This window comes from Peromyscus eremicus, chromosome 9, assembly GCF_949786415.1.
Source record: "Peromyscus eremicus chromosome 9, PerEre_H2_v1, whole genome shotgun sequence".
Classification (NCBI taxonomy): Eukaryota; Metazoa; Chordata; class Mammalia; order Rodentia; family Cricetidae; genus Peromyscus; species Peromyscus eremicus.
The window spans coordinates 42698921-42771009 of NC_081425.1; the positions used below are offsets into that span (position 1 = coordinate 42698921).

At 43.2% G+C, this 72089-nt stretch overlaps 1 protein-coding gene and 1 non-coding gene across 2 annotated transcripts; one reads left to right on the forward strand and one right to left on the reverse strand.

Moving 5' to 3' along the window:
• Nucleotides 1-24801: 24801 nt before the first annotated feature.
• Nucleotides 24802-24873, reverse strand: Trnae-uuc (transfer RNA glutamic acid (anticodon UUC)). The gene has a single exon. It is a non-coding gene; the product is annotated as a tRNA-Glu (tRNA).
• Nucleotides 24874-25637: 764 nt separating this feature from the next.
• Nucleotides 25638-50446, forward strand: Wbp4 (WW domain binding protein 4). The gene is made up of 10 exons (XM_059273283.1): nucleotides 25638-25777; nucleotides 26257-26329; nucleotides 28954-29016; nucleotides 29101-29224; nucleotides 33600-33779; nucleotides 35332-35378; nucleotides 35962-36037; nucleotides 39381-39571; nucleotides 45215-45381; nucleotides 49999-50446. Coding segments are annotated over exons 1-10 (1131 nt in total). The 5' UTR covers nucleotides 25638-25775; the 3' UTR covers nucleotides 50207-50446.
• Nucleotides 50447-72089: the final 21643 nt, after the last annotated feature.

Here is a 72089-nt window from a genome sequence, read left to right on the forward strand (position 1 = left end):
CAGCCTGGTGTACACAGTAAGTAGTTCTAGACCTATGCAGTGAGATACTGTCTCAAAAGCAAACAAACCAAATAAAAGAAAAAGAAAAAAAGAAACAACCTTAAGCAGGCTATAGACATAACTTAGTGGTTGAATCCTTGCCCAGAATGTGAGGCCCTGAGTTTGATCTTCAAATTCAAAACCAACTAACAAAACAACAGCAAAAGACACTTGTTAGGGCTGGAGAGATGGGTCAGTGGTTAAGAGCACTGGCTGCTCTTCTAGAGGATCCAGGTTCAATTCTCAGTACCCACATGGCAGCTCATAACTGTCTCTTAACTCCAGTTCCAGGGGATCTGGACACACACATAAAATAATAAAATAAAAATAATTTCAAAAAAAACCCACTTGTTTACCAGTACCTACTAAAGAAATTTCAATCCATATTTTTCCATCTTGACTTTGGCCTACCTTATTGCAACCTCATCCTTACTCACCAGCTGAGGACATGTCAGGCTTTGCCTCCCTCCTTGTGTTAACCATCCTTACTCAGTGAATCTCCTGTGAGATTACGATTTCATTACTTCCCTTCTCGTGCTCCCACAACCTTCTGCAGAGGACCTAAGAGATGCCTGGACCATCATTCATGCAATCGTTCATATATTTAGATGTTGCAACACTACAAAGCCGGCTGCCCAGGCCGGTCTCACGCTCACTATCTAGTGACATCCTTGAACTCTTCCTTCTTCTGTCCCCTCCTCTCAAGCGCTACGATTGACCACAAATGGAGGAGTTTTCCTTCAGAGCTCTTGCTGACTACTTTGCTGAAACACCTGCAGAACACTGTACCTTACATCAACCATGTTCATGCCTTGCTGGTTATTTCTTTTAGTCCAATGGTATTTCTACATCAGAATAGTTGCTTAATAAATATTTGCTAAATGATTCAGAAGTTGAACTAAACATTGGCTCAACAGCAAACTTGTTTTTTTCTTTTTACCCAATACAAACTATTCTCAGGTAATTTCTATTGAAGTTGAAATTAACAGACCTCTTTCTCACTTTGCTGACTTGGTCTACACTGAATGCACAGGTTGCTTAGGCTGGATCTGCTAGCCCTATATGGGGAACAAATTCCAAGCCGTAAAGTTCTGTATTAGCTGGGTTTTTGTTTGTTTGTTTTGTTGTTTTAAAGAACAGCTTTCTGGATTAGACTCAGTATTTGTATTTCAATATTCCTCCATATCAATAGACTCAAATAACATTGTAAAATTTGAGAGAAAGAGACAAGAGAGGGAGAGAAAAGAAAAAGAAGAAACACTCCAGACTAGGACAGATTACCCAAAAGTGGCCAGTCCCTTTCTTTTTTTTTTTATTTTTGTCCTCACGGCCCTTTTAAGCATATACCGACACAGCCCTACAAATATATGTTCCTAATGAGAAATAAGCTGGTAAAAGTTTCAAGCAAGGGCTGGAGTGATGACTCAGAGGTTAAGAGCACTGACTGCTCTTCCAAAGGACCCGGGTTCAATTCCCAAAACCCACATGGCAGCTCACAACTGTCTGTAACTTCAGTTCCAGGGGACCCGAAACCCTCACACAGACATACATGCAGGCAAAATACCAATGCACATTAAAAAAAAAAAAAGTTTCAAGGAAATGAATATTTGGCCTGTAGAGATGGCTCAGTGAGCAAAATGCCTTTGGCAAAAGGAACTCAGTTCAAATTCCCAGCAACAATGGAAAAAGCCAGGCGTATGGCACACCCCTGTAGCCCTAGCCTTGGGGTGTGGGGCAGAGATGGGGCTCCCAGAGCTCACTGAACACTGTTAGAGTTGCAATGACCAGCTTTAATTGTCAAGTTGGCACGTTCTACAATCAGCAGGGAAGCAAGCCTCTGGGATGTCTCTAAGAGTTTCTTAATTAGATAATTGAGGTGAGAAAACACAATGACTGTGGGTGGCACCCTGTCCTAGGCAGGCATTCTGGACTGGACAAGAGTGAAGATGGCAAGCTCGTCAGCAGCATGCGTGACTTTACTGTTCTCTGCCCGTAACTGTGGACGCAGTATGATGAGCGGCTTCACGTCCCTGCTGCCTTGACTCCTCCACAGTGAAGCCCTCTGCAGCAGCTGAATGAGAATTTCTCCCAGAGGCCCATTGATTTGAACACTCAACCCTCATTTGTAGTGCTGTTTGGGGAGCCTTAGGCCTTGTTGGGAGAGAGTATGTCACTGGAGGTGAGCTTTGAGAGTTTAAAGACTCAGGTCATTTCTAGTTTGCTTTCTCTGCTTCATGCTTACAGTAAAGGATGCAAGCTTTCAGCATTCTGCGCCAACCATCATGTCTGGGCTAGCTGCCTCCATTCTGCTATCGTGGACTCACCCTCTGGAACCATAAGCCAAAATAAACTCTTTCTTCCTTAAGTTGTCTTGGTCATGGTGCTTCATCACAACAGTAGAAAAGTACCTAATACAAACTGGACCCTGAGATTGTGAACCAATTTCAGTAAGGTGCTTTTGTCAGGGTATTTTACCACAGCAACAGGAAACAAAATTAAGACAATAATAGCCAAAATGGCAAGCTCCAGGTTCAATGAGAGACTTTGTCTCAAAAAATAATGACAGAATTACAATGGCCAGCATGGCACCACAACCCTAAGGGTACAATAGTGATACACATATCTTAGCAGTAACCAACGACTCTCTAACTGGGCTTAAGGCCTGCTCAACAAGAAGAAAATCAGGCTTGGTGCCAGAAACCTAGCCAACTACCCATGACTAGTAAAGTCATGGATCCTGTAGAACCTACAACCACCATTTTGCTAAATCAGCATAATTCCTAACTGCATTCTAAATAGTAATCTTTACACATACAGATAAGTGCTGTCCTTACCCATCATCAAGGAAACTTCTCTATGCAACAGACAAAGACCATTACAGAAAACCACAACCAATCAAAATGCAGAGAACAGTAATCATATAGTGTCCAGGTCCAAGTGACGCACCTACGGCCCAATTCCTGCACCTAAGGCTCAAGGAACATGGTGGAAGCAGGGCAGAAAGATTATAAGAGTCAGAAAAACAGGAAGTTTTCTGTGAGGTTGTGTCTCCTAGAAATGTCAAGAAATCTATACCCATGAAGTCTCAACAACATTGTTTGCCTAAACAAGACCTGAACAAGAACACCACCAATAGGCACGGAAGGAGAAAATTTCACAGGGCCTCAGCCCTAGACAAAGAACTATAGACAACGAAGGAATACTGAGAATGAGATAAATAATTTTCCCCAGGAAGAGCCCCCCCATTGGTTATTCAATTCCAAGTAGTCAGCCCTGAAATCATATACATACAAGTAATATTCTATGGATTGAGCAGATTGTATTTATATATTAAGGAAAGAGTGTGTGTGCAATTAAAGGAAAAGAAGCCATAGATTTTAGAGAGAGAAAAGTGGTACATGGGAGAGGTTGGGGGAGGAAAAGGAAATGGAAAATGGTGTAATTATTGACCTCTGTCCTCCACATGGAAACACATGGGCAGGCATACTCACACTTGCAAATATGCATATACCATATAACACACACACACACACACACACACACACACACACAAATAATATAGGAATATCAAAATAAGATACTTAACCTAGGCTTTACTTACTGATGTTTCATATGCTGTCTATATGAATAATGAAGCCTTCCTTGAACTTAAGTTTTACTACAATAACAAAGGAACATTAGCTGTAGCTAAACTGTACTGCTCTTTTTCCATACGGAGCTCAAATCATTGGCACAAAGAAACTGTAAAACATAAAAGCAACCAGGTGCAAGCAAGCACCTGTAGTTCCAGCACTGGGGAGGTAGAAAGACTGCAAATTTGAGGCCTGCCTGGACTACATGGAGATGCCCTATCTTAATCAATTTTAAAGGCATTTTAGATGTAATTACTTTGGGGAAATAGATCTTGGGAACATGCCAAGTCCTCCATTTTCCTTATTTTTATCTACCACACTACAGTCTATAAATTCGTTCTTTTCTCTGAGCCTGTATATATTATCCTCTTTGTAAACTCTACATTATGTGGGACCTAAGCAGGCATTCCCCCATTTTGCAGGTAATAGAGCAACAACTCTGGAAAGTTATAAAGTTAGAAAGCTTGGTAGTGACAGAGCGGAAAGAAAACTGGTCTCTTATTGTTGTCCATGAGACACTCCATGAGAGGTACAGAGGTATCTGGGACGCTGGCAGAAAATTCAAATATTGTGGTGGTTTGAATAAGAACAGTCCCATGGGCTCATAGATTTGAATGCTTGATCACCAGGGAGTGACACTATTGGGAGATGTGGCTTTTTTGGAGGAAGTGTGTCACTGGGAGTGGGCTTTGGATTTTCAAACACTCAAACCAGACCCAGTGTCTCTCTCTCACCTGCTGCCTATAGATCCAGATATAGAACTCTCAGCTCCTCCAGCATCATCTCTGCTTTATGTGCCACCATGCTCCCCGCCATGAAGATAACAGACTGAGTCTCTGAAACTGTAAGCCAGCCCCAACTAAATGCTTTCCTTTATAGAGTTGCCACGGTCTGACTTCTCAGAAAATTGGGAATCAATCTACCTCAGGACCCAAGAATACCACTCTTGGGCATATACCCAAAGGATGCTCAATCATACCACAAGGACACTTGCTCAACTATGCTCATAGCAGCATTATTCATAATAGCCAGAACCTGGAAACAACCTAGATGCCCCTCAACCAATGGATAAAGAAAATGTGGTACATATGCACAAAGGAGTATTACTCAGCTGTAAAAGACAATGACAGCATGAAATTTGCAGGCAAATGGATGGAACTAGAAAATATCATCCTGAGTGAGGTAACTCAGACTCAGAAGGACAAACATGGTATTACTCACTCATAAATGGATACTAGATGTAAAGCAAACGGTAACCAGACTACAACCCATGGTTCCAGAAAAGCTACCTAACAAGGAGGACCCTAAGAGGGACACATGGATTACACTGGGAAGGGGAAATAGATGAGATCTCCATGAGTGAACTGGGGATGGTGCAGGGGAAATAGAGGGTAGGGGATGAGGGATGAGAACATGAGAGAACGGGATGGTTGAGCTGGGGGAGGGACAGAGTGGGAGAGCAATGAAAGAGATATCTTGATAGAGGGAGACATTATGGGGTAAGGGAGAAACCTAGGGCTAGACAAATTCCCCGGAATCCACAAGGACAACCCCATATTAGACTACTAGCAATAGTGGAGAGGGTGCCTGAACTGGCCTACCTTGGTAATCAGATTGCTGAATACCCTAACTGTCATCATAGAGCCTTCATCCAGTAACTGATAGAAGCAGATGCAGAGATCCACAACCAAGCACCAGGCCGAGCTCCTGGAGGCCAGTCAAAGAGGGAAGAGGGATTACATGAGCAAAGGGAGTCAAGATTATGATGGGGAAATCTATAGAGACAACTAAACAAAGCTCATAGGAACTCATAAACTTTAGACCGACAGCTGTGGAACCTGCATGGGACCAGACTAGACCTTCTGCATAAGTTGTGTAGCTGGGTCTGTTTAAGGGACCCCTGGCAGTGTGATCAGGATCTATCCCTGGTGCATGAGATGGCTTTCTGGATCCCATTGCCTATGGCCGGATACCTTGCTCACCCTTGATGTAGAGGGTAGGGGCTTGGTCCTGACTCAACTGAATGTACCAGGCTTTGCTGTCCCCCCATGGGAGGACTTACTCTTTTGCAGGAGAGGGTGAGGGGAAGGTGGGGCAGGGGGCAGGAGGAGGAATGAGAGGGGGATCTATGGTTGGTATGTAAAATGAATGAAAAAATTTTTTTAATTTAAAAAAAAAAAGAGTTGCCATGGTCATGGTATCTCTTCACAGCAATATAACACTAAGGCATGCCTGTCTGCAGGAAGCCATGCTAGCCTCCTACACTAGAATATTTCTTTACCCCAAACAGAACACTGTACATGAAAACTGTTGTTAAATGAGAACTCATTAGCTTCAGAACATCTAAGATTTGGCTGTTTCAGCAACAACTTTGAATAGATCATTGAACTCCACTTCTCTAGAATATTCCTGAAAGGATCTCTGAGTTACTCATGACTTGGGAGAGGATCTGTCATGATCTCCATTGGAATAGCTTGAGATGTCCTTCAGAACAGCATTAATGGGTGCTCATATTTCCCAGATTGCATACTGGGGTATGAGGTTGTGCCCATCTATCATTTGGTCCAATTACCAATGCCTTCAGCTCTGCTTCCTTAATCTAGTCTCAAAAGGGCAGTCAGTGTAGTGCATATAAAAGATAAATCAGATCATACCACTCTCGGACTTCAAAATCGTTCCACAGTTCTTCCTTTCACACAAAATTAAAGTCCTTATTAGTTCTGACCAAGACTGAAAGCTCTTACCCCAATATGCCTCTGTGATCTTATCTGAGTACTCCCTGCCTGTTCCCTGACCCCTCCTTGCTGTCCCATGAACACACCAGGCATTCTTCTGACTTAAGTCTTTGAACAAGCTGTTCTCACTGCCTAGGGAGTTTTTCTGCTAGATGTCCACAGTTAAATCTTTCACTTCCTGTTGTAAATCAGCTTTGTTCATTTTTCTGTATTTACAACATGACTTTGCCTGTCTTTTAATCAAGAAGCAGAATCATAGCAGGGTGTGGTAGCTCAGACCTACAATTCCAACATTGAGGAGGCGGAGGCAGTAACACTACCTCAAGTTCAAGGCCAACCTGCGTGACAGTCCAAGCTTCCGTCTCCATAATAAAGGTCAGAAAGATGAACTCAACCTCACCATGCAGTAACCCAGGATCAGCCTAGTGACTGCACTGGCCGTGGGATAACCATGTTAACAAGGAGAGGCTCTAAGTCAGGTGTGTGGGAGCGCCCCCTTCCTCTCTTTTCATCTCTCCCTCCTTTCCTTCCCTCTCCTCCTCCTTTCCCTCCCTATGAGATGGCATATCTCTATGTAGCCCTGGCTGTCCTGGAACTCCGTATGTAGACCAGGCTGGCCTGCTTGCCTTTGCCTCCTGAGTGCTGGGATTAAGGTATGTGCCACCACATCCGGCTGGCATGCCTCTCTCGCTGCTGCAGCCACTTTTGTTGCTATTGAAATAGGAATGCCTCATGGAGAAAGGGTTAACGACGTGTGTAACGCCACCCTAGAATATGTGTCTGGTCCCAGCTCAGTTGGCCCAAACGCGATTACTCAGTCAAGCAACACAAATATGTGATTATTATCTAGCTGCTCAAAAATTATGATTTGTCCTATGCCGTGGCACACATACCCACAAAAATAACTAAATACATTATGATTTGTCTGTGGTCACATGGTTAGAAAATATAAACCCTGACTTAAAAAGCCCATTATCAAGCCAGAATCTTTGACCTTTCTATAACACCTCAAAATTTTAAACCCTCGAAAGTATTTTCAATTTTAAAAAAAGTGTGTGTGTGTGTGTGTGTGTGTGTCACATGCCATGGCACACATGCATGTGGGGGCAGGGGATTCAAGAACAACTTTCTGGGTCAGGTCTCTCCTTCCACTGTGGGTCCCTGGGAACGAACACAAGTTTTCAGACCTGTACACTGTCCCTGGTTAGTTTTTTGCCAACATGACACAAACCATCATTATTTGGTAAGAAAGAACTTCAGTTAAGAAGATGCCTCCATCAGACTGCCTGTGGGCAAGCCTATGGTACATTTTCTTGACAGATGATTGATGTAGAAGTTCCCAGCCGACTGTGGGCGGTACCACCCCTCAGCAGGTGCACCTGGGTTGTATAAGAAAACAAATTGAACAAGCCAAGAGGAATAAGCCAATAGGCAGTGCTCCCCCATGACCTCTGCTTCAGTGCCAGCCTCAAATTCCCTTCAAGATGAACAATGATGTGGAAGTACCATAGGTTCAAATAAACCTTTTCCTCCCCAAGTTGCTTTTGGTAATGGTGTTCATCACAGCAAGAGAGCCCTAACTAGGATACACGTAAGGGCTTCTATCCACTGAGCCTTCTCACCAGCACTAGTTTGAACTTCAGAATTTAGTTTACACAACCTCAGGAGGCCTTTCCCGTATTTAAGGGCAGCTGCCCTCTTTTGTGGCACCTTCTAGGTGGTTGGCTGTGTTGTGATGAAGCTGAGTATCTCTTTCTTTGGCCACTGGCTGTCAGCAACTCACTGAAGTGAACAGTGAACGCAAGCTTCATACTTTCTATGAGAAGTGCATGGCCACAGAAGTAGTTGTTGGTGCTCCGGGTGAAGAGCAGGAGGGTTATGTGGTCCGAATCAATGGTAGAGCCACAAACACGGTTTTCCTATGAAGCAAAGTGTCTTGATCCGGGGCAGAGTGTGCCTGCTGCTGAATGAGGGCCACTGTTATAGACCAGAGGTTTTCAACCTGTGGGTCACGACCCTGTGGGGGGTCTAATATCATATATTCTGCATTTCAGATACTTATAATACAATTCATAACAGCAGTAAAAATTACAGTTATGAAGTAGGAATGAAATAATTCTATAGTTGGGGGCCACCACAGTATGAGGAACTGTATTAAAGAGTCACAGCATTAGGAAGGTTGAGATCCACTGTTATAGACCAAGGAGAACTGAAGTACAAGTCTGTTTGAGTTTGCATTGTGGATGTCAATCTGAGTGTTATTGTTGTGGGGGGAAGAAGGATATGCTGGGACCAACAGATACTAGGGTGCGATATTACTGTGCCTTGGCAGTTGGGGCCCAAAAGAGCTAGCAGAATCCAAAAGCTTTTCAATGTCTCTAAAGATGATGATGTCTACCAAAATGCTATCAGAAAGTCCTTAAAGAAGTTAACAAGTCCAGAGCCAAAGCACCCAAGATTCAGCGTCTTGTTACTTCACATGTGTGGTGGTTTGAATGAAAATGGTCCCATAGGCCCATAGGGACTGGCACTATTGGGAGGTGTGGCCTCTTGGCCTTTTTGGCACTACTGAAGTAGGTGTGGTGTTGTTGAAGGAAGCGTGTCACTGAGGGCAGGGTCTGAGATCTCAGAAGCTCAAGTCAGGCCCAGTGTGTCTCACTCTCTTCCTGTTGCCTGCTGATCCAGATGTAGAACTCTCAGCTCCTTCTCCAGCATGTGTCCCACCACGATGATAATGGATTAAACTTCTGAACTATAAGCCACCCGCAATTAAACATTTTCCTTTGTAAGTGTTGCCATGGTCATGGTGTCTCTGCACAAAAACAGAAACCCTAAGACAACATGTCCTATGACATAAATGCTGACATATTGCTCTGAAAAAACAACACACTAAGAAAAATGAGGAGGCTGCAGAATACGCTAAACTCTTGGCCAAGAAAATGAAGGAAGCCAAAGAAAACCATCAAGAACAGATTGCCAAGAGATGTCAGCTGTCCTTGCTGAGATCTTCTACTTCTAAATCTCAGTCCAGTCAAAAACAAGTCTTTGAATAACAAATAATGAAGACATAGGAAAATATGCAAGAATAATCTGCTACAAAGATGTAGAATTCTGACAGTTAAAAATAATGAAGAAGTTCCCAGAATTCACATCCCTTTCTGCCTCTGCTATCATGTCTGCACCGCCGTCAGTCCTCATCCTTTGAGATTCTGCTGAAGTCCATCAGAAGTGTGGAAGTACAGAGAAGTCTTGAGAGAGAGAGAGAGACAGAGAGAGAGAGAGAGAGAGAGAGAGAGAGAGAGAGAGAACGAACTCCAGACTAACCAGGGCTATAGAGCGAGACCCTGTGCCAAAAAATAAACTAACAAAAATTTTAAAAAGAAATGAGCTAGGCTTAGTGACCCATCCCTACAATCCCAGCACTCGGTGGCTGAGGCCTGAGGATGGTGAGTTCAAGCACAGACTGGACTACATGGCAATTCCACATCAGTCTGAGCTTGGGAGATCTTACCTCAAAAATAAAATACTAACAATAAAGAGATTCAATACTATGTACAAACAAGATTATAGTTAAAATGACTTCAATAAAAATATTTCTATTCTCTTTCTCCTTAAAAAAAAAAAAATCAGAAGCAAAGGTCTGTCACTGACTGGCATTAGCCAACAATTTCACACTCATGCTAATCTTTTTAAGTTTTCTCTATCACAATTAGACCTAAATGTTAAAAACAAAAGCACCATAAGAAAACACAAAGCAACATTTATACAATAATTGGTAAGGAATATCTTTCTAGATATAATACTAAAAGCAGAAAAAAAGTAAAGGAATGACATTTGACTCTATAAAATTTTACAAATACCTTTGTTGGTTTTTCCAAATCAGGGTTTCTCTGTGTAGCCCTGGCTGTCCTGGAACTTGCTCTGTAGATCCAGGCTGGCCTTGAACTCAAGACACCTATCTCTGCCTCCGGAGGCGTGTACCACCACTGCCAGGCTCTAATTTTACAAATATCTTTGTTTTGTTTGGGTTTGGTTTTTCGAGACAGGGTTTCCCTGTGTAGTTTTGGTGCCTGTCCTGGATCTTGCTCTGTAGACCAGGCTGACCTCAAACTCACAGAGATGAGCATAGCTCTGCCTCCGGAGTGCTGGTACTGCACCACCACCGACTAGCTCTTTACAAATATCTTAACCTAAGCTAAACCAAAGGGGAATAAACAACAACAACAAAGTCTTGAATACATGTATTTCAAGTAGCTTATACAAGTGAACATCCGGCAAACTCTGTACTTCAAAAACTAAAAACTAAGTATTAGAGATGTGGCTCCATGGTTAAAGGCACTGACTGCTTTTAAACTCAGTCTTGAGTTCAGTTCCCAGCACCCACATGGCAGCTCATAATCAGCTGTAACTCCAGTTCCAGAGGATCCAATCCCCTCTTCTGGTCTCTGCAGGCACCAGGCACACATGTGGTGCAGCAAAGCCACTCACACACATGAAGTTTAAAAAAAAAAAAGAAATAGCCAGCGTTCATGGCGCACGCCTTTAATCCCAGCACTCGGGAGGCAGAGTCAGGCGGATCTCTGAGTTCGAGGCCAGCCTGGTCTACAGAGTAAGTTCCAGGACAGCTAGGGCTACACAGAGAAACCCTGTCTTGAAAAACAAAACAAATAAATGAATAAATGAATAAAAATAAATCTTAAAAAAAAACCACCCCAAAATAAATAAAACAAATCCTAGGGCTGAGGGGTAGGCGGCATAATTGATAAAGTCTTTACCACTCACAATGCTGTGGATTTGGTACCTAGCACTGCATAAACCTGGCACAGCAACACACACCTGTAATCCCAGCACTGAAGAGGCTGAGGCAGGAGGATTGCAGCAACTGTGAGGCTCACCTGGATTACAGTGAATTCTAGGCCAACCTAGACTGTTGAAGAAGATTGTCTCAAAAGGCCAGATGGTAAGGAGGAAAGACGGCGAGCTGGGAAGACAGCTCACTGGCTAGGAATGCGGACCTGAGTCCAGTTTCCAGCGCCACCCTCCAAACCACAGTCAACACACAAATAAATGTAATTAAAAGTAAGTACGAGCCGGGCGGTGGTGGCGCACGCCTTTAATCCCAGCACTCGGGAGGCAGAGCCAGGCGGATCTCTGTGAGTTCGAGGCCAGCCTGGTCTACAAAGTGAGTTCCAGGAAAGGCGCAAAGCTACACAGAGAAACCCTGTCTCGAAAAACCAAAAAAAAAAAAAAAAAAAAAAAAAAAAAGTAAGTACGATAAGCACATACCCTAAAATATTAATGATAAACTCCAGAAGGTAGGCATGTGAGTGCTCATACAATTTCCACTTTGCTATATGTTAAAAATTTTTCATAATAAAATTAGAACTTTAAAAACCAATTCATCAAATCAAATTATCTTAATAAGAAATGAAAGTATGGGACACGAATACACTTCCCACAAGAAATTGACCAAGCACAAGAAAAGATCCTCATTCTGACAATCTCAGAGTAAGTACACAGAACAGTACCATGTTTCTTTCACGCACTAAATTAGCAGAAAGTCAAATGATTACAGAGGGCAAGAGAGAAACAAATGCTCTCATTCTCTCTTAAGAAGAGCAAAGAATATCATTCCAGAAGGCGATTTCACAGTCAAAATACCCCAAAGTGTTTATGTGTTTTTACCAACAGTTTTAATCCTAGAAACTCTAACAAAATATATACACAAAGATGTAGAAAGATTCATGGCATTTTTCAAAGTAATAAAAAGTTTAAACACAACTGTTGCATCAATCAGGAGCTATTAAAAAATTATGTCCCATCTATGGAATGTCTCATTATTATTCAGTTATTAAACATGATTGTCTCGGGGTGGGGAGATAGCGTGGTCGGAGAAGTCTCACTATCCAAGCATAAGGACCTTATCAGACACTCGGTTTCCACATAAGAGAAAGCCAGATGCATCTATGCATCTGTAACCCCAGTGCTGATGGGCTGGGAGGAGAAAGGCTCGCTGGCCCTGGAGTTCATTAGTCAGCCGATCTAACTGAATCAATAAGCTCCAGCCTCAGTGGGAGTCCCTGTCTCAAAAAATAAGGTAGAGCGGGCTGGAGAGTGGTTAAGAGCATGTGCTGCCCTCCCAGAGTGCCGGAGTCTGCTGGTTCCCAGCCACACTCCAGATCCACAGGGCCAACACCTCTGGCCTCAGAGGGCAACCACACTAGCGCTCGCTCTCTCACGCTCTTGCACACACACACTGAAAAAATAATAAAACTAATTTTTTAAAGAATCCTTTAAAAAATACTAAGATAAAAAAATAAAAAGATGACACACAATATTGACAGTCTATACACACACTGAGATTACATACATGTAAACACCAAAAGAGTGACTGTCCATATAAAGTGGCATAGTTATGGAAAGGTGATAAATTCAGGTGACATAGATATTAAAATGGTATAGGTAAGTGAAAAGTCAGCATTCATACAAGTATGATCTCTATCTGAGTGGTGAAATCAATGGTCAACGAAAGTCAGCAACAGTATGCTTTGTTTAGTCAGATTTTGATCTGTATTTGTTATCCAGTAACTAAACATCTACTCTATACCATGCACTGTTTCAAAACACATCAGTTTACCTGTAGACTGTGATGAACCATTCAGGCATGGTCCCTTGTCCATATAGGAAGAAAATTAACAGAGTGACCGAGAGAGTCTACCTCAGAGACAGCAACAGCCTCTGTGGAAAGATGACAACTGACCTGAGTAATGATGGGGCATTCTGATACAGAAGCTGAGAAGGAGGGTTATTAGCAGATAATCAAAGGATGGTGGCACCCACTGTAAGCTCTGCATTTATGGGTTAGAAGTAGTAGGACCATGAGTTCAAGGTCATCTTCTAACTACAGCAATAGCTTCCCAGAGTTAAAAGCTGCCAACTCTTGGAGAACGGTCTTGTATTACTACAACAGTGGTCTAGGTTCTCTCTCAGTTTTTCTTGCCAGGTCTTCTGGACACTCAACATCTTAGTCAAAGCATTCCCACTCATTCCAGACTCTCCCTGGGTAAATCTATCCATTTCTAGGGCCTCAAACTAATATGTCACATAAACGTAAAAGCCATTTGTGTTCAATTATCTGAATCGCTTAAATTCACCCTTTCCTTACATGTTGCCATATCAACAGGCCACACGGGTGATCAATGTATCACCTTGACAAATATAACTTAATCTTTTCAGCACTCAAGTATGGGTTAAGTAGGTCATTTGTGGGCTGCAGAGATGGCTCAGTGGTAAGAGCACTGACTGCTCTGCCAGAGGACTTGGGTTCAATTCCCAGCACCCACATGGCAGCTCACAACTCTCTGTAACTCCAGTTTCAAAGGACCTTACACCCATGGCAAAACATCAATGCACATAAAATAAAAATAAGTAAATTCTACAAAGTAGGTAATCTGTATTTAAAGGCTAGAAAAAAGAACAAAAAAGAGCACACATTTTCTCCTTGCTCCCACCCCATCCTACTTCTGTACTCCCTATTTTGTTGTTGATTTTTGAGACCAGATCTTTCTTGGTATCCGTCAATGTTGGTCGCCCCTCGTCACTACCAACAGGGCCTACAATTCCTTGTATGTTCTGATATTTGGCATCCTGATCTCTCTTTGTATCTTTTCTCCCCCCAAACAGGGTCTCCACAAGGTCTGGAGACAACCCAGGCTAGTCATTCATCGACTGACAGACAGTTGGGTTATTTACACCAATGTTGTCATAAACATTGGAATATAAATACTTCCATGAGATAATCCACTTTTTGAGGAAGTCAGTATACATTCTCAGTAACAAAACACAAGGCTCAAAATTTCACCAACAGCTGCTATTTTCTGTTTTATAGTCGCTGTCTTGGAAGGTGTGCACTAGTAAATTATCTTTTACGTAAACTTAGTATATGCCTTTTGTCTATAACTTCATGGTTAAACACACTCTAAAAATATGCTTGATAAACTAAGAACATTTCTAGTAAGTATTGATAATGCAAAGAAATGAAGTCTATCAATGAATAATTTTAAAGCACAATAAAATTATGGTTCACATGAATGGTACAAACTGGGAACACAATGGAAACAACATTCTTAGTCATCTCTAAAATTCCCAGATAGGGCCAGGCAGAGGTGGCGCATGCCTTTAATCCCAGCACTCAGGAGGCAGAGCCAGGCGGATCTCTGTGAGTTCGAGGCCAGCCTGGGCTACAGAGCAAGATCCAGGACAGGCACCAAAACTACATAGAGAAACCTTGTCTTGAAACCCCTCCCCACACACACACACACAAAAATTCCCAGGCGGCCACCGCCAGTGCTGCCTGAAGTTCTTAGTACAGCCAGTGTCCTGCCTCCCAGCAGAACACCCTCTCACAGCACCCTCCATTAAGGGGCATCTTCCCCCCCACCAACTTCAGCTCATGACCTTCCTGTCAGGCCCTTCCATCCACTTCAGCTCTGGTAACTACACACTGGACACAGCACCAAGGCCCTGTCCTTCCCACTCAACAGTGAGCTGCAGCCCTTGGCACCAAGATATCCTGATAATGCTGGGAAGCTGGCAACCGCAACAACACTGTAACCTTGGAAAGTAAAAAATGTTTTTTTAAATCTGGAAATAGAATCCAAATAACTTCACAGAACAATAAATGAACACATCCTGTTATTAGAAATGTTCTGGCCTCCGATTCCAAATCTTGAAGAGATTTTTAACCAAAAGAATAAAAAGTTTGAGACAATTTAAAGACTTTTTAAACTCGAAAGTCACTCAGCTAGGAGCACCTGGAGGATCCAAGAGTATGAGAACTTTTTAAATCAAAGATATTTACTTAAGGGCCAGGGAGATAGATACCAGAGACTTGAAGTGACTTACTCATCACCAAGCCTGGAGAACCAGGGTTTGGAAGGAGAAAACTGACTCCCAAAAGTTGTCATCTCACCTACATACACATTGTTCCCACCACTCATGGGAACATGTATACTCACAAAATAAAATAAAAATGTAAAAACAAAAAAGGGAATTAGAATAAAAGGTATTTCCTTAATAATAGGTAGTCTATATTTAGAAAATGTTAAAATTCATATATAAATTTTACTAAATAATTATCTCCTTACAAAAATTCCAAATCATCTATGCTAGAATTACTTTTCAAAGGAAAAAACCTTTAATTATCTACATGGATGAAAAGAGAGCTATGAAAAGTAAAAGGCACACTGCTGGAGCCAGTGCTGTGTGACTAAAGACAGAAGCAGAGAGAACCCAAGTGTGTTAGCTTAAACGGTAACTAAACACTGGAGTTTTACAAGATTGTCATTTACAATTTCTAACGGCGTAATAGCAAAAATCACTAAAGAACATATATATATATATATATATATATATATATACACATATATATGTTATACATATACACACACACACACACACACACACACACACGTTATCGCTCCTCAGAACTCACATAAAAAGGTCTGTGGGATTCGACTCCAGAAAGTTGTCTTCTGACCTCCACACATGAGGCATGGCAGGCATATCCTTCCCATCCCTCAGAACAATTAAAAATCAAAAAATTTAAAATACGGATGAGAATATGCCTTTTAGACCTCTGTAAGCACCTGCTTTTGCCTTTTGCATGGCAGTAAAGGCTCACTGGCCACACTTTTCTCTCTGGGTCTGCTGCCCACGGTGGTCTCTAGCACAGCTCAGGTGATACAAACCTGCCTTGGAAGCTGGATGACTTCACTCACTTAAATCTGTACATTTTAAACACAGGCTACTTCACTTGAAATCAAAAGTTATTTATTGACCGTAAAATATAAGATATGCACCTAGCAAAAAAAAATTGTGAAACATCACCTACAATCCCACAGTTACTTTGGTGCAGTTAAATAAAACTGAGCATTTAAACCTATTACCATGCGCACCTTGCCACACTTCAGAAAAACTGAGTCAGAAATATTTAAATGTCAAAAATTATTAACACTTAGATTGCAGTTACTCCAGAAACAACAAAAGGCCAAGTCAGTCCCAAGTACGTTATAGGACAAGGATACAAGGAATACTTCAGCTAACCTCATCAGTGTGGATTTCAGAACACTCAACAATCGCTGGCCTAGAACGTCATTCCAGCCCACTGGACCTTTATTCAAACTTCAGTAGTAGTGACACAATTTCAACACCAAGTGCCTATACCCCACCCATCCTGACACCTCAGGGAATTCAAGTGTGTAAGCAATTTACGACATGATCGCTGTAAACAGCTCATGTGCTGAGAAAGTTATTTTGTACAGTCCAGGCCTGAGCCATTTCGTCAGCCACAGAGGCAAGTGAGTCTTTCGCAGTCTCATTTCATTTTTATTTTAACTCAGTTTACCGTGGTTTTATTTGAAAGCAGACTGTTATCTTAAATAAATAACATATAATATTCAAACTCATTTACGTTAAGTACTATTAAGGTCATCCAAAACACGGGAGAATTTTTACCCACACGAAAAAAAAAAAAAAAAAGAAGCCACATTCATTTAAAGGGAAAAAAAGGTCTAGATTGCAATTCCATATATACTATAAAGTATTACTTGAAAATAAATCAGTATCTGAATTATAGAATGAGAGCCTATCTTAAAACAAGAAAAAAATCAGTACAAGTTTTCTAAAAAAAAAAAACTATTTTACATAGGACTCATACAGCATGGTGGTGGTGTTGTTGCTGTTGTTTATTTTTTTCAAGACAGGGTTTCTCTGTGTAACAGCTCTGGCTGTCCTGGAACTCACTTTGTAGACCAGGGTAGCCTTGAACTCACAGAGATCTGCCTGCCTCTGGCTTCCAAGTGCTGGGATTAAAGGTTTGCACCACCACCTCCACCACCGCCTGGCACCACAATGTATTTTTAAAAAACAAAATGTGAGCAAGATGGTGGCTCTCACCTATAGTCCTAGTAGTCAGGAAGCTAAGACAGTGGAATTACTTCAAAGCCAAGGCCAGCCAGCGCTACAAAGTGAGCTCCAGGCTAGCCTGGGCTAGACATAGATAGATCCCATCTGTCTCAAAATACAAAAACAACATATACCCAATAAAATAAATTAAAACACAAACTTATTAAATTTCTGGTGCAAAGACTCTAAACAGCATGCTTGAATTTCTTCACAGCCTTTTTATAGTTTTGTTTCGTTTGTTATTTTAAGACAGGGTCTCACTATGTAGCCTTGGCTGGCCTAGAGCCCTCTGTGTTGACCAGACTGGCCTCAACTCACAGAAATCCACCTGCCTCTGCCCTCGGAGTGCTGAGATTAAAGACATGTGGCACCATGGCTGGCCCTCATAGCCTTTTTAAACCTACTTACTGTATTTGGGTTCCCTTTATTTGGAAGCCTCGGAAGATAAACTTTAAGCTTACTACTTAATAAGTTGGACCACGTACACCAAGATAGAAGAGCCACTGCCAGTTATAAAATAGCTAATTTCAAATGAATGAGGCTTTTCTTTAGTTTCTGGAGGTCTTAGTTCTAAATTAAATGTCCACAGGGTGGCAGTGTCCTAGTCTTTACTTGGATGCTGAAGCAAATTTGTAATATTCAGAAAGCAGCTCACCTCATAAACATACAGAGGTATACAGTAACAATGTGATTCACACTATGAGCAGAAACTGCCTGTTCTATGAAAAGACAAAACATGCACTTAATTTCCCCGTTTCTCTTAAGGGTATTTACTTTCTGGCGTCTCAATATTCCCTGCAGCCCAGCCTTTGAACCTGGGCTCTCTGTTAGGCTGTGACCACCCTACTTAGTCAGGGAGAGACCAGAAGCAAGCAGAGAAACCAGCTTGTCACTGCACAGCAAGCCAGGCCCAGACCGTGGTCCAGGGAAAGCGCATGCGCGAGTAGAAATAGCAAAAAGAAGAAGGTATGGATGGACACCACAGACACAGCTCTCCAGCTGACCCTGCACAGGGCTATCAGATTCCTTTCATTAGCTCATATTACCAGAAATTCATTTTCCTAGCAAAGTAAATTCTTTTGGCCCCAAATTCCAGAACTTCTCAAAATCTCCTTGTCAAGAATCCAGAAGATTCCCAGCATGAATTGTTCTCATGTAACTTGGCTTCCTGGACGCTCACAGATGCCATGCACTGCTCCAGGTCTGGAGAGAAAGGAAAAGCAAGTCCAAGTTCCCCGTGCACAGTCACCCTGCTGACAGTTCGGGGACAGGGCAAAGCCTAACTCCACAGGTAGGTGGTGGGGCTCCTCCAACAAGTGGGGCCTAGAAACCCCAGAGGCTGAGCAGGGTGGCGAGCAGAGTGGCGAGCAGGCAGCAGGACTCACCAGAACTCTGACATCACTCCCCACCGACCCTATCTATCCTTGCAGCCCGGTTTCCTGCTCCTATCCTACTGTACCCACACTCCAGCCGAAATGTGCTAGCGGCTGTTAATGTGCTCTGCTCCTGTCCGCTTCCTCCACATGCCTGGTCCCCCACCCCTCTGAATCATGAGGGCCTAGCTATCTTCGGTGCCCTTCCCAAGGGCTGCTTCCTCCACTGCCTCCCACGGAGCCTGATGGGAACCTTAGAGACCTTTTCGGGGTTTAGTCTGAGCCTTCCTCACACTGTGCACCGTCACTTACCTGATGACTTGACAACGTTCATGGATTACTTAAAGCATGTGCTGCATTTATTAGAACCACCTAGAAATGCTTTCACTTATCAATTCTTTCATCGTTATTTTAAAATAGGTAATGTCTAAATGGCAAGCATAGAGATAAAATATTCCATAGGCTTCTTTTTTCTTTTTGCTTCAATCTTTTTTAATAGTGTTGCCAACATGTAACAACAACTTAGGAAATAAAGTATACAACTCCATGCTTTTCTGTATATTTACAGAGTTGTGTAATCATCAATAAAATCTAATTTTAGAGTCTTTCAGGTACCGTAAATATAACTGCACTAGGAGGTACCCTCCCTCCTGTCTCTCCTCCACTTCAGAGCAAGCACTGATCTCTTCATAAAAACTACCTACTGTGGGTATTTTATATAAATGAAATTCACAACAAAACAAAACAGGGCCTGGCTGGCCTAGAACCCACAAAGACCCGTCTGCCTCTAACTCACAAGTGCTAGGATTAAAGGCGTGTGCCACCACACGGGGCTGCAAAATGTGGTCTTTAATACCTCATTTTGCAAGGCACCAGGCATGGTGGTGTTCACCTTTAGTCCCAGCACTGGGGAGGCAGAGGCAGGCAGATCTCTGTGAGTTTGAGGTCAGCCTGGTCTACAGAGTGAGTTCTATGACAGCTAGGGCTGTCACATAGAGAAACCCTGTCTTGAAAAACAAAACAGAACAACAACAAAAAACAAAAAACAAAAATCAAAAAAAAAAAACAAACAAAAAAACAAAAAAACCCACTACCTGGTTTCTTTCCCTTAGCATAATATGCTTGAACTCATTCACATTTGGTATAGACCATCATGCTATGCCTTGGTACTGCCAGCTAGTGTTCCAGTATACAGCTATGCATTAACATCTGATGGATCCTTGGGCCATTTGCTATAAACGCTTACATGCAAGTTGTAACTGAGGCATGTATTTCCACTCCTGGGGGCTCCTATATCTACTATTTTGAGGAACTGCCAAACTGTTCTAACTGACTGTAGCATTGTATATTAGCACCAGGAGTGAATGTGGTTTCAACTCGGTGGTATAGACTGATCTCAGTGTGCAACGTCCTCATCCTCACGGAACTACTACACGGATGAAATAAGATAAAATAAACTGTGGGGACAGGGGTATGAGAGATGGCTCTGGGCTTAAGAGCGTTTGTTGCTCTCGAGAGGACCCAGGTTCAGTTCCTAGCACCCAGCGGTGACTTACAACCATCCTAACATCAGTTCCAGGGGAATTCCATGCTCTCTTCTGACCTCTGTGGACATCCAGCACCCTCGTGGTACATATGCATGCATGCAGGCAAGATGCTCATACACATAAAACACTCTTGCTTAAAAGTTTAAAAAGGGCCTGTGAAATGACTCAAAGGCACCTGCTACCACAGTGACAACCCAAGTCTGATCCCAGGGCCACATGGTAAAGGAAGGGAACTGAGTCCTACAAGTTGTCCTTTGAAGAGAGAGAAGGAGGGAGGGAGGGAGGGAGGGAGGGAGGGAGGGAGGGAAGGAGGGAAGGAGGGAGGGAGGGAGAGAGAATATAAATAAATTTTTTTTTTTAATTTTAAAAAGACAAACAAATTAACCACAGTAAAAAGCAAACAAGGAAAAAAGAATGAATGAACAAACAAGGTTAATTAACCAGAAGGTAACTGAAGAGAGAGAGTCTACCTAATGTGACCAGAAAAAAAGACCTCTCTGAGAAAGCAAGGCAGACCTGAGATGTTGAAAGTTGGAAGCAGAAAAACAAGTTTTGCATGGTGGTGGTACATGCCTTTAATCCCAGCACTCTGGAGAGCTCTGAGTTCGAGGCCAGCCTGTTCTATAGAATAGGTTCCAGGACAGCCAAGGCTACACAGAGAAACCCTGTCTCAAAAAAAAACCAGGAAAAGAAGAAGAAGAAAAAGAAGGAGGAGGAGGAGGAGGAGGAGGAGGAGGAGAATTCAGAAGCACATTCAAGAATCAACAAGAAAGCCAATGGTAGCTGAAATGTAGTAAAATGGCAGAGGGGCAGATGAAGAGGGGGTAAGTGGGAGGCTGTTGAACTTTCCTAACTCACCTTGTCTCCTACTGTCTTGCCGCGGGTCCATCAACACAGATGCTTCCAGGCATCTGACTGCACCCGACAGTAGCCATGGTAAACAGACTGCTGGGAGGAATTAGCTACTAGTGGTCTAGAAAGAACAGTTCAGGCACCACTGGCAATAGTGTTTGGTTCAAAAGACACAATTGCTGAGGAATATTATTTTAAGGTGTGTTACTTTTGTTTATGTTGCATTTATTTAATTCTGTGAAGCTGTGTTACTGTGCCTGTCTAAAACACCTGATGGTCTAATAAAGAACTGGATGGTCAATAGCAGGACAGGAGAAAGGATAGGCGGGGCTAGCAGGCCGAGAGAATATATAGGAGGAGAAATCTGGGGGGAAAAAAAAAAAAGAGGAGGTAGCCAGAGGGGCCAGCCAGCCAGCTACGTACCAGCAACAGGGTAAGAAAGAAAGGTATGCAGAAATAGAGAAAGGCAAAAGCCCAGAGGCAAAAGAAAGATAGGATAATTTAAGGAAAGCTGGCAAGAAACAAGCCAAGCTAAGGCTGGGCATTTATAATTAAGAATAAGCCTCATGTGTGATTTATTTGGGAGCAGGGTGGTGGGCCCCCCAAAGAGCAAAACGACCCAAAGAACTAAGAGCTAAAGAACAAACAACAACACACAACCTAAAGGAAGAATCTTCACGGATTTTATGACTGTATCTTCCCAACTATTCAGGAATTATCAAGGTCTGGCAAAGGACACTGTAAATCACTCTCATAATTTAAACCTATTTTTCATTCCAAGTCTAATTAATTGCTTTTCCATTTCATTAATTTAAAAATATTCAACTCCTAAACATAAAACCTACAGGCGCAAACTATTCTACATGTTCCTATATTGCTTGAGTCTTTTGAAGCAAGATTTCTTTTTTTTCTCACCTAACATAGCTACAGTCAAGCTTTTCAAAGAGACAAACCTGGGTGTGGCGGAACACATCTGTTAACCTGGGCTATGACAAAGAGAATCCGTCTTAGAATAACACCACAAACCAAAGAGACAAAACCGTTTTTGAAACTTTCCTGATCTAAAAGGTCACTTCTTGATAAAGGAAAAAAAAAAAAAAAACCTGTAACCTAGTCAAAACGACCAAGTTTTCTTTCCTCTTGGTCGGCCACCATCTCCCTCCAGGGATCATGCGCCTGCCAACCAGACTCGCTGCTAGCCTCCTGGTCCTAGGCTCCCCCACATCTCAGACTTTATGATTTACATTACCCACTGGGAGAAATCCAACCAGTTCTTCAGGGTGCGAGGCAAATCCTCTCCGTTCCTGCCCCTCCCTGAGCCGAAGCTCCACCTCACCTCTGTGCTCCAGGAGCAATTCCACAACTCAGAAGCTGCCTGACCATCCCACCTGGCCCAGGGCTAGACAGAGGACGTCTGTATGTCAGGCAGGAGTACTGTCACCCTGCCCCTCCCCTGAACTGGCCCCAGATACGTTAGTGTGCCTACCTGCAATCATTTACGATTCAGTTTATGATAGCATGCATTTCAGTGCCCGCCAAGTCCTTGCAGAACTTACACAAAACAGGGGTTTTCTTCCAAACCTGGAATGAAGTCTTTAGTGCCTGGTTCTTAATGACACAGCACATGAAAGTTTTAAAATTTTCTACTCCCATTACCTATTCAAGATCTAGCTAAACTTTGTGAAACATGTGCTGATAGTTATGGAGAATCTAGGGGGCTGCAGGGACATTTAGAGCACTCACCGCTCTGCAGAGATGGGGTTCGATTCCACAGCACTTGTACAAACATGGTAGCTCAAAAGCATCTATAACTTCAGTTCCAGAGGATCTGACACACTCTCCTACCTCCCTGGGCACCAGGCACACGTGGTGCACACGCAAGCAAAACATACATACACCAAAAAATTCTTAATTAACCATTTTTTTTTTTTTTTGAAATCTAGTCAGACCTGGTGCCATATACCTATAATCTGAGCACTGAAGAGACAGGAAGATCAAGAGTTCAAGGTTATTCTCATCACCACAGAGATTCTGAGGCTACTACACTGGGCAACATAAGATGTTTCAACCTGCCCTCCTTACCCCAAGCCCCAGAAAGAATCTAGGCTAGGCCTTGAGGCTTATGCCTGTAACCCCACTGCTTGAAAGGCAAAGGCAGAACCCCCGATCCCAGGAGTCTGAGCTCCTAATGACTTCTAGGCCCTCTTGAGCCACATGGCAAAACCATGCTTAATAATGACGATGAAGATAACAGAACGCAGAACTTAGGGCTCTAGAGCTGTAACACACTGACGGTCAAAGACCTCCACCCTGTCCCACAGCTAACCGCAGGAGCCAAAACGTGACTCTATCCCCCACTACCCACAAACCTGAAACGCCTGAACATCAGGAAGCTCAAAACATCTGGGGGGTGGGGGTAACCTTGACATGGGTAAACGCTTGAATAGTTAACAAGATTTTAAATATTTGCTATCGGGGTGTTCTAGTCTTAATTTTTACGAGGAAGGGCTAATTAAGGATTACTTAATCACACAGGTCACATTAACAGTTATTTTCAAACTCAGCTGTGCCAGTTAAGGGTATAAAATATTCTGGGAACACACAACCAACCAAAACTTCTGCTTGGTAATGGCTCTGACCAGAAACGCATCCGCGGGAGTCAGTTTTTCCTTATTTGTGCCCAAAGGCCCAACAGACTAAACACTACAGCTGCCCCAATTTTCTAATTTCAACTTGCATTTAAGATAACGCTTTTGTTTCGTTTACAGCTCTCAGGCTGCTGACACAGCTGGGCCCCTTCTTTGTAATAAACACAGGGCTTCTATATTTAAAAGTACAGTGCAACTTTGTTTTAACATCCCCTCCCCAGTCTCCGGGCTAATTTTCTGTCTTCCAAAGCTCCACCTCCACCCCATGATTTTTTTTTTTTTTTTTAATCAGTGACGCTCCAAAGAGCCTCCCGGAAAGTGGAGTCTGTTCTTTAAAGACATCTCATCACAGTGGCATTTCTCTTCTCCGCAACTTGTGGTGCGTTTGAAGAAGAAAAAGAGTTACAGGAGGGAAAAGAGACTTTTTGCAATGGCCTCATCTTGAGGCTGGGGTGCTTAGGGGGGAAGCGGAGGACCCGGCTCGGGTGCACGCAGTAGGGGGGAATCCCAAGGCCGGGCAGGAGATAAGGAGCGGCGGGGGCCGGCGATAGGGAGAGGCGGGGGCCGGCGAGCCGAGGGGGGTCTGGAGTCACTGTTGACAGTAAGTGGAGCACGGCGGGCACGCCCGGGCCGCCGGAGTCCGGAGGGGGCAGCCGAGCAGGGTGTGGGCCCAGGGGGCACCCGGGGGCGGGGGGGAGATAAGGCGAGGCCCGAGTTAATCATCACCTCCCGAGCGCCTGGAAAAGTACGGGCTGAGGGCGGGGAACAGCCTCGGGGACAGCGAGACTCCTCCCGCACCGACCCGGGCGCGGTGGGGGGGGGGGGGGGGGGAACCCGAGCGCAACTCGGCGCAAGCCAGCTGCCTGCCCCACGATCGACTCCACGGTTCCTTCCCAAACTCACCCCACACCGACACACAAGTTAGCCGGATCCCCTCGGAAAAGCTCATCCCGTTCCTCCAAACTCCAACAAGGCAATTAATAATAATAAAAAAAAAAAAACTTACACTGTTCCCATACCGGGAGTCGAACCCGGGCCGCCTGGGTGAAAACCAGGAATCCTAACCGCTAGACCATATGGGAAGTGCTGCCGAGAGCACCGCCGTTACCCACCTGACTAGCGTCAGCCAAGCCGCCGCCGAAGCCGCCGTGCACAGCTCCTGCCGAAGCCGCCCCCCGCGGCCGCTGCGGTCCCACGCGCGCGGGGACGAGCCCGGCGACGGACGAGCGGAGCGCGCGGGCGTGGCGGGGACGGGGACGGGGGGGGGGGGGGACGGGCGGGGGTGGGGAGGAGCGGGCCAGCCGCGCCACTGCAAAGTTTGGAGGCGAAGCCCAGCAAGCCCGGTGCGGTTCCGGCACCCGGCACCCGGCACCCGGCACCCGGCGGCTGCGCCTTTCTCTCTCAGCCCTCTCAGGTCCCGGGCTGCAATCCGGTCACAGCGCGAGCCCGGCTAGCAAGCCGAGGGCGGCGCCGTCTGTGGGAACAGCTGCGCGCGGCGTGGGAGGGGCGGAGTGGGGCGGGGAGCGGGAGCGGGGGGCGGGGGGGGGGAGCAGAGGCGGAGGCCGGGCTCCTCGGCCGCGAGCGTGGAGGTGCCGGATCCCGGGAGCAGCGAGGACCGCGCGGCGGGACGGAGCCTGGCTAAGGGACCCTCGCGGCGGCCCCCGCAGCAGCTCCGGTCGCCGTCGCGCCGTCGTTCCCTTCTGGGTGACCTCAACCCCCTTTATACCGACCCCACCTCTCGGCCGCCGCCAGTACCCGCCCCCCTTGGGGGAGGGGGGAAAGAGGCGGCGGCGACGCGCGCGCGCGCGGGGGGGGGGGGGCGCGGATTGGGCCCTCGCGGCTGCCGTAGCCCGGCCGCGGGAACGCCGGGGTCCGGGGAGACGCGGAGGCCCGGGAGGTCCCGGCTCTCGCCGCCGCCGCTGCCGCCGCCGGCCGAGCAAACAGGGAGCGGGATCGCGGGGCTACGCGCGGAGCCGGCGCGGTCATGTGAGTCGGGTCGGACGTGAGCCGCGCGGCGGCCGCGTGCGCCCTCCTCCTCCTCCTCCTCCTCCTCCTCCTCCTCCCGCCCCTCCGCTCACCCCGGGGCCGCCCGACCTGCCCGGCCGGTTCTCCGGGGAGACGCGGCCGCCCTTTCAGCCCCAGCCGGGGACTCGGGTACCGCCCCTGCCCGGCGGTCCCGGGGGCCCGGATGGCGCTGTCGCCGCAGACGTCCCCGAAACAAGCGAATTAGCTAAGAAGGGAAAAGGGAAAGAGCTTCCTCTGTTTCCCTGGGAGTAGCGAGGAGGAGAAGCCCGGGATTGCCTTGTGGAAAGCGGTTCCACAAGGAATTTAGCTTCGCGTACATAAATGAAACTGCTTTGCTAGGACGAAAGCCGTCCAGCAACTTTGTATCCCAAATTTTACAAAGCATGACGATTCTCTTCCGATTTTTGGATAAACTGAGAGTTGTTTTTTCCTTTATTCAGGGCCGACTACTGGAAGTCACAACCAAAGAAATTCTGTGATTACTGCAAGTGCTGGATAGCAGACAACAGGCCTGTATGAAATTTCTAGTAAAATATTCATGTGACATGTTGCTTTTTGATCTAGGTACGGTTTACAAACCACTTTCATGTGTAGTGCTCTTGATTTTTCAAAACCTAGGAAGATTTCTTTTCTTTGATTTCCCCTTATGAAAGCTACAGTCTTTCTCCTCTTCATCAATCTAACTTTGATTTCAAGGCCTAATTATTTCTGTGGCCTTTGAGGAAATGGACCGTGAGTGGGTAATCTCATGCCTTTTAAGAACTCCTGCCTCTTAAGAAAAAAAATCGTACTTTTTCTTTTATGCTTTTTGTTCTCCAGAGAAATTTGGAAGACCATCATTGTCCCCTCTCAAGAAATACAAAGATAGCAACCATAAAACACATTATGCTTATAGCCTAGCTCCAACTTTTAAAGCGAAAAATCAGCTGGCTTTCTTCCCTTTAAGATCTGTCCCATGCAAACATACTATATTGAAAACTAGAATATGGGGACTGGAGAGATGGCTCCACAGTAAAAAGCACCTACAGCTCTTGCAAGGGGCCTGGGGTTCCATTCCCAGCACCCCATGCCCGTTCATAACCACCCATGACTCCGGTTCCAGGTGATCCCACAGCCTCCTCTGACCTTCACTGGTGGCTGTACTCATGTGGTGCTTTTGAACTTACACAGGCGCGCACACCCATAAAATAATGTTTAAAAAAGTACAGTATCTCACCAGGAAGTGATGGCACACGCCTTTAATCCCAGCACTGGGGAAGCAGAGGCAGGCGGATCTCTGAGTTCTAGGCCAGCCTGGTTACAGGAGTGAATTCCTGGACAGCCAGGACTATGCAGAGAAACCCTGTCTTGAAAAACAGAACGAAATCAAACCAAAAGCAATGGTGTTTTACACGTATGTATACTTTTTACTTGGCAGAACTGTGGTGCACAAAGGAATTATGCCATTCTTTTGAGCTGTGTTCCCTCAGTAAACACTTGGAAATCACCTGTGAGGCCTTTGGCTTTAAGGAGTATTGCTCTTTTGTTTTGGTCTTTACTGATTGTTGCTAAAGAGTGTGCATATTTTATCTGGCTTAGACTGACCCTTCCTAAAACTGCCATGAGCTTTTAAAACCACACAAATTGAAAAATGACCTATCCCTGGAGGTACCTAGGCAGTAAAGCCAGTTTTATGAGTTACTGAAAATAAATTATCTTTCCAGAAGTTTGTCTCCATCTCCCTAAATATATAGTAATTTAACTGTTAACTATAAACCATAATCAGTTTTGAATGGTCCTTTCACATGGTATTCTTTGTATGGTGTATCACCTGTAGGTAACCCAGTAGAGGAACAAGAGATGATTGTTTGCTTTACAAACTCTCACTTTAATGAAGAGTTCATAGGAGTATATTAGAATAGCTTGGTGAATGTGTCATACAGAATTTGATTGACAGCATTTATTTTAAGGCATTTTTCTGGGATTTTCTATTACTTACCATCAGACATCTATAATTTATTGAGAATTTCTGATTATTTAAGTAGGTCCCAGTGCTCACTCAGCCATCCATGTCAAAACTTAATTACTGTTACCTTTCAAAAGTGAACTCCCCTTCCCCCCAAACCGTGTCTATACTTCATTGTTTCCATGTGCATGTATTTTACTCCATCATGATGACAAATAGCACAGTTTTGTTTTTAACTGAACAGTATATCCTGAAGGTGTCTCCATGTCAATACATAGGGAGCTGTGAGCTTCTTGCCTGTGATAAAAGCCTGTGCAATTCACTCAGCCAGTCCCCAGTAGATAGACTACAAGATTGTTGCTCCACACAGTACTGCAATGAATAACCTTGTTTATTACATCATTTTGCACAATGTGAGGAATTTGTTTTAAATGTGTGTGGGTGTGTGTAGATGTGTTGGTGTGCATGTTCCTCAGGGTGCAGGTCAAAGGACAGTGTTCCTGCGGGTCCTGGTGGTGGAGGCGGGTGGTCAAGCTTGGTGGCAAGCACCTTGACCCACTAAGCCGTCTTACCTGCCCAAAGGAGGAATTCTTTAAATATCTATTTTTCTTAATGCTCTAAAGACCAAGTCCTTAAGGATATTCTTTATGTTTCTAATATAGCAAAGCAGAAAATGAAATTAGAGGCTTAGCCAGTTTTGACATTTGATGTTGAAAGGTAGTGTGTGTTGTTGTTGTTGTTGTGGGCTTTTGTTAATTTGGTGGGGTTTTTGGTTTGGGACAGTTTTATTGTTGTTACTACTCTCTTTTTGTTTTGAGATGGGTGTTACTTGAGCAAATACCTTAAGCTGGCCTGGAACTTGAACTCAGGTTTCTCTTGCCTCATCCTTCAAAGTGCTCGGGTTACAGGTATATGCCACTGCTCAGCTGAGACATACTTCTTCTTGAAAGTTATTCCCCACACTTTGTCCTGTTAGTGTGGTCATCCGGGCTCATTTTAAGAACCAGAGAACATCTAGTGGGCGAACACGATGATCTGCTTAGACCACTAGTGTCGTTTGATTCAGGGGTCAGTTTGCATTAAAACTAATCATTTTTGTATTTTCTGCCATTTTAATCTTATATTTTAGCCCTGTATTCACAGTATTAGTGTGCTGTGAGGTTAATGATGCTTTCCCTTTTCCATTTTCAAGAGTGTTGAATTTCATGAAAGAGGAAAGAATCACAAGGAAAATGTGGCCAAGAGGATCAGTGAGGTAATTTCAGTTGGCTCTTTGTTCATTTTCTGTGCAAATGTTGATCCCATCTCTCACGTTCACCTTCACGTGTGTCTTACATAGATTAAGCAGAAAAGCTTGGATAAGGCAAAGGAAGAAGAAAAGGCGTCCAAGGAGTTTGCTGCGATGGAGGCAGCTGCCCTGAAGGCATACCAAGAGGATCTGAAACGGCTTGGCTTAGAGGCAGGTAAAATATCAGCAAGACACTTTAAAAGTAACATCACGGGTCGTGCTGAGGGACCTCTTCATTGTTTCCGCATAGGAGTTCTGTACTTGAAAATACTGTAGTGCTTTTAGTCTCATTTAGAATGTGGACTTTGAAGTGCTTGTATTTTGTGCTGTTGCTATTGTTGTGGTTATTTTGTTGTTGAGATACAGTCTCCCAGAGTATCCTGGACTGGTCTTGAACTTGTGAGCCTCCTACCTAGGCCTTCGGAAATTAAAAAGCACAAGCCACCATGCCTGGCTTGTTTTGCTTTTTACATTATTTACTTATTTATCTTTATGTTGGTGATGTGTGGAGGTCAGAGGACAACCTGGAAGGGTCAGTTCTCTCCTTCCACCATATGGGTTCCCAGAATCAACTCAGGTCAGTGGCAAGTGCCATAATGCACCAAACCATCTTGCTGGCCCCATGTTTTGCTTTTAATGCTTTATCTTCTGACACCTTTATTCATATCAACCATGTTACCTTTACAGTTACCTGGTCCTCACTCCAGCCTAGCTGAATGATCCATTTCCAAAACCTTGAGGCTTCTCTTTTAGATACTCATTGTTACAGGCACTACTTATTAAAAAAATTAAAATTAAAAAAAAAAACTTGCATTATAATTATATATTTTCCACATGGCCAAAACTGAGTTGTATCAATTTATATGATTGGCTACATAATGAAGGAGTTGCCTTTTCCTGACAAATAGTCGACTTTACCTCAAGCCGCAGATTATTTTGAGGGTTTGAGTTATGGATGTTTCCAGCTGGTTGAATTCAGGCTCTAAAGTAGGAAGTTTTTGTGAGCTTTCCTCCATGACAAATTGTTTTAGTTACTTTTCTGGTAACAAAAGACCTGACAGCAACAATTTACAGGGCAGACTGTCAGCTGTGGGTCAGTGTCAGAGGTTTGGGTGCCCCGTGGCTAGGACGGCACGGTGGTGGATGCACTAGATGGAAGCTTATTTCCACAACACAGACCAGAGGCAAGAGTGAGCAGGCCAGAGCCCGAAGGTAGATAGAAACATAGAGGGCGGCCCCCCACTCATGTAGTCCGCCAACCAGGCCCCACCTCCTAAAGCTCCACAGCCTCCAGCAAGCTGGGAGCCCAGTTCCTAAACCAGGTATAGAGTAGATCTTGATTGTTGATCTCATGTAGTGGTTCGGGTGATCAGATGATTTGGATTTTTGCTTTTGTGAACCACTGACTTTATTGGACTTAACTAAACAGCATGAATGAGAAGTTACTTATAAGTGCATGGATGACCCCAGAACAGCTACGTTATCAAAGACACCCCATCATAGGTCGCTACCTTGGAGACTGCATCATGGAGGCTCTTTGCAGTTAACCTTTCACTGCCTTTTACTTCAGCATCTCCCAAGATCACCTGTTGGGAGGGGAGCTGGAACACGATGGAATAATAGCTAGAATCTAGGTGAGAAGGACCAGGTCCTTGAGTGTCCCCTCCCTCCTCTTGGGAAATGTCAGTAGTCCAGTACCGTCAACATGTACTTGACCGTCACTGTATCAGTTGCTTGTTTCTTTCATTGCTTTGACTGGATCTGGGTACTCTCTACTCCAGATAGTGGTGATGTGATCATGTTGTACCCAGAGGGGAAAACACCACACTACACCATCTCCATCTCCTGGCTCTTACAGTCTTTCCACCCCCTTTTTCTGAGAGAGGTTTCTTGGGAGAGGTGAGATGTGGAAGATCCCTTTATGAGCATTGAGTTGTCATGCTATAATAACAGTCACTTGTTCTCAGTAATTTAACCAGTTATGACTCTCTCCGTTCAACACCATAGCTACTGTAAGAAGTTGTCTTCCGCAAGCAAGGGAGACTGGGGCAGTCGGACTGTCGGCTACCTGAACAGCACCTTGTGTACAACACAAGCCACTGGGGAGGGGGCTTCCTGCTCAGTCCAAGCCAGGTTTTTCATCATAAAATGATACTCCTTAGTCTCTAATAAAAAGAACTCTTAGCCTGGCGGTGGTGGCGCACGCCTTTAATCCCAGCACTCGGGAGGCAGAGCCAGGCGGATCTCTGTGAGTTCGAGGCCAGCCTGGGCTACCAAGTGAGTTCCAGGAAAAGGCGCAAAGCTACGCAGAGAAACCCTGTCTCGAAAAACCAAAAAAAAAAAAACCTCTTAATTATAGGTTTAAGAAAAATATTGCTTCCATTAAATAAAAACAATTGTCAGCTTAATGTAGTCTAAATGTTAGTATTTAAGGAAAAGAAGGAGGATGTGGTTCCAAAAAGCCATTTATTTATTAGTGAATTAGCGTCTCACTGGTTAGTTCAAACTGGCCTCAAACTCACTATGTGATGTCGGACAGGCTCCCAAGTTCTGGGATTACAGCCATGCATCATTACACCCAACTGAACATAAAGCATTTTGAGAGGAAAAATCAGGTAGGTATCTTGGAGAAGTGTTAGTTGAAAACTTACTAATTTTATATAGAGAGATTAAAAGATTCCATTTCAATGCCATTTTAAGGTGAATTTTTTGTTTTTTTGAAACAGGGTTTTTCTATGTAGCCCTGGCCGTCCCTGGAGCTCTCCGTAGACCAGGCTGGCCTCCCAAATGCTGGGATTAAAGGTGTATGCCACCATACTTAGCACAGATTAATTTTAAATATACATACAGATATCATCCTGTCCACGGTGGGGTTCTTGGTTTGTCTGTTTTGATACTGAGTCTCACTATATAGCTCTGGCTAGCCTGGAGCTCACTATGTAGCCTAGGCTGGCCTCAAACTCAAGGTACTCAGGCAGGCTGGGATTACAGAGATGAGCCACTATGCCCCTGTGGGATCCTTTTGGATTATATGTATTATGTCCGTTAAAGATCTTCACATACACCTTACCCCACCCCCACACACCGTTAATCTCAGCCCTCAGAAGGCAGAGAGACATAGGCGAATCTCTGATTCAAGGCCAACCTGGTCTACAGAGTGAGTTCCAGGACAGCCAAGGCTACAAAGAGGAAACCCTAAAACCCTGTCTCAAGAAACAAACAAAAAAAATGCAGCCTGTCATGTATGTATCTTTTTGTGTTTATTTTTCTCTGTAGGTTCATCTTCTGGATAAGACATGTAGTATCAAAGGATGAATGTACTATATTATAGCTGATGACAAGCTAGCTCTACAAATGGTGGATCTGATGTACATTTTTCTAGAAATAAAAAAGTTGTTAACTGTCTTTGGAAATATTAGCAGTCTTTTGAGCAGAAAGCCATGAAAACATTTTTTTCACATTTATGTATATACCCGTAGATGACAGTGGAGTTTCATCAAACTTTTCAGTATTAATCTATAAAAAGAAACTATATTTATTTGCATTTCTTTGAATATTGGTAAAAGAAAATATTCATTCTCTGAATTGTATGTTTTCTGTTAGGACGTTTGATTTTTAACGAGTCATTAGGGACATTAACATTTGTTGTTAATTTTTTTCATTTTTCTAGCCTCTGTTTTTGCTTTTTTTTTTCTTTTCATTTTGTTATACAAAAATTTAATCCTGTAGTCAAATTTAACAGTATTTCTAGTGTGTGGGTTTTTTGTTGTTGTTTTTGATTTGTTTTCAGGTATATTTGACCTAGAGGGCTTTTGTTTGGTTGGTTTTTTGAGACAGGGTTTCTCTATGTAGCCCTGGCTATCCTGGAACTCACTCTAGTCCAGGCCGGCCTCTGCTGAGAGTACTGCATCTAAAGGGGTGCACCACCACTGCCCGGCTTGACCTGGGATTTATAAGGGTGTGAGGAAGAGAGAAGCCAGTGGGAAGTAGCTTAATACCTTTGCCTTTGTAGCTTGTGTGTTGACGTGTCCGGTGTTCTGACACGATTCCCCTTGTCATCAACACTGGCCTTCGTTGCTGTGGGCAGGGATACCTGTTCTTTAGAGTGAGTTGTAAATTGTTTTGTTTATTTTCCTTGTGGTGTGCTGAGATTAAACCCACAGCCTAGGGCATTCTTGGTAGGGGTACTACCCCTGGGTCACACTCCTCAGCCCCTAGGATGATCTTTAGTGTGTGATGAACTAAATAACCCGTACAACTACAATTTTTTTTCACTCCCCTTATATATTCTTCCACGATTGTATCTCAGATAACTTTATTATAATGTGTTTTGTTCCCAAAAACAATCTTGTCAAACTTTGGTTTTGTTTTTAAAAATTGTTATCTAGGCTGGTCTCAAACACATAAATTGTTCTGTCTCAGCCTCCTGAATAGTTGCTTCCTGAGTAGCTGGAATTACAGGCATGTGTCACTGTGCTGGGCTTTGCCAGGCTTCTGGCTAATACAACATTTAAAAAGGTAAAGTTACCCCTCTTTATCTTTTTTTCTAGACATTTCAGAGCCAAGTAGATCACCAGTGACCAGCACTGTCCAGCCCACTTCTACATCAACTCAACAGAAAGAGAAGAAGAAGAAAAAGGAAAAGAAAAAGAAAGACGCTTTGAAGGGTAGATGGGTAGAAGGAGTAACGTCCGATGGTCACTGTTACTATTACGATCTCATCACAGGAGGTACGCTGTGGAAGCACAGAACTACTAGAAAATAGAAAAACACAGCAGTTTCTGTATTGAGATTTTTAGTTAATATTGATTTCATATTGGCATATGTTAAGCAGTGAGAAACTAACTTCCTTTTTTCCATGAAGCTTAGAAAATTGTGCCTCTTGTTATGATGTATACCCTATAATTCCAGCATCAGAAGGATTACCACAAATTAGAGACTAGCATAGTGGGATCCATGCCAGCTTGGGGTACAGAATAAGACAAAACAAACAAGACAAAGAAAAAACAAAAACTAAGAATACCCTGCTTATTGCAAATCATTGTCATGATTAAAATCTTGTATGTTCCTAGCCAGACATGGTGACACATGCCTTTAATCCTAGCACTCAGGAGGCAGAGGCAGATGGATCTCTGTGAGTTCGAAGCCAGCCAAGTCTTCAGAGTGAGTTCTAGGACAGCCAAGCCTACGCAGAGAAACCCTGTCTCAAAAAAATAAAAAAATTATGGGGTAACTCATGCTAAGAGTTAGCTGTAGTTGTAGCAGCAGACACATCAATAACCCTAGCACTTGGGAGGTAGAAGCAGGAGGACCAGAAATTTAAAGTTAGCCTTAGCTACTCATCACTTCTGAGGTGCTGTCTTAACATTTGTATCCTTGGCCCAGTGTTGGCAGAATTTATTACTCCATAAGTTTTTGGGTTTTTTAATTTCTATTTTATATGGGTGTTTTACCTGTATGTAATGTTTGTGCACCATGTGTGTGCAATGTCCATGGAAGAGCAAAGAGGGCATTGGATCCCCTGGAACTGGAGTTACAAATGGTTGTGAGCTTTCATATGAATGTTGAGAACCAACCAAACCAGGTCCCCGGGAAGAGCCTCTGGTGTCTTAACCTCTGAACCATCCCCCTAGACCCAGTAGTAATAATTGCTAACAATTTATTTGGTCTGAGTCTTAAGTGAAGTGTGTATTGTAGTTCAACAGTAAATCAACCAGAAGTAAACACTTGGGATACATCTCATCCACAACAAGGAGGCATAGGGAGCAAGCAAACTGGGAATGGTGTAGGCTTTTGAAACCTCCAGGTCTCCACCCCAGCAACACATCTCCTTCAAGAAGGCCACACTTCCTAATCCTTCCCAAATAGTTTCACCAACTGGGGACCAAGTGTTCGAACATATGAGCCTCTGGGGGCCATTCTCATTTAAACCACAATAGGCAAGGCATCTCACAGAAGAGCTAAAGAGCACATAGAGATGGTAAAACAATAACCTACCAAGTAGAAATTCTCTAACCTCTGAGAAAAGTCCTACCCAGCCCTAGTAATTACTGTGGAAGTTTCAGTAACTCTGGACCATGCTGCTATTTCTTCTCGGTTATGTGACATTCAATACATGTATTCTGTGCAGTACCACTAAGGGTATATGTTGTGTCTTTTATTTTTCTACTTTGTAGTGTTTTGTACATAATAGTGACTGTCCTGTGGATTTTTACCTAATTAAATTTGGGGGGCTTGTTTTATTTTAAAGCAAAATTATTTTACAATATATTTTGTTTTAAGCATCTCAGTGGGAGAAGCCAGAAGGATTTCAAGGGAACTTAAAAAAGGTAACTATAACATATTTATGGTGTCTTTGCTTTATTCTTTCAAGTGATTGGCTTCTAGGGTGGGCAAGTCCAGGGTTGGGTGGCTGGTGGGGTTTGTGTACCAGGGATTGGTCCAGGGCTTTGTGAACAGCCTGCATTCTACCCCTGAGCTAAACAAATCTGGTGGCTGTAGCTTTTTGTGGAGTTTTGTTAAGCAAATTTATTTCCAAATAAGCAGTTCTCTTCAACCCCAGCTTGGCCTCTTTCTTCCTATAATCCTTCTGTTAGAAGGCTGGGTAGAGAAGGAACAGGGATAGCTCTACACAAAAAACCCTATTCAGGATAAACAGTGTTAGTCAGTTTGTAGTCATTTCTTGTTTACGTGTCTGTCCAGCTGGACAGAATTCCTGGCTTTGAGAGATGAGACGTTCTCTGTTTGAAAGTTAGTAGTGACTAGAAAAGCAGGCTGTGTTGCATGATCTTTATCACCACTCTCGACTCCCAGGTGCCAGGTGGAAAAGAAAGGATAGCCACATTTGCCTTAGTTATTCAGTAGCTAGCTATTGTCATTATTCTCAGTGTATTGTTTTTTCCCTCCTATTAGACAGCAGCAAAGGCCATTTGGGTAGAGGGTTTAAGTGAAGACGGTTACACCTATTATTATAATACAGAAACAGGAGGTGAGTGTTATCTTTGATTATTTTAACTTAAAACTGTACCCAAACCTGCATATGAGAGAATATATCATCCAAACTTGGAAACTGTAATATAATAATCATTTCTGTACCAGGTATTATATACTGTCTTTTATAAGGGATACTTAAAAGATTTCTGTTTATAAAATGTACTATGCATCAAGGTTACTCTTTTTTTTAATGGATTTATGCTCACCATATGTGAGCCTGGTACCCAAGGAAGCCAGAAGAAGGCATCAGATTTCCTGGAACTGTAGTTATGGATGGTTTTGAATCACCATGTGGGTGCTAGAATTGAACCACCCTGGTACTCTGTGAGAGGAATAAAGACGAACTGTTGAGCTGGGTGGTGGTGACTATGCCTTTAATTCCAGCCTCAGAAGGCAGAGGCAGGTGGATCTCTCAGTTTGAGGTCAGCCTGCTCTACAAAACAAGTTCTAGGACAGCCAGAGTTGTTACACAGAGAAACCTTGTCTCAAAAAAAAAAAAAAAAAAAAAAGAATTAACTGCTGAGCCAGTTCTCTATGTCTGCTTAATGTTGTTCTTAATTAAGAAGGCATTTGCAAATTTTAAAAAAGAATCTTTAACTCTCTCTAATATTACTGGGTCTTAGGATTGATTTAATAATTTCCTTTCTAAGTACCTGTGGTTGTCACCTAGTTCAACTTTTGTCGTGGTGAAGATCAAATTTGAGACCTAATGCCTGCTAGCTCATGCTCTCGTTGAACTACACCTAGACCTTCACCATTTTCTTCTTTTAAGAAAACAAAACTGGGACTGGAGATAGATGGCTCAGAGGTTGAGAGCACCAGCTGCTCTTCCAGAGAACCCGGGTTCAATTCCCAGCACCCACATGGCAGCTCACAGCTGTCTGTAACTCCAGTTCCAGCGGATCCAACAGTCTCACACAGACATACATGCAGGCAAAACACCAATGCACCTAAAATAAATAAGTTAATTAATTAAAAAAAAAAAAACAAAAAAACAAAAACTGGGGCCGGAGGGATAGCTCAGCTGTTAAAAGGCTAGGCTCACAACCAAAAATATCAGAGTTCAGTTCCCAGTACCCACGGCTGTCCCTCCAGTTACCAAAAAAAGAAAGAAAAAGAAAGAAAACAAAACTGAGCTGGATGGTGGTGGCGCACGCCTTTAATCCCACCGCGTGAGAGGCAGAGGCAGGCAGATCTCTGTGAGTTCGAGGCCAGCCTGGTCTACAGAGTGAGTGAGTTCCAGGACACCCAGAGCTACACGGAGAAACCCTGTCTTGAAAAACAAAACAAACAAAAACCTTGTGTTAGAGATGTTGTTTAATTGGTAGAGTGTTTGCCCAGCATGCACAGAGTCCTGGGTTCAGTCTGTAACATTCCATAAACCTGGGTATGGGACTAGGAAGATGACTTGTTGGGTAAAGTGCTTGCTGTCCAAGTATGAAGGCCTGAGTTCAAATCCCCAGCACCCACATAGCAAGATGTGGAAGCAAGCACCTGTAACCCTAACACTGGGTGAGCAGAGCCGAGCAAATCCAGGGTTTGTTGGGTGGCCAGTCTAGGTTCAGTGAGAGACAATACCCTGAAAGATAAATAAAGTGGAGAATTGATGGGGAAATGTACCGGAAGTAGTCCTCTAGCCTGTGCAAAAGCAGAGGCAAGCACACCCCCACATACATGGACACCTACAGGCATATACCATACACTCCAAAAAATAAAAAACAGGTGTAATCAAACATGCCTGTAATCCCATGATGGGTGGAGTCAGGAAGAATGGGTTCAAAGGACATCCTCAGATGGTGAGTCTGGGATATATGAGACCCTGTCACACAAAGAAGAAAAAAGTAGAGAAAGTCTTAGAAAATCACAGAGTTTCTCATATAACCATCCTTCAGTTCAGTTTTTAGTGTTCCTTTTCTGGCTTTTTGAGACTACCTCAGCCTGGCCTCTAACTCAGTAGTTGGCTGAGTAGGACCTTGAAGTCTTGGTCCTCCTGCCTCTATCTCCCAAGGGCTGCAATTACAGGACTCTGCCACCATATCCAGCTGGTCTTCAGTAAATAAATTTTTTTATTTATTGAATAATTTCTTGTTTCTTATAAATAATTTCTTGTTTCTCCCAGCATATATCATATGTTAAGGTATATAAACAACAGGACTGAAGAATAGAAAGAACTGGGGGCCCAGATGATATTAAAACCTGACCATGTTTGTGTTGATATTTATGACTATGAGCAATGAAGTAATGTTGCCATTTGGGTAGTTGAAGTTCCTTCAATGAATACCCTCAGGTTTCTCAGCCAGTACCACTGGGCATCCTTCCTGGTCAGTCCTCACACTTAACTTGATGCCATCAGCCTGGCTCTTGTCTGTGTTTCTAATTCTTATTACCCAGAGCCCTATAGTACGCCTTTTAGGAAGAAATGGCCTTTACACTTTCAAACAGATCGCATTCTGCCCAGTGAGAGCAGTGTTTCTGTACCATAGAAGTGAAGTACTGGGTCTTTATAGAGATCATATAGCCTGTTAATATGATAGGACTTTATAATAATACAAACCTAACTTGGACGCACAGCTTCTTACCAGTGAAGTCACTGAGCCTGTAGTCATTCTTCAGAAATAGAACGTGTTCTCTGGGGTTGGGAGGAGTTTACCCTGATCAGTGCAATTAGTAGCCACTCTCACTCTTGTTTATTTGTTAAGACAGGGTCTTATTTAAGACAGACCTGGCTGGTCTGGAATTCACCAAGTAGACCAGGCAGGCCTTGAACTCACAGAAATCCTCCTGCCTCTGTCTCCTAGTCTCCTTCACTCTTAAAATTGTCTCAGTTGGGTAACAAATTGTATAGTTTCTCTCCTTTTCACTAAACTAAAAGTAGAGACAATTAGAAAGACTTGAATGTCTCTAGAAGCCCAGTGAACAATAGATGGCAGTAGAGTTCAGCTAGTTGGGATTCCTTTACTGTGAAAGTCATGTATTCAGTTCATCACGATTGCAAGAACTCCAGACAATCTTTGTGATAAGTTTCAGGAAATGTTCTGTAAAGTCATTATCAGTATGTTTCTTGAAATTGTTTTCAGGTAAAATGAAGATTTTTAAAACTATCACCCACTTCCCAAGCTCCTCATCTAGGGTTTATGAGTTAGTAAATGCAGATTGTCCTAAGTTTTCTGAACAATAAAAAAATGAGAGGTTTTTGAGCTCTTTTCTTGATAAAGTGTGTATGTGTGTGTATGTATATATAATGTATTATTTAATAATTGTACATGATTAAAAAAAGTGTTGTATTGCTAAGAAGTATTGCTAAATAAGTAATACAGTTATTAAAATGTGTTGAGCAGAATCCAAATGGGAAAAACCTGATGATTTCATTCCACACACTGGTGATGTGCCGTCTAGTAAGGAGAATGAAAAGTCACCTGACACCCTAGAAGACTCCAAATCGTCAGATTCTCACAGTGATTCTGATGGCGAACAGAAGAAAGCAGGAGAGGCCTCTGTGGAAACAAAGAAACTAATAATCAAGTTTAAGGTAGGTTCTTGCTTCACTTTTTATAGACATTTGTCAGGTTTATCTTCCATGGTTTCTTTTACTCCTGGCCAACTCATAGCCGAAAATAGGAAACAGGAAATCTAGAAAAAGCGATTCATAGTTTTTAAATTATATGTCCTCCTGAATGTCATGATGAAATCTGTTGGAGTGTATTTAGGCATGTGTCCATTGGAGATCTTGAAATGAATCACTCAAAGTAAGGGTGAGGTCAACTGTATTTGCATTTGGATAAATGATTTATCCTTCAGAACCTATTTTAAACTCTCTAACTTTTTTTAAGATGGGACCTCAATATGTAGCCCTGACTGGCCTGGGACTCATTATGTAGACCAGGCTTGGCCTCAAATTGCCAAGAGCTCTACCTGCCTTTGCCTCAGAAGTGCTGGGATTAAAGCATGTGCCATTTATTACACCTGGCCTTAAACCTTGTAACTTTAAGAAGCTCCAGTGACGTTCAGAAAGCTGATTGGCCAGTGACAGACTAGAAACAGAAAGGCTAATAAGTAGGAACTACTTAGCAGTACTTTAAGTCTCAGTGTGGGTGAGCTAGCTAAGGAGAATAACTGGACAATAAACATTCGTTTAAGTTCACTTGTGGTGGGGGTGTGAGGACAGATGTGGGGGACAAGAGGTGTTCCAGAAGGCCAACATGGAGAATGCATCAAGAGTTAGGTCTGCTGTGCTGGAGAGGTGCCTCAGCCGGCAAAGATGCTTGCTTCTAAGCCAGAGGGCGTGAGTTCTAGCTCCAGGACCCCATGTTGGAAAGAGAGAACTTACTGTCTCCCACATTATCGTCTGACCTTTATACCCTAGTCAAACCTCATTCTTCACACACCCCACCCCACACATAAATGTACGCATATACACACACATACATGCTCGAGAACATGCACAAAACCTGAAAACGAAACAACAAAAACCAAAGTAGTTTGGTGGTGTGTGTGTGTGTGTGTGTGTGTGTGTGTGTGTTTTAAAAGGGCTATGGGGATGGCTCAGCAGTAAGGCACTTGATGGCCTGAGTTTAGTCCCTGAGTCCAACATGGTAGAGGCAGAAGGAAAGAATTGACTCCTACAAGTTGTCCTTTGACTTCTTGCTTATCAACACACACACACACACACACACACACACACACACACACATACACACACACACACACACACACACGTAACATGAACCTAAAAAGGTCTTATTAATAAAAACAAACCCAGATCCAGGTATTGGGGTGGACACTGAAAGATCAGAGAAGCAGAACAAGCCACAGCTAACCTCACCTCGCCAACTTCTCAGCTGATCCTGTTTCCTCAAACTGGAAGCCTCTGAGTCCTCATCCGAATGGGTCTCAGCTGAACTGCTGCTAAAAGCTTAAAAGACTCTCGAGTGCTGGGATTAAAGGTGTGTGCCACCACCACCCGCCCGTCCTCTATGTTTAATACAATGGCTGTTCTGTTCTCTGACCCCCAGATAAGTTTATTGGGGTGCACAATATATCAACCACATACATTCACACACACAAAAAAAAAAAATAGTAAAAATGAAATTTATAAGAAGTTTTTTTTTTTTGTTTTTTGTTTTTTTTGAGACAGGGTTTCTCTGTGTAGCTTTGGAGCCTGTTTTGGATCTCTCTCTGTAGACCAGGCTGGCCTTGAACTCACAGAGATCCGCCTGCCTCTGCCCTCCTGAGTGCTGGGATTACAGGCGTGTGCCACCACTGCCCGGCAAGAAGTTTAATTTTCTTTTTAAGGAAGTGGAAAAGGAGGAAAGAAGTTTGTCCATTGAATGTAGCAGTTAGGAGTTCTCAGTGCCCTTTTAAAAGGTCGACCAGCTGTTTTGAGTAGCAGAACTCACAGGGAGTAAAAAAGTAGTTTATAGTTTAGGTATGATTTGGCTAAGACATTAAAAAATAGAAGTTGAGCACTCACATTTAATCACAGCACTTGGGAGGTAGGTAGGCAGGCAGACCTCTGAGTTTGAGGCCAACTGGCCTATATACCAAGTTCCAGGCTGGCCAGGACTACATGGTGACACCCTTTCTTTAAAAAAAGAAAATGGATTGAAACCTGATGGCTGAGTATTGACTGTGATAGACTTTTAGAGGGAATCCAAAGAAAGGAGAAAAGACAATAAGAAGAGGTGGGTAGATTGGTCTTGAATAAGAAATAAACTCATTTCATAAGAAGGTTAGCTTTTTGTTTTCTATGAGGAGTATGACTCCAAAAAATAGGAACCAGGAAAAAAACGAAGTCATCATACCATTTATTTATATTTTTGAATATTATTATTGTGTATGTGTGTGGTTGGGACGGACTTCTAGAAGTCAGAGGACGACTTTGGAGTCAGGTCTCTCCTTCCACAATTATGTGCTTATTAGGTTTTGTCAACTTGACACAAGCTGGATTCACCCAGGAGGAGGGACCTTCAGTTGAAGATATGCCTTCCCCAGTGTGGCCTAGCTTTGTGGTGTTTTCCTAATTGCTGATTAATGAGGGGCAGGCTCAGCTCCCTGTGAGTAGTGGCACCTCTTGTTTGGTGGTCCTGGGAGGTCTAAGAAGTAGGTAACCATGAGCCTGGGGATAAGCTAGTAGGCAGCTTTCTTCCATGGTTCCTGCCCTGACTTCCCTGGGTGATCAGCTGTGAATGGGACATGGAAGCCCAATAAGCCCTTTCCTCCCCAAGTTGTTTTTGGTCATGATTTATCAAAGTAAACTATACCACTGCCTGTGAGGGGCCAGCCTCCAGGCAGCACGAGGGTATGCAGAAAAATTCACAAATGCGGTGAGGGCGAGACTTTTTCTATCAAAGGGGTATTAGGAAGAAAACACTCACGCATTCTGATGGTAATTTTCTCTTTTACTTCATCTTAAAAAGTCTCTGGAAATCTGTCTCCACACAGCTATATTCTTTACATACAGCTGTATCTCTCTCTTTAAATACATACATCTCTTCTTGCACAGCCATATATTTCTGTATACAGTTACATCTCTTTATTACATAGCTCCACAACTCTCTTGTGCACACATTTCTTCTCTCTGCTCTGCTACATTCCTTCACACACTACTAGACCATTCCCTCACTCTTCACTCTCTCACTTACTCACACTCACTCACACTACTCTCACACTTCTTGCAGCTCTCTCACTTCACCCTCTGCACACTCAGCTACATCTCCTCTTCAGCACACACACACTCACGTACTCTTAACAGCCAAACTCTGGACAATTATAAGTTACATATACAGGGTCCAACCCATTCTCATAACACATGATAAGTCACACGGTTCCTTTCAGGCTAAGAAGGTGACACTGACCAGCCAGTGAGTAATGCTTGGTCGTGCACATAGCTGTAAGTGGTCAGGGTTCCCAGACAGAAGATGACATTGAAATTCAGGACTTACACAGTTATCAGTTGGCTGAACCCTGAGTGGCAGGGGTATGTGCAGAAAGTCAGTTACTGCAGGGTTATGTCTACCAAAGTTGCTTCATTCATGTCTGACCTTGATTCAGCAATAAACACCTGGGAACTTGTCTCTGCAGGGGTAGCTAGTCTGTTTTGAATTTGTTCTGAAGTCTAAAATTAGCTGTCTTTGTGACTGAGAATACTGTTGCTTTCCTGGGTCAGTTATAAAAAATACTCTAGTAGTATTTCTAGTCATCAGAATTGTACAGCTTAAGCAGAAATCATCTTCCTGACCATCCACAGCTATAAGTGTGCCCAGTAGATGGAATACATACATGAGATAAACACACAAGCAGTGGGAAAACACCCATAGCAGTTCTTAGGGAAGAAATGTAGTGGCACATGAGATAGATTACAGACAGGAGCAAGAGTCATTTACAGTCAGTGACCCCACGGTACTTGCCAGTGGGGCTTCCCATCAGAGTTATTCATCTGGTGGGTCCACCTGTTGAACACTAGTTGTCACCTGCTGTATACTCCCATGGCTTCAAGCAAAACTAATACATGTGGATTCTAGTAATTGAACTGTTATTTAAGCTTATGTGGTAAATGTCCTTACCCTCTGGGCCCTCTTACTGACCTTTACCTTTACCTTTTAGCCTAAGTTGTCTCATTTCTAAAGAAGTGAATATTATTAAGAATAAGGAGCTTTGCCGGGGTTGGTGGCACACGCCTTTAATCCCAGCACCCAGGAGGCAGAGCCAGGCGGATCTCTGTGAGTTTGAGGCCAGCCTGGTCTACAGAGCGAGATCCAGGACAGGCACCAAAACTACACAGAGAAACCCTGTCTCAAAAAACCACACACATACACATACACACACACACACACACACACACACACACACATTAATTAATTAATTAATTAATTAATTAGAAAATAAATAAATAAATAGATGATGTGAGGGTGGTTTTCTGTTTGTTTGGAGTTTTTTGGGGGAGGGTATTTTTTATTATTAAGACAAGGTCTTCAGCCCAGTCTAGCCTTGAACCCCTTCTGTGGCCAAAGATGACCTTGAACTTCTGATCCTCCTGCCTCCACCTAAATGATAGAATTACCATAATATACACCTGCCCAGTTTATGCTGTGCTTGTAATTGAACAACCCAGGCCTTCTGCATGACAGGCAAGCCCTCCACTCTCTGAGCTGCATCCCCAGACCACAGTTCAATGTTTTAATACTAGGTGCCTGAAACAGTGAAGGTCAAGATCATTGATTTTGGAGCTAACCAAAGTAAAAGCCAGAGGATTTATTATGAAAATCATGTCTGGGGATGTGGAAGCATATACCTTCCATCCCAGCACTTGGGAAGCAGAGACAGGCAAACTCTCTGAGTTTGAAACCAGCTGATCTACACAGGGAATTCCAGGTCAGCCAGGGCAACACAGTGAGACCCAGTCTAGGGAAAAGGGAACAAGAAAATCATGTTGCTGAGCATGGTGACATATTCTGTTGGTCTTAGTACTTGGGAAGCTAAGATGGAAAAATTAGAAGTTCAGGTCCAGCCTGGGCTACATAGGGGATGAGTTAAGAGCCATTTGTAGAATACAAAAGAAATTCCAAGCAAGCTACCCATTGATGTGTAATTTGCAAAGAGGCTGAAAACCCAGTGCATGTGTAGTGGACACACTTAAGTGTGGAAAATGGGTTAGAGGGCTTTCTTAGCCCATTGAAGATAATGTCATAAAGAACCAGCCCCAGGACTTCTGCGGGGACTGCTTCTGTCCCAAGGGGGAGTTATTCTAATCCCACCCCTCCCACACCCCCGAGACAGTTTCTCTGTGTAGCCCTGGCTGTCCTAGAACTTGCTCTGTAGACCAGGCTGGCCTTGCACTCACAGATACTCTCCTGCCTCTGCTTTCAGAGTGCTGGTAAAAGGCATACACCACCACTGCCTTTATGTACTGTCATGGTACATTTTTTTAAAAGCATCATTAAACATAATGCATTAAACATAATGCATTAAAGTTTTATACATAGTGAAAAACCTGATTAAGTTCTTCCATGTACATTTATTGTGTTATGTGAAAACTTAAACCATTAAGTGAATGATTATTATTATTATTATTATTATTATTATTATAAGACTTTCTAGAGAAGTTAAAGAAATTTGGGGATTGACTACTGCTGTTTTACTTGAAGTGTGTTGTTTATTGGCCTTTGCATTTCAGGAAAAAAATAAAATTACTGAGAAAAAAACTGACCCAGAAATACAAAAAGAAAAAAGTACCCCAAAACAGAATCCATCAAATACAAACGAAGAAAAATCCAAAACTCTTAAGAAATCAACAAACCCTTATGGGGAATGGCAAGAAATTAAACAAGAGGCCGAGTCTCAGTAAGTACCCGAGAGGTCATCCCACTGCTGTGTCCAAGCACCTCAGCACATTGCACTCAAGAATCTCAAGTATTCTGTGCTCCTTAGAAGTGTAGCTCTTTTTTACGTTTCTAGAATATTTTTAATTTTAAAAGATGAAACAGTGGTTGTTTTAAAACAAGTTAGTGATTTTTTTAAGTGATTGTTTTGTTTCCTACCAAAGTATGACCACATTCATACTCTCATCATTTTTTATCAAAAAAAAAAAAAAACAAACAAATACTTGCAGTAAATACTTTGTAAGATACTTTAGCTATAGAATGTGTTTAAAGGCAAAGAAAAAGCTTTTGCTCTCTTATTCTCTTGAAGTATCTTACTGTACTTGACAGTGTTTTTTTATATGAGTGTAGATTTTGTTCTGGTTGGTTTGTTGATTGACTGGTTTGATTTGGTTTTTTTGAGTCTGATGTAGCCTCAGGCTAGCCTTGAACTCCTGATCTGGCCCCACCTCATGGGTGCTAGTACTAACAGGTGCGTACTACACCTGGCTCTTCACTGCAGAGTTTTTAAGTTCAGATTCCCATCAGCAGAGCAGTTGGTTATTGGTGGTCTTGGGGTCCAGCTCCGAAAGCCACCTCCAGGGTGTAGGGCAGAAGCCGCAGTGAAGTGAAAGGAACTTAGATATTTCTGATCTGAGGGTTACGGAAAAACTCAAATAGGTGCTTTTCCAGTCCCACCTCTTTATTGTTCTACCCTAGTTCTAAATCTTCTCAGCTCTCCCCCCATCTCCCTAACACATTTACCACAAACTTTTTGTGATGAAAAAGGTAGAAAGGCTAAATCTGAGGGGGAGGGTAACCATGGCAATGCCCATTTTCAAGGTTGCTGGTGTAAGACGTGACCTGAAGCCTGGGGCCGAGTGCCAGATGAGACAGGCTGCAGAGAGGTCTGCACAGAGGGCCGGGTCTTATCAACCAGACTAGCAATCAAAGAACTGACATCGCATCTTACATTGCTTTGTGTTAGTAACCTTGGTTAGACGTCTGCAACTCTGACCTTGTGCATCTCTGTAAAGTTTTTAACTTATGATCCATTTACAGAAACATTCAGTCTAGTTTGAAACTGCTCCGAGGTTTCAGATCAGCAAAATGTATGTAGCTTGTTGTAGACTGGGGAGAAATGTTGTTTTCTCATGTTAGTCTGAGCTAAAGGAACAAAGCAGGCTCCTATGTGTCTACAGTCTCTGTGGGACAGCAGACCCAGCCATGCAGCACATTCTAACATATCGTCCATCTGTCAGAATTGCACAGCCCAACGAGAAGTCATCTTCCTGACCACCCACAAGTATATGTGCCCAAAGATGTGAAGCACATTCCCAGTGGGCTGTGGAAAGAACCCCACAGCTGTTCTTTGTGGGGAAGTAAAATGGTGGCACATGAGGAAGTTACAGACAGGAAACAACCAGTCGTTTACAGTCAGTGACCCCCACGGCCTTGCCAGGTGGGGCTCCCCATCAGGGAGTCACTGTCTGGTGGGTTGACCTTCCAAACACTAGTTGTCCCCTGTTGCATACTGCCGTGACCTCTGGTAAAGCCCATTGTCTCTGTAGTTTGTCAACAGTTTAACACAATCGTGCTAAAGAAGTTACCTGATTTGTTTTACTGGTTTAACTGCCTAAATGAGTTTTCTTTTTAGAGGCATTTATTTTTCCAGCTAAGTAAAAATCACTCCTTGGCATTGATTTTAGTATTTTTTTACGCCTTTGAAGGAACCTTCCAGGTGAAGGGGGAAAGGTGTATGGGTAAAGTAGATATTCTTTAAAACACTGCTTTGGAAGGATAGTGTAGGATGGATGCTTTTTATGTACTTTTATAGTGAATTAGTTCTTATTAAAATTCTTGGCTGAGGGTGGGGTGCACATCTATAGCACCTTGGGAAACAGAGGCAAGATTGTCTTCAAAAGCATGGGCTAGAGTGAGATTCCTATCTCAAAAAGCTATCAAAACCCAAACTACACCCTGCTTTTTCATGAGAAGGCTGTACTTTCTTCATCGTAGAATAATGCAAGTACTGGGCAACTCTGTATACCAGGCTTTACTCCCCAGCTATGACAAGGACATTGATGCCTATCCACGGGAGTTACTGGAGTAAGAGACCAGTCCGTTCTCGTCAGTTCTCGTCACTTAAATCAGGAGGATGGTTTTACACCCACTTATGTCTAATATGAGAAAGGATTTGGGGTGGACAAAAGGACATCTGATCCATGAGCAAGGAGAAGAGACTGGGGGAAGAGGTTACCTCAGGAGCAGGAGGCAGCAGGAGAGGGAGGGAGCTGAGGGAAGGCGGAGCTGTGAAAGCACGCTTTGTTCAGAGTGTTAGCGTCATGTCTATTGTATGTTGAGTTAACGTTTCTTCAGTTAAAAAGTAAGAAAATTGTCCTAAGTCAACATCTCCTATTTCAAAATTGATATGTCTTTCTAATGCTAATTAAATTTCAGGCTAACTAGGCCATAACAAGCTTTCTTGTCGGATTATCTTTGGACCACCAGTCTGCAAATAATGACCTGGGGACCTATTACTAATTATGAAAGCTTGGCCTTAGCTTAGGCTTTTTTCCCAACTGGCTGTTATAACAATTAACCCATATTTTTTAGTCTACGTTCTGCCACATGGCTCGGTTACCTCTTCTTGGTACAGCACATTGGACTTGCTCTGAGTCTGCTGGCGAAATCGCACACATATATTCCTCCTCCCGGTTTCTCTCTCTGCCTGGAAGTCCCACCTATTCGCTCCTGCCTAGCTATTGGCCTTTTAGCTCTTTATTAAACCAATCAGAAGGCTCCTTAGGCAGAGACACCTTTACAGTGTTTAAAAAAAAAAAAATCCGAAACACCAGGCAGTGTTAATATGTGATGGATTGTTTCCAGCTTCATAAGTAGATTAACGAAGTTTCTTTTTTTTTTTTTTTCTTTATTTTCTTTCTTTCTTTCTTTAGATTTTTCAAGTAGATCAGACTGGCCTCAAACTCACTAACCTATTTTAAATTAAATTAAATTTAAATTTAATAACAGCTAAAACAGTCCTGGTTAACTTTTATCATGGACCGGCTCTTACTCCCAAGCTCATCACTAGTAATTCTGAATGAACATACCTAAACTCAGTGGTTCCTAAAGGAAAGGCTAATAAAACAAATGCTGATGCTGATACTGGGAAGAAGAGAACAGATGTTACAGAAGAGCCAGAGTACGAGGAAAGTATTTCTATTGCAGCTGCCTCATGCAGTGTCTGGTGTACAGAAGACACCAAGTATAGCTATCATAAAATAAAAATAAAAGCTTTTGTTTATTTAAAGATTCCTTAAGTTGTTATCGGTACTTAGTGCTCTTGGAGAGGACCTAGGTTTGGTTCCCAACATCCACGTGATAACTAACAACCAACTGTAACTCTAGTTCCAGAGGATCTAACATCTCCTTCTGACTTCTGTGGACACTTCACACATGTGATGTCCAGACATACATGCAGGCAAAACATCTATCACACATAAAATAAAAATAAAATCTAAAGGGGGGAAGCACATTGTCAAAACAAATGAGATTCTTCATCTCCCATCTCTGCCTTTCTCTGTTTGCCTGCTTTTTTCTCTATCTACTGAATATGATGATCTTCCTCCTCTGTCTTCAGAAATCTCATGGGTGGATTTGATGAGCGAGCTCTTTCATAGACTAGTTGACTATCTAGGGCAGTGATCCTCAATATGCGGGTCATAACCCCTTGGGGGTCGCATGACCCTTTCACAGGGGTCGCCTAAAACCATTGGAAAACACAGATATTTACTTAAGATTCCTAACAGTAGCAAAATCACAGTTATGAGGTAGCAACGAAAATAATTTTATGATTGGGGGGTCACCACAACATGAGGAACTGTATTAAAGGGTCACAGCATTAATAAGGTTCAGACCCACCGGTCTAGGGGAGAGGGTACTGGTGGGCTCATGTTAAGCAGGTAACTGATTTCTGGTCCAGCCAGATTGTTTATGACTTACCACGTGGATAGTTGGAGGGCTAGTTCTCAGAATAAAAAGATGCTAGGCAAATAGTTCAATGAGTCTTCCACAATAGGACATTAAGATTCCATTCTTTCCATCTTGTGTTATGTAAACCTTCAGAATCTCTGTCAGTCCATGGCAAAATCGGTCTCCACAGCTTCCCTGTTTCCTGTTTATGCTTCATGTCATGTATGAGCAGAGTGTTTTCTAAGATGCTGTGTCCTTGGTGCAGCAGAAATAAAACAAATGAGACCTGTCCTGGCACATGTCCACCTCAGTCAGAGTTCAATGTGTTGAGACTAAAATCAGTATTTTAAATCACCTAGAGCTAGGCAGTACACACCTAACCCAGGACTGGAGGTCTGGCGGCCAGAGGCCAGAGGCTCAGGAACTCAAGGTGACATTAGGGGCTGCAAGGTTAGCCAGGACTACATGAGACCCTGTCCCAAAAAAGCCAAAACAAGACAGCGTAGTGTCCCCGGTGACCAGCTTCTGATCCATTGAGAAGGTGCTCATGGTGCTTCACTGGCTCGTGGTCTATATCCAATATTTATCTTAATCTGTCAGGTTAGAGTTTTTCTTTCTGTTCCAGGGAAGAGGTCGATTTGGAACTTCCAAGCACTGAGAGCGAATATCTGTCAACTTCAGAAGCCACTGCTGGAGAAATCAAAGTGGTATTTAAAGAAAAAACAGTCTCTTCTCTGGGAGTTGCAGCGGATGGCGTGGCTCCCGTCTTCAAAAAGAGAAGAATTGAAAATGGGAGATCTCGGAATTTGAGACAGCGAGGTGACGATGAGTGACTGTAAAGCCTTTCCCTTGACTGCTGTGGACAGAGGAGACGTGCCCTTTCCAAGCTTCTCTGTGTTTTGAGTACTATAGTGCTGCAGTTTACATTTATGCTAAGTGTATTTTATGTGAATCAAAATAAATCTTTTCATGTGAAATTTATTTTTGTTCCTTAAATGGAAGCCTACCACATTGCATTGTAATACAGTGTATTATGTTCAATGTCTAAAATTGCTAACTATATGATAATTTAAGATGCTATGTATCTGTTATTTAAAACATGGGGAAGACTCTTGCTCTGTTCTTAACTCATATGAGCATACTTGTCCTGCATTGAAAATGCATTCTTTCTGCACACTGAAATTAACCTGTTACCTGAGAAATAAGAATCAGACACACAAGTGCACAGCTGCATGGCAGTTTGGTTTTGATGGTCCTTTGAAGCCTGGATGTAGAAAAGTTGACATATCAAGTTAAGACCAAAGACCAGAAGCAGGAGCCACTCAGGTACTAAAGTGCAGAGCGACAGCTGGACCAGGAGTAGAAGGCTGCCCTTGCCCCAGGCCAGCTTATAGCAGCAAACTGTGGAAGCAGTTGAACTTGGGGCCGAGTAGAACTCTGCCCTTCACTTTCTAGAACAGTCCTTGCCCAGTCAGGCACTTTTCATAGCCCTGGATCCATTGGAAAGTTTAACTAAGGTAACATAAACAAAAGGCTTGAACTAAAACAGATTTCATGATCCACTTAGATGTTGCCCATTTTCTGGTTACATTTCTTAAGTAGAAATCTCATATTCTATTTGAAGTACTTCCCTTTATTACTTTTGCATATTTTTAATTATATTTTTCATAAGTTGTACAGTATGTAACTTTTGGTAGCAAATATTTGTCTTTTTACAATTGCTAGTGTACATGTAAGAATAGCTTATTAAAAATCATAAAAAGTAAATACTGGGGTCATTTTTTCTCTAATATGGATCAAAGTTGCCTTACCATTGGCAAAATAATATTTAGAGAGTAATCTTTGCAATTATTCAGGCCTAAACTTTCCATTTTGCAGCATTTTTAATTTTATTTTGTGAAAAGAGTTGCTGTGTTGCCTAGGCTGACCTCAAGTCCAGATCCTCAGGCCTAAGAGTATTCAAGAGTCCTGAAATTAGCAGGTGTACCATCACACCTGAACGTTTGGTAGTTGAGTTACTGTTCTTTGACTGGGGTGGCCAAGGGTTGAGTCAGGGTCTCCCTATGTATCCCAGGCTGCCTTCAAACTCGCAATTACCCCCCGCCTAAACCTTAGTGCTGGGATTGCAGGCGTGAGCCAACAGACCCCACTGGTTTACTGGGTTTGGGGGTTTTGGGTTGTTGGGGTTTTGTTTTTGCTTGGTTAGTTTGGTTTGAGTTTTGTTTTTGTTTGGTTATTTTTTGAGACCCTCCTATCTCCCTAGGTAGCTTGGCTGAAGATGACCTTCTGAACTTATCCTCCTGTCTTCCACTTCCCCAGAGCTGGGATTGTAGGTGTATGTTACCCCTCCCGGTTTCTATGGTGCTGGATTGTGTTGGGCAAGCACCAACTGAACCATATTCTACTTCTGCTTTGAAATTTTGATACGTCATTTGCCATGTAGCTGAGGAGTATATATTATTAGTCCTTGACTCTTCTCAATGGGAAAAGACTAAAAGTTGAATACTTTTATGCTTCATCCACATTTAGCTCCTATAAAATGCAATACTGATGATATTAGTTAAATTTGTTTTTATTTGTTTCTTCTAAGACAGGGTCTCAACGGTGTATTCCTGGCAGACCTGGAACTCTGTAGACCTGGCTGGCGCTCAGTGAGCCTACTTAACTCAGCCTCCCAAGTGCTAAGATTAAAGGCATGTGCCACCCTGGCCCCAGGGTGGTTTTGAGGAGTGGTGCAGTCAGTGTATTTATAAGGCACTTGGGGCAATGCCTGTCAGAAGCTCAAACTCATTTTCATTTACAATTAATACTTACACAAAGGAAAAATAAAACCTAAAAAGGACCAAATCCTACCCACCAGTACCATGACTCGGTCCTTTTTCCTTATCCTGCCTCTCTTTGATGGCCAGCTTTCATATACAGTCATATCGAGGAATCAGTATGCTTCACTTTATAGCGGCAAGTAAAGCGATTGGCTGTTAGCATCAAAATTCACTGGATTGTGGTGGTACTGATGGTTATACAGTGTGAATGTACTTGTTATTGTTCAGTTATTGAGTGCTTACCTACCATTCCTAACACCCTGGGTTAATCCCCAGTACACACACACACACACACACACACACACACACACACACACTGTATCTAGTGATAATCAACTGTATATGGGCTAGAGAAAAACTTCTCAGGAAGACCTTAGTTCACATACAGAGCCCCCTTTTAAAAATGCCAGCTGTAGCCAGGCAGTGATGGCACATGACTTTAATCCCAGCACTTGGGAGGCAGAGGCAGGTAGATCTGAGTCCAGAGTTCAAGACCAGATGGGTCCATAGAGTAAGTTCCAGAACAGCCAGGGCTACACAGAGAAACCCTGTCTTGAAAACCAAAAGCCAGTTGTGGTGGCTCACTCTTTATATTTTCCTACCATTATATCTATTGTGTGCTTTTTTTATTTTACCTTTTTTAATTTATTTTTGAAAAATTTGTGTGCATGTGTGTTTGCCACATCCTTGTAGGTACCCAAAGACGTCCAAGACGATGTTGGGTTCCCTGAAGCTGGAGTTACACACAGTTAGTTGTAAGCAGCCCAATGTGGGTGCTGAAAACCAAACTTTTTGTTTGTTTGTTTTCGTTTTTCGAGACAGGGTTTCTCTGTGTGTAGTTTTGTGCCTTTCCTGGAACTCACTTTGTAGACAAGGCTGGCCTCGAACTCACAGAGATCCACCTGCTTCTGCCTCCCAAGTGCTGGCATTAAAGGCATGCACCACCACCGCCCGGCCCAGACTCCCTTAGAAGAGCTGCAAGCTATTTTAACTACTGAGCCATTTCTCAACCCCATCAAGTATTTGGGTTGTTTGTTTGTTTTAAGGAAAGTTTTATTTTGATTGGGGGATGAAGTCTGTGTCTGCCACAGCATTCCTATGGAAATTCTTTCCTTCCCTCATGTGGGTTCCAGAGATCAAACTTGGATTGAGGACTGAACTGAGGTCATTAGGTTTGGCAGCAAGTACCTTCAACACTGGGCCATCTCACCTGCCCCTCATCGTGTGTGTGCGCATGTGCGTGTGTGTGTGTGTTTCTGTGTGTACATGCATATATTTGAGCGTAGGCTCTCACATGCCGTAGCACCCACGTGAAGGTCAGAGGACAGGGGTGTGCATTGATCCTTGTCTTCCATCTCCTTTTAGACAGTCTCATGTTTGCCTCTGTATATAGCAGGCTACCTGGCCCCTAAGCTTCCTGGGACTCTTCTGTCTCCATTCCTTGCTGGAGGAGTGCTGGGATTTCAGACTTGTACCTCACATCTGGCTTCATGTGGGCTCTTGAGAATTCAAACCCAAGTTCTCAGCCTTGTGTGACAAGTGCTTTATACACTGAGCCATACTTCCAGCCCCAGGGCCTACCTCTTAAGGCATTAGCACCTCCCAACAGCTGGCAACTAAGCCATTAATACATGGGCCCTAGGGGCATAGCCAAGCCATAGCAACAAACAAGAGTTTGGGTCCATCCACATCTCCAAACCCACATATCCAATGGGTATATATCCAGCAGTGGAGTTGTAAAATCAGGTACTATTAGCATTGGCATTTAGAAGAATGTAGCATGAATCTTAACAGTTCTTATTAATAAGATCAAACCTGGGGCCAGTTATTGGCGTGAATACTGGAAGATCAGAGAGACAGAATGAGCCACAGCTAACCTCACCTTGCCAACTTCTCAGCTGGTCTTGTTTCCTCAGACTGGAGGCCTCTGAGTCCTCATCCAGAATGGGTCTCAGCTGAACTGCTGCTAGAAGCCTGAATGCTTAACCAGCCAAATGCTTCTAGTTTCTCGTCCTCACACCTTATATATCTTTCTGCTTTCTACCACCACTCCCTGGGATTAAAGGCGTGAGTCACCATGCTTGGCTGTATCCTTGAACACATGGATTTCTGCCTCTGGAATGCTAGGATTAAAGGCATGTGCTACCACTGCCTATCCTTTATGTTTAATATTGTGGCTGCTCTATCTCTGACCCCAGATAAGTTTATTAGAATGCACAATATTTGGGGGAATACAATACCACAGAGGAATTCCAACTGTTTTCACTAGTGGCTGAATTTTGTGTGTGTGTGTGTGTGTGTGTGTGTGTGTGTGTATGTGTGTGTGTATTTCTACCAATAGTTCATAGCCTCATTCTACTGGATACTTTCTGTTTATCCCAATACCATCTACTGGTCTTTTCCCATAGAATTGGCTGACACTCTTATTAAAAAACTATTGATGCACAATCCTGATGAGTTTGATCCCTGGAAACCATAGAGAAAACTGACTCCCAAAACATGTCCTTTGATCTCCACACTGCACACTATGACACTCACATTCATATTCTTTATCTCTCTCTCTCCCTGTCTCTGTCTCTCTGAATTTAAAATAGAGCAAAGAGGGTCATATGGGAGGGCTTGGAGGGAGGAAACGGAAAATTATGTAATTAGAATCTCAAAAAAATAAAGAAGTAATTTAAAACACACACACAAATTAAAGTAGCCAGGGGTTCTACTACCACGGTCTGCAGTCTCTACACCCGTTTCTGTGTATTGCCTTCTCATCTTTCATTCTGTCCTCTTGAGTCACCATCCTCCCAAAAGATGTTCTTAAGTACAGCAGCTATGAGACGGCTCCAGCAGGAAAGGTGTGTGCCGTGCAAGCCTGACACGCAAGTTTGGTCCCTGGAACTCATGGTGAAAGGGAAGAACTGATTCCATAAACCTGTCCTCTGACATTCACATGTACACTGTGACACGCACACATCTGTACATCATACACAATAATAAAATAGAGAGAAGGTGGGAGGGAGGGAAGGATGAAGGGAGGAAGAGAAGAAGGAAGTGGAGAAGGAAGAAGGGAAGAAAAAAGGAAAGGAAGAAGGAAGAAGGGGGGGCTGGGAAGATGTCTCAGGAATTCAGAGCACTTACTGTTCAGAATTCCCAGAACCCACATGTCTGCTAACAACTGACACTCCAGTGCCAGAGGATCCGACGCCCTCTTCTGGCCTCCACAAGCACTGCAGGTACACAGTACACATAACACATGCAGACAACACCCATACACATAAAATAAAAATAAATAAATCTTTAAAAAAATAATAAATAGCCAGGTGTGGTGGTACATTCCTTTAATCACAGCACTCAGGAAGCAGAGGCAGGTGGAGCTCTATGAGTTCATGGCCAGCCTGGTCTACATAGGGAGTTCCAGGCCTGCAAGGGTGCATAGTGAAAACATGTCTCAAAAAAGAAAAATAATAAATACATACATTTAATAAGTAAAGCTTGCAGGAAGTATTGAGGTGAATACTGCTTCTGTGATGCTCAAAAGCCTGTGAGATAAACAAACTGGTACATACTTCTTTTGGATAAGCTTACAGGAGTTGTGGCTGAGGGGTACTGAATCTGAGTGCTTCTGTCATGTACAATCAAAACTTACATAAGATCTGGACACTGAGGCAGGAGGACAGGGAGTTCAAAGCCAGACTGGACACACAGTATCTCAAAAAAAAAAAAAAAACACAAGAGAAAGACCTACAGAAATGGCATAAACTCTAACACACAGTACCAGCTAGCAGCCCTTACATTGTCCACCACCGCAAAATACACTTTTTAAAACAAGCCAATGATGGCGGTGAAGAGGTCTAACTTAACGTTCGTGCAGCCATGACAGCCTGCAGACTAACAATACTGGGACTAGGCCTCACCATTACAACAACCAGGAAAAGCCACAAACTGTACCCTGCAGGGGACCAATCAGAAATGAGACAAACAAGTACTAGATGCTCCCAGACATAAAGGACAGCTTACGTCACTTGTATATAGGTTGCCAATTTCCTTGCAGCAGTGCCAGTACCAATCTCTGTTTGACAAGACTTCTGTTACCCCACTCCTGCCCAATCAAGAGTCCAACCCCCATCTGAATCTGGAATTCCCCTACACCTCCATCCTTTACTCCTTAAAATCCCTGCCTCAGCTGAGCTCAATGCTCTCCCTGACCCGACTGCTGTATTAGAATGGATGGAGAGCCCAAGCTCGAGCTGGCAATAAAGGCTCTTTGCTTTTGCATACAAACTTGGACTCCTGATGGTCTTTGGGGGCTCATGACTTAGGCATAACAGTGGTGCTGTGGGATGTTCTGTATGGCAAATGTGTTGCTAATTAGTCAATAAATAAAACAGTGATTGGCCATTGGCTAGGCAGGAAGTGTAGGCGGGACAAGGAGGAGAATAAAGCTGGGAAGTGGAAGGCTGAGTCAGAGAGACACTGCCAGCCTCCACGATGACAAACAGCATGTGAAGATGCCGGTAAGCCACGAGCCATGTGGCAAGGTATAGATTAATGGAAATGGATTAATTTAAGCTGTAAGAACAGTTAGCAAGAAGCCTGCCACGGCCATACAGTTTGTAACCAATATAAGTCTCTGTGTTTACTTGGTCGGGTCTGAGCGGCTGTGGGAGTGGCAGGTGATAGAGATTTGCCCTGACCGTGGGCCAGGCAGGAAAACTCTAGCTACACAGTGGTGCACTAATTGGAGGAGGGAGCACTGAGGTAGGAGGGTCACATTGGAGATCAGTCTGAGCTACAGGGAGACGTCAAGTCAAACTTGTCTATGTAGTGAAATTTAGCTGAAAAAAAAAAAAGCTCTGCTTTGTTAAAATGAAGATTACACTTTTATGGTGAACCAACCTAGTTTTTAAAAAAAAACAAAAACAAACTTATCTCTAGCCAGGCGGTGGTGGCACACACCTTTAATCCCAGCACTCGGGAGGCAGAGCCAGGCAGATCTCTGTGATTTCGAGGCCAGCTTGGTCTACAGAGCGAGACCCAGGACAGGCAGCACTGTTATACAGAGAAACCCTGTCTCAAAAAAAAAAAAAAAAGCCAATAACAAAACTCCCAAACAACTTGGTTGAAAATGCAACCATTTTTGTGGGTGCTTGTGAAGTAGTTTGTAGGAACAGGTTGGGCAGTGGAGCTATCCTGGGCTCTTCACCCCCAGGTTTCTGTTGACTTGAACAGGCTTGATTTCCCTTCAAAGTCTTCATCCTCATAAGAGGTGGAGAAATAGAGAATGTGAAACTGTGATGTACAATGGCATCCTCCCATCTCTGTAAACCTGTGTGTTTGGTGACCTGTTAGCATCTGGGAACACAAACCAGCAGTAGCATCACACATTCCTTTCAGAGACCTCCACTTATATGACACTGGGTTCTTGACTTAGCCAGAGAAAAGAACTCCAGGATGTGTCAGTGGAAAGCTGAGCTGCAGCCTCTTAGGTGGATTTTTTTTTTAAGATTGATTGATTGATTGATTGATTGATTGATTTTTCCGGAGCTGAGGACCGAATCCAGGGCCTTGTACTTGCTAGACAAGTGCTCTACCTCTGAGCTAAATCCTCAATCCCAAGATTTATTTATTTATTATGTATACAGTGTTCTGCCTGCATGTATGCCTGCAGGCCAGAAGAGAGCACCAGAGCTCATTGTAGATGGTTGTTGAGTTAGGCAGATATTTTAACGCAGATTTAAGCATGGAGGTCAACAGAAAGACGAGCATTTATGGAAACAATGAGGCACAAGCAAATGCAGAGTGGCCTGCTCAACAGAGAGAGAGCTACTACGCTTTAGTGTCTTACAGGCACCTATATGATTTTGGTTGCATCTCAAAGGACTGCTAGAAACTTTTTCTTCCTCTCCTACTTTTTTGATAACTGAGATGATAGGATCCTTCTGGAGGTACCGTGGAGAGGGTTACAATATAAGAAGATTAAAGCTGGACAACACAAAACAAAGTCAATGGCATTTTTGTAGATTTCTTGTTTCTTTTGTTTTTTTTGTTTGTTTGTTTGTTTTGTTTTTCGAGACAGGGTTTCTCTGTGTAGCTTTGCGCCTTTCTTGGGACTCACTTGGTAGTCCAGGCTGGCCTCGAACTCACAGAGATCCGCCTGGCTCTGCCTCCCGAGTGCTGGGATTAAAGGCGTGCGCCCCCACCGCCCGGCAGATTTCTTGTTTCTTTTTGCTTTGTTTTGATTTTTTTTTGTCTTACTGGTCTTTTGCTTGTTTTGATTTTTAATTTTTGTGAGTTTTTTGTGTTTCCTTTTGTTTTTGTTTGTTTTTGAAAGAGAGAAATAAAAAGCATACATTTGGGTGAGTATGGAAGTGGGGAGGAGCTGGGAAAAGGGAAAAACATGATAAAATATATTGTATAAAAGTGTTTAATAACAATAAACAAAAACAAAACAGAAGGCTGAGTATGGTAGTGCACATCTTCAATCTCAGCATTTGGGAGGCAGAGGCAGATGGATCTCTATGTATTCAAGGCCAACCTGGTCTACAAAGTGAGTTCCAGTACAACCAGGAATACACAGAGAAACTCTGTTTCATAAAAAGCAAATCATCATCATCAGAAATAGAAAAAAAATAACGTGTCCCAGCAGTTGTACAGGAGTTAAGACACAAATTTTACTGCAAATGGGACTTCTTGTAAGAGCCTAGTAAACTGCATGTTTACATCCGAGAAAGGGTGGCTTGTTATGTTAGCTTTCTTGTTGTTGTTGTTGTTGTTGTTGTTGCTGCTGTTTTTTGAGACAGGGCTTCTCTATGTTCTGGCTGTCTGGGAACTCACCTTGTAAATCAGGCTGGCCTTAAACTCACAGAGATCTGCCTGCCCCTGTCTGCCAAGTGCTGGGATTAAAGGTGTAAGCCACTGCAGCCCAGCTGTATGTTAGCATACTTATAAGAAACATCACTATAAAAGTAATAATGTTTCACCAGGTTTGGTGGCATACACTTTTAATATCAGCACTCCAGAGGCAGAGGCAGACAGATCTTTGTGAGTTCAATGACAGCCTGGTGTAAATAGAGAGATCTAAGTGAGCCAGAGCTACACAGTGTGACCCTGGCTAAATCAATCAATCAATCAATCAATCAATCAATCTGTCTCTAGGCTATGGTGTCATGAATAAGATTGGCTCCCATAGACTCATATGTTTGATTGCTTGTTCACTAGAGAGTATCACTATTGGAGAAGGATTAGAAGGTGTGACTTTGTTGGGGGAAGAATGTTACTGGGGGTGGGTTTGGAGGTTGCAACAGCCCACACCTAGCCCAGTGTTTCTCCCTCTGCCTGCCTGCACATCAAACTGTAAAGCTCTCAACTCCTTCTCCAGCGCCCTTCCCGCCATGCATGCCTCCATGCTTTCTGCCATGCTGATCACGGATTAAGCCTCTAAAGCTGTAAGCCAGCCCGCAAGTAAATGCTCTCTTTGTAAGAGTTGCCTTGGTCATGGTGTCTCTTCACAGCAATAGAACAGTGACTAAGACAACAGCCTTCGGGGGAAAAAATGTTATTGTCCTGGGATTCTGGAGTCCTGCCTAGTAAGAAACTGACTAGAGTGTGGGGTGAGGGTTCATCTTACTTCCATCCTCTTCATTTTCCATATCTTTATATCCCACCTCAAAAGAATATGAACATCACTAATAATGCTGGGGTTTTAGAGAGCAGAGGGTTGCTATAGCAACCAGAAAACTGACAAAGCTATAAAAATAACTATAAATGCAGGTGTTTGTCACCTAAATGTGAACAAACATCTGGTATGCTCATCTATTTATTCATTGAACAATCACGGAGCATCATGCTCAACATTCAAAAGATAGGCATCATCTTTGCCTTGATGTGCGCACACGTGTGTGTGTGTGTGTGTGTGTGTGTGTGTGTGTGTGTGTGTGTGGTGTGTAGAAGATCCATAATGAAGAATAACAAATGAATACATACATACTTCCAACCTGTGAGAGGGCATTTTTTTTTTTTTTTTTTTTTGAGACAGGGTTTCTCTGTGTTGTTTTGGTGCCTATCCTGGATCTCACTCTATAGACCAGGCTGGCCTCGAACTCAGAGATCTGCTTGGCTGTGCTTCCTGAGTGCTGGGATTAAAGGTGTCCGCCACCACCGCCCGGCGAGAGGGCACTTGTGCTGGATAGTTTTCTGTCAACTTGACACAAGCTGAATTCATCTGAGAGGAGGGAACCGAAATTGAGAAAATACCTCCATAATATCAAGCTGTAGGGCATTTTCTTAGTGATTGATGGGGAAGGCCCAGCCCATTGTGGGTGGGGCCATCCCTGGGTTGGTGGTCCTAGGTTCTATAAGGAAGCAGGCTGAGCAAGTCATGAGGAACAAGCCAGTAAGCAGCACCCCTCCATGGCCTCTGCATTAGCTCCTGCCTCCAGCCTTCAGGGGAATTTTTTTTTTTTCAATTTGAATTGAGCTCTTCTAACTACAAGTATACAGATACAAGATAATTAAGTAATTCTACTCTTTTAGTATTTTTATGTGTAAGTTTTACAAATATATATCCTATGTGTGCAGTATCCTTGGAGGTCAGAGAGGACATCAGATCCCTAGGAAATGAAGTTACAGGCAATTATACCATTTATGAGTGCTGGAACTGATCCCAGGTCTTCTGCAAGAGCTCTTCATCTCTCCAGCCCTCAGGTCATTCTAGATCTTACAAGCTTTAATCCTGCAAATGATGTTGCATTGAGCGTCTGCTGAAAGATGTGCTCATGAATTGAAGAATGAAGACAAGGAGCTTTCTTGTCAAAAGAGATTTCAACCCTGGTAGCTGTGTCACACTACACAAGGGTTCTATACAGAAAGCAGAACCACAGAATTAAAAAGTCAGGAAACCTGAGTTTTAGTATGTTTTATTGATAATGAACCAGTTATAAGTATTAACATACAATTTAGTACATTAATTGGTAACTAACCAGATAAAGTAACCATCTATAAAACAACAAAACTCCCTGTACCAGGCTTTTTCTTTGAGGCCACCAACCAGCTCCCAAATCATGACACAGAGAATTATTATTAGTTTTGCATTCTTGACTTAGCTTAGGCTCATTTCCAGCTAGCACTTCTAACTTACACTGTTTCTCTTTATCTACTTTTTGCCTCGGGGCTTTTTACCTTTTCTTACTTTCTTGCTGTCTCTATGTCTGGCTGGCTTACAGCAGCCTTGCTTCTGGACCAGGCATGTCTCTTGTTCTCTCCTCCTTCTTTCGTTCTTCTTTTCCCTCTTGAGCCTAGGTTTCTGCACCTATTTATTCTCTCTGCCTGGCAGCCACACCCGTCCCTCGCCTGCCTAGCTACTGACCGATCAAGCTTTTTATTGAGCCAATCAGGTGCCTTAGGCAGGCAAGGTGAAGCAGATGCATAATCTTTACACAATTAAACACACATCCTTACGTCATTAAACAAATGCAGCATAAGCAAACGTAACACACCTTTACATAGTTAAGGTAATCTGCAGCATAAACAAATGTAACACATCTTTGCCTAGTTAAACTAATATTCCACAACTCCCTAGTTCACAAATGTAGAAATGCATGGTAATGTGGCCATAAAATAGCACCATTGAGAATGTGCTTTATGTTAAGAGCAGTGTTATACACACCGAATGAAATAAAATGTAGATACCGATAGGCAACCGATGCACATTTGCCCTTTTGAGAAAAGATACTAATACACTGCTGGGGTAAGAATTTTATTTCTTATGTCAAAACGTTTTTCATTCTCTAGTGTCTCCCTCTTTCCATGTTCATGGTATGAGCTTCATCCAAAGGTTTCGTTCCCCATCCTGGAGGACATGCCTGCGTCTTCTGCCAGGATATAAAGCCTGTGGGCATTCTGTCACTGGATAATAAACACTGAAGAGTTAGAAAGTTACAGAATGAAGATTAGGGAAGGGAATGCTGAGAACAGGGCTGAGGGGAGAGCTCCATCGATAGAGCCCTTGCCAAGCAAGCACGAGTACTGGAGTTAAGAGCTGTAATCCCAACACTGGGAGGTGGAGACCGCTAGATTCCTGGAGTGTGCTGGCCAGAAGGTGAGCTCCAGGCCAATGAGAGACGCTGTCTCACAGAACACGGTGGACAGCACCTGGGGAACAACACCCACATTGCCCTCTGGCTGCCACGTGCATGTGCGTCGTAGAAAGACTTGAGCTGGGCCAGGAGGGCTGCGGAATGGGCCGTGTCCTTTAACTCCTCCGGGCCCGTGAAGAAGGCCGACACCGAGGGCTTGGAGATCCTCTTGGGCCGCCTCCCGCCGCGGGGACTGGCGAGGCGGCGAGAGCGCGGGGCGTCTTCCCGGGACTGCATGGTGGAGATGGCGGCGGGGCGCCGAGGGCGAGAACGGCTGCAGACGCCCGGCTCCTCTTCACGCCTCCCTCGCCGACGCCGACGCAGAGGCGTCCCAGAACAGACTGGAGCATGGGTCCTTTTACTTATCTCGGGCCCACGCTGCGGTGCCGCCTCCTTCTGTGGCATAGCCAGCAGCTAGCATCCTCGCACCAGGGCGGGATGCAGCGCAAAAATACCCACCCGCACGCCGACAACGAGAGTAGGCGCCAGAGTAAATTACAGGTTGCGTTTCCCGCCTCGAGGCATGATGGGAGTTTTCAGGTTAAAGGTTAGGAAACTGAAAGACTGCCGCCGCTTTGCATCTCGGGAGTTGTAGTTCATCTAAGGAAGCGAGCCTTTCTGGCTTTTCATTGTTTCCAGGCTGCACTAGAAAGCGCCTGTTTTGAGGGGATTTATTTTTAGGGTTCAGAACTTATGGTTTGGAATGCTCCTTTATCCCTCGGTTCTAATATGTCTTTTGTTTTTCTTTTGTAAAACATGAGTAATAGTATTTGGTAAGATTGTATGACGATTAAATGAGCTACATTGCATTGAATATAGAACGCTTAATAGTTGGTTTTACAAGTGATAAATAGAACATGCAGTTCTTGGAATATAAAAGGCCATGGAGTTTTAGTAGTTTTTAAGATTTGTTTATTTATTTTAAGAACGTGAGTGCCCTATCTGCATGTACATCTTTATGCCAGAAAAGGAAATCAGATCCCACTATAGATGGTTGTGAGCCACCACGTGGTTGCTGGGAATTGAACTCAGACTTCTGGAACAGCAGCCAGTGCTCTGAACTGCTGAGCCATCTCTCCTGCTCCTGAGAGCTTTAGTTTTTCTTCCAGTATTTTATTAAGAATGAGGAAACACTGCTTTAATATTAACCTACAGAAAAACACCTTCAAGTTTCTTCAGAAATGTTTCTGGCTTGGTTGGTTCATTTGATTTTTTATTTTTAGAACAGTTTTAGGCTTGTAGGAAAAATAAGCAGGAAGTACAGGAAACTCCCAACACCCATTTCTCACAGTTTCATCTATTAATACCCTCTTAATGCCCCTTGCATTAGTGTAAGATTTTTTAGAAATTATGAATGACCACTGATGCGTTAATACTAGAGTCTATATAGGAGTTCACTCTGTGTGTTGAACAAATCTGCAGGTTTTGACAAATTCATAAAGTGTGTCCATCATTACAGCATCATACAAAGTGACTTCACTGACAGAAATTCTGTGTTCCACCTTTTTTATTCCTCTCTCTCAAATGGTGATGACCACTGCCTCCCTTCCTATGCTGGAGACGGAAGCCAGAATCTAAGGCATGCTATGAAAGAGCTCCATTATGAACTACACCATCAGCCTAACCAACCACTGAACTGTTTTGCTGCTATTGTTTTAAAAATTATCTAGACCATGATTTATCTCTCTTGAAAATCAGACTTAATTCCATCAGGAGTTGAAACCAAGACATAGTTGCTCTTGATGAAAATGGGCCAATTTATGAGTAAGCTACCTGCAGATCCCTAAATTCTGCTTCCATTGTCTACATTTCAAAGTCTGAAATCCTCTGCAACTTCTTCAGACTCTAATCGTTCAGTAGACCTTTTCTTTGTACATACCATAAAGAAAGACTTGTTCTAGGGATAAACACACACACACACACACACACACACACACCCCAATGGAAACCAGAGACCTGTTGGGGGTCTTACTTTTAGATCCAGGGGTTCAAGTGTTTCCTTCCTTCCTTCTATCAATTTTCAAAAGAAATTCCCCGGGCCCTTGAAATAGATCAGCAAGTAAAAGTCTGAATTCTATACTCACATTGTAGATGGAGAGAACAGACTCCCAAAAGATGTCCTCTGACTAGGTGAGGGTATACAAAAAATAAAATATTTAAAAAAAAAATAGAAACTCCCACACTGAAAGGAATCTCTGTAGACTCAACCCTTTTGTTTTCCTGTAGGCTAACAGTTTCTGTTTTGTGGTGCTTTAAATTTTATTAATGGCCCTTGCAAGCAAACTCAGTTCTCAGAAGGCGGGAACAGGAATATCTCACATTGGAAAGCAGCCTACAGTCCAGCTGCACAGGAAGTTCCAAGGCAGCCGAAGCTGCTCAAGAGGATGCTCAGCTCTAGCGATTTGAGACAGAGTGTTACTCCGTATCTCAGGCTGGCTACGAAACTGTGCAATCCTCAGATAGCCTAAGCTTCTGTTCTAAAGACAACTGATGACTTTATCACCACCAAATAGTCTGTAACCAAAATTTCCCTAGAAGCCTTTATGTTAACTTTTTCACTGATACTTCTTCCATCAGGGGCACAAATGGGGAATTTTCAGGAAAATAAAACCTTACAGAATTTCAACAACCTACCTGAACTTAAATCAGGTCATGTGACTAAACACATGGTTCTCACATGGGTTTCCTGCTAAAATACTACACTTCCTAGCTTCTCTCTTGTGGCCAGGCAAAGCAACTGTGGAAAAGAGAGACTGCAATATATGTATGGCAGTCATTTTCTTTACCCCATAAAGAAAGGGTCATAGCCATCTTTTTCCTGTAGCCATCACTCATCCGTCCATGTAGATGAGAATGTGCCCCCTTGCCATGGTCCCACCTATTTAAGGTCAGACACTCCTCTCTTTTTCTGTCTTTCATTTTCTGCCTTTCTGTCTCTTTAAGATGCCTCAGAAATGCAACACACCTAACCTTGCATGCTAGCACAAATTAAGCGACTTAATATTGGGATTGAGGCGCTGTGGGATGTCTTCCTGTACGCTGTGAATATGTGTTGCTCTCATTGGTTGATAAATAAAGCTGCTTTGGCCTATGGCAAGGCAGGATAGAGCCAGGTGGGAAATCCAGGCAGAGATACAGGAGAAGGGCGGAGTCTGAGAAACACCAGTCAGACACAGAGAAAGCAAGATGAGAATGTTGCACTGAGAAAAGATACCAAGGTACATGGGTAAACAAGAATTAATTTAAGTGTAAGAGCTAGTTTGTAATAAGCCTGAGCTACCAGCCAAGCGTTTATAAGTAATATAATGGGTCAATTATTTGGGAAGTGGCTTCTGGGTATTTGGGAACAGGCAGGTGGGAGAGAAACTTCTGCCTACATTGAGGAGATTTGCAGGTGACCTGTATTTTAGTTCCTAGCAACCATGTAGGGCAGCTCACAACAGCCTACAACTCCAGCTTCAGGTGATCCACCACCTCTGGCCTCATTCTTTCATGGTAAGCAATTTATATTCTGACAGTATTGCCATTGTGCAAATATCAAGGATTATACTTCACAGCCTATCTAGAATAGCTTTTTGTATGCTCAGGCTAGCTGCTGCCATTCATGGTCTGTCATTGGCTGAAACATCATTATGCAGCACCTGACTGATTTTTACAATTTTGAATCAGAGCACTCCTCCTTTTATGATGGTCTTTTCAATGGAAATGATGTAAAACCTGTTCTTCCATTCAGAAATCTGAGAATGGACGTGATTAATACCCTGTTGATCTGTGTTATCTTTTGGGCTAGGCTATCTTCAAACTCTCACAACCAGGACCAGAGATACCTAGTAATCTAAATGACCCTTACATTATCTGTATAGCCAGAGGCTCCCCCAGGCTCCCACAACCAGGACCAGAGATATCTAGTAATCTAAATGACCCTTACATTATCTATATAGCCAGGGGCTCCCCCAGGCTCCCACAACCAGGACCAGATGACCTCTATGCTATCTGAATGACTGAGACCAGGTGAGATCCTCCCTTAGGCCCTCAGGCTAGTGCAGGTAGCCTCTCTCTAGAACCCATCTTCTTGAAAGAAATGACATGTACTTTGAGCTAAGTTTCAATATACTTATGCTTTCTTGTGCAGCGAGGATTATGTACCAAGAAACTTTTTTCCAAATTATATTTATGCTGACAATAAATTCCTTGGCATCAGACCCCCCAAAGTTTGATCCAGGTTGATGAAGTCAGCCTGAATCTGGTTTTCATTGATGTTCATTTCCCTGCCAGCCACGATACCCACAGGAGTCTCCCTCACACAAGAGTTAGTATTGCCTTAAAAGTTTTATTAGACTTATTCGTTTTATTTTATATATAACTGAGAGTGAGAGAGGGTCTAAGAGAAGAATATCTGGATAGAAATAACTTTTTATTCCTGCATAGGAATAATTTCTTTTTTTTCAAATGACTTACATTTTTATTTTAATTGCATTGGTGTTTTCCTTGTAAGTCTGTAAGGGTGTCTGATGCCCTGCAACTGGAGCTACAGACAGTTGGGAGCTGTCATGTGGGTGCCGAGAATTGAACCCAGGTCCTCTGGAAAAGCAGCCAGTGTTCTTAACTACTGAGCCATCTCTCATGCCCTTAAAGATTTTTTTTTATTTATTATGTATACAGCAAGTATGGCTGCAGGACAGAAGAGGGCACCAGATCTCATTACAGGTGGTTGTGAGCCGTAATGTGGTTGCTGGGAATTGAACTCAGGACCTCTGGTAGAGCAGTCAGTGCTCTTAACCTCTGAGCCATCTCTCCAGCCCTGGAATAATTTCTTATAAGTTCCTTTCATTGTTGTTGACTACCTATAAATTATTGATCCTATTGCCCTTACCCAACATCAAATTAATTTTTAAATACCATACACACACACACACACACACACATACACACACAAATAAATAAATGTAAAAAAAAAAAACAACAACAAAACCTCGTTCTGGGCTGGGGATGTAGCTACTTGGTCAAGTGCTTGCTTCTTACACAGGAGGCCTGGATTTGATCCCCTTCACTGCATCAATTAGGTCTGGTAGTGCAGACTGTGATCTTAGCACTTAGGAGGTGGAGGTCGAAGGATCAAAGTTCAAAGCTGCTGGGCAGTGGTGGTGCAGGACTTTCTTTTTTATTAAGAAAATTTATTCATTCATTTTACACACCAATCAAAGATGCCTTTCTTCCCTCCTCTCACCCCCCAGCCTCCCCCTCCCAACCCAACCCCCACTCCCACCCACAAGAAGGCAAGGCCTCCCATGAGGAGGTACATTCAGTAAAGGCAAGTCCAAGTAGCTCCCCCTCAAGGTTGCACGAGGTGTCCCATTATAGGTAGTGGGTTCAACAAAGCCAGCTCATGCACCAGGGATGGATTCTGATCCTACTGCTAGGGGGCCTCCCAAACAGATCAAGCTACACAACTGTCTGGCCATGTTGAGGGCCTAGTCCAGTCCCATGCAGGCTCAACTTTTATGAGTTTCCTCTAGTTTGGTTTGGTGGTCCCCCCTGCATGTTTCCCCATCAAGATCCTGATGCACTTCCTCATAGAATCCCTCTTCCCTCTCTTTGACTGGACTCCTGGAGCTCTGCCTGGTGATTGGCTGTGGATCTCTGCATCTGCTTCCATCAGTCACTGGAGAAAAGCTCTGTGATGACAGTTAGGGTATTCACCAATCTTATCACTGCGGCAAGCCAGTTCAGTTCAGGCACCCACTCCACTTTTGCTGGTAGTCTAGGCTGGGGTCATCCTGGAGGATTCCTGGTAACTTCCCTGGTGGTGCACGCCTTTAATCCCAGTGTTCGGGAGGCAGAGGCAGGTGGCTCTCTGTGGGTTCAAGGCCAGCCTGTGCTACAGAATGAGTTCCAGGACAGCCAGGGCTGTTACACAGAGAAACCCTGTCTCAAAAAACCAAAAAAGAGAGAGAGAAAAAAAGTTCAAAGCTATCCTCAGCTATATGTGAGTTCAAGGCCAGTCTAGGATACATGGGAACCTGTTTTAAAAAAAAAAACAACTTGGTTTTTTTTCTACATTTATTTACTTATTTATTTAATTAAAGGTTCTGTGTGTGTGTGTGTGTGTGTGTGATATGTGTAAGTACATGTGCCACAGTTTGAATGTGGAGGTCAGAGGACAGTTGTGAGCATTGAATTTTCTCTTCCCACCATGTGGGTTCCTGGGGCAAATTTGGGTTGCTGGGCTTGGGGGCAAGTACCTTTACCTACTAGCCATTTCACTGGTCCCAAAACTTTGTTCTTAAACAAGGGATATGTGATGGTCACTCTTACTTTTAAGATTATATTTTTAATGAAATATATGTGTGTTGTGAGAGGGAATGGGCACATGGGTGCAGATGCCCTTGGAGGCCAGAAAAGGGCATCAGATTCCCTGGAGCTGAAGCTACAGATAGCTTTGAGCCACCTAACGTGGGTGATGGGAACTGAACTCAGGTTCTCTGGAAGAACAGTATGTGCTCTCAACCACTGAGCTAGCCTGGGCTACAGAAAGAGATCCTAGTAATATCTCTTTCTTCACCTCCCAAGTGCTGAGGTTACATGTGTGTGCTACCATACCATCTATAAATATTTTGTTATTTTTGAGACCCCCTGGATTACCTGGAACATTCTATGTAGACCAGTCTGGACTGGAATTCACAGAGATCCCCCTGCCTCTGCCTCTTGATCGCTGAGATCAAAAGCCCTAATCCTACATACTTTTAATTCACTGTATAAATACTCTCAAGGCCTTCCCAGGTCTCAGTCTTCCTGCTATCCACCCATTCCCTTTGCTTTGTTTCACTGATTTAAGATTTTCCTCCAAGAGCTCAACAATGAATATCTATCTGCTTGTCAATGCAGTTTCCGAGTTAAGAGATCCTGTGGCTTATCACCTAACATAGTCTCAGGTCTTTTCTGGATGAGCTCATGGACCCTAGACATGTGTACTGAACTCCACACACTCTAAACCATAGCCTTTCAAGACTCCCATTCCTCAGAGGATCTGTCCGCATAACCTTGTCCTTCCTAGATCGCAAGGGTTCTCGGCCATTGATCTATTTCTGCCTCAGCAGAAAGCAGGTAGTTCAAAGCAGCCGTATATGCTTGGCCTGGAATAAGCCTCAGTTGTTCAGGATGGCTTGACTATTTCTGTCTCTTCTAGACATTGAAATCTTAATTCCTCAAAGTGGCAACAGTACTAGGAGGTTTTGGAGAGCATAGCCGGTAGGCTGTGAGGCACTTGGCAATTAGGATGTTATCTTAGTTGAGGTTTCTATTGCTGCGACAAAACACTATACCAAAAAGCAAGTTTGGGAGCAAAGGGTTTATTCAGTTTAAGCTTCCACAGCACTGTTCATCATTGAAGGAAGTCAGAACAGAACTCAAACAGGGCAGGAACTTGGAGGCAGGAACTGATACGGAGGCTATGGAGGAGTGCTGCTTACTGGCTTGCTCTTTGGCTTGCTCAGCCTGCTTTCTCATAAAACCCAGGACTACCAGCCCAGAGATGGCACTATCCACAATGGGCTGGGTCCTCCCCAATCAATCACTGATTGAGAAAAATGCTTTACAGCCTGATCTTATAGAGACATTTTTTTCATTTGAGGTTCTTTCTTTTCAGATAACTCTAGTGTGGGTCAAGTTGCCATAAGACTATCCATCACAGATGCCCACATGAAAATTGCCTTGCAAATATGCTCAGTTTACTCACACACAAACATTCCTTTACAATATCATGCTAATATAAAGGTCATGGAAATGGCTGGTCAGAGAAGATAATGCTGCTGCGTGGTTACACCGAGGAATGTTCTCTGGTTAGAGGAACTCACAAGCTCCAATCCTTACCTACCATTAAGTACTCCAGATGTGTCAGGTCAGGAGGGTGGCAGTGTTGGAGGCCCCAGCAGGTCCTTGAGAGCATCAGCCAGCAAATAGTACTGACAGGAAGGAGGGCATGTGTGAACCCAGGATGATACCAGAGACTCATCCGGAGCCACAGAGGTTAGCCTCAAAGTCCTCTTGCTGCCAGTGCAAAATCTTGAGATGCTGTGTCTTGGGAACCAGTCATTTGAGCCTAGGGGCCACTGTCGAGTTTCAGTTCTTAAACTCTTGGGTGTGCCAGCACATGGAGTTGATACTCCAAATGTTTGACTTTGGGGTTAATATTTTGCACATTTTAACATAAATATTTTTCTGTTTTTGTTCAGTCAATACTTGTTATGCTCATACTGTTTGTAAATATTTTTCTCCTTCTACATCAGTACCGTCCTTTAAGTTAAACCATGTTTTACATTCATTTTGTCAAAACAAATTCTTAGTTCAAAACAATGTGGTATGTTTTTGACATAGTTTCCGGACTACACAAAAGTGGTTTCACTTTTGTTCCTGACAGAGGTAAAGCCTTTGCCAGAGAGTTGTTCAGGAGGCTGGAGCTCTCACAAATGGTATTAGTACCTTTATAAGAAAATCATGGGAGATGATCTCTGCTTTAGCCATGGAAGGATACAGTGAAAAGATGGTAATCTGTAAACCAGGAAGCGTGGCGAACTCACCGATACTGAACATGCCAATCCAAGTTAGATCTTAGACTTCCTAGTTCTCAGAACTGTGAGAAATCAATGTTCATTTTGTTTTATTTTTGAGACCCAGTCTTGTTGTATATTCCTGACCAGCCTCAAACTTGTGGGGCGATTCACCTGCCAGAGCCTCCTAAGGGCTGGGACTGTAGGCATACACCATTATATATAGCCAAATGTTTAATTTTTACGCCAGTCAATTTTTGGAATTTGGCTATAGCATCCCAATATAAGACAACCGTTGACCACATCTTTGTAAAAATACATACTGCTGTGCTCAGTTTGCAAGCATGTGGTTAAACACGTTTGCATGTATAATAATGAGAGATACTGAATTGCAGATTATTGTTTGTGCCTGTTCTGCATGGATTTGACATTCAGGAGGTACTGGCCTCTCACAAATTGAGTTGGAAAGTGATTGCATCTCTTCTGAAAGCTTTCATAATCGATATTAATTCTTATTATATGACTGGCAGAATTCTACAGTAAAGCCATTTGTTTTATTTTTGTATTATTGTGTATGTGTGTGGATGATGTGGGGGGTGGGGTGTACCTCTGCCACAGTACACATGTGGAGACTAGAGAACGATTTTGTGGGGTCTGTTCTTCCTCCCTTTACTGGCTCCCATGCTGGAACTCAGGTCATCAGGCTTGCCTGACCAGCACCTTTACCCACTGAACTACCTTACCAGCTGGGTACACTACTCATTTTATTGTATTTTGAACCCTTTCTATATAATATTAGAAAACATTAGTATTTACAGATCACTTGGTTCATGCTAAACATTCATATTATGTGCTATTATGTTTTATTTTATATAAAGAAACTAAGTTGTCTGTTTTCTTGCTGTTGCTTTTTCTCTAAATGAAAATTCTGCTGTGTAGTCAGACTGGCCTCATATTTTTGGTCCACCCATCTTCCTCCTGTCAGCAGTCTAAGTAGAATTACAGGTGTGTGCTACCACCTCTGGCTGGAAACTAAGACAGCTGATGATAAACTTTGTTAATATTTGCTCAGCTACTACAGTTCCTCATAGAGAACAATTCTGCTTTACACTTTTCTTCCAACAATATTAATAGGAGACTTTGGGGACATGGGTGGAAAGTCATGATTTAAAAATGAAGTGTTTGGGCTGCAGGTGTGATGGTTAATCTCAACTGTTTGAT

Coding starts and splice junctions, on each gene's coding strand:
- Wbp4 (XM_059273283.1), top strand. Junction 29,225..33,599: donor ACGGCTTGGCTTAGAGGCAG/GTAAAATATCAG, acceptor CTTTTTTTCTAG/ACATTTCAGAGCCAAGTAGA. Junction 36,038..39,380: donor TTATAATACAGAAACAGGAG/GTGAGTGTTATC, acceptor TGTGTTGAGCAG/AATCCAAATGGGAAAAACCT.